The 72,089-nt window shown below is 36.6% G+C and overlaps 1 protein-coding gene across 5 annotated transcripts; it reads right to left on the reverse strand.

The window, feature by feature from the left end:
• Window positions 1-12,682: 12,682 nt before the first annotated feature.
• MBNL1 (muscleblind like splicing regulator 1) lies at window positions 12,683-58,094 on the reverse strand. Of its 5 annotated transcripts, none has more exons than XM_029283543.1 (10): window positions 57,927-58,025; window positions 55,038-55,130; window positions 43,134-43,199; window positions 42,805-43,005; window positions 30,491-30,748; window positions 26,619-26,772; window positions 23,161-23,196; window positions 22,302-22,396; window positions 17,144-17,218; window positions 12,683-15,724 (listed from the first exon to the last, which is right to left on the reverse strand). In XM_029283543.1, exons 1-9 carry the CDS (start codon window positions 57,993-57,995, stop codon window positions 17,162-17,164), a joined length of 1,029 nt encoding a protein of 342 aa, XP_029139376.1. In that variant the 5' UTR covers window positions 57,996-58,025; the 3' UTR covers window positions 12,683-15,724; window positions 17,144-17,161. The 5 variants fall into 5 exon arrangements, with proteins under 5 accessions (XP_029139376.1, XP_029139375.1, XP_029139378.1 ...); XM_029283542.1 differs by lacking the exon at window positions 23,161-23,196 and adding an exon at window positions 27,974-28,027; XM_029283545.1 differs by lacking the exon at window positions 22,302-22,396 and adding an exon at window positions 27,974-28,027.
• Between the last annotated feature and the right edge of the window lie 13,995 nt (window positions 58,095-72,089).

Genomic DNA, 72,089 nt, shown 5'->3' on the forward strand with positions numbered 1-72,089 from the left:
CCGTCCGTCCGTCCGCCCACCCGCCTGCCTGCCTGCCTGTCTGTCTTTCTGAAGGTGATGAACATACCTAACACTCCTGCCTCCTATTTTTGTAATATTGTAGTTATAAAGGAACCATCAGAGGAAAAGAAGTAAAAAAGTAAATAAATGGGAGAGACACATGTGCTGAAGGCATTCATGGGTGCAAACATGGAAAAACAAATGAAATCCTCAGAGGCTATTGAGAAGGGAATAACCCTTAAAAGGAAAGGTAAATATTGATAGACCAATTGACACAAAAGCCAACCAGCAAGACTTGCCTACCCTGCAAGGATGGGAAGGGCAAAAAACAGGGCAAGACCAGTCAGATTTTGCAGGTGTCATAATCCAGATTGAGCATCAGTCTGGCCAACCTATTGCAATCTGGACTGGAATGTCTGAAGTTGGCTTCAGAAACAGACAAAAATTGTTGTAAAATCATCCAAAATAATGAAGGAGCTGGAACATCTCCCATATGGGAAAAGACTGCAGTAATTGGGGTTTTTCCTCTGAGATCAAATGTGCACAAGAGGTGGGGAGACAAGATAAAAGTATATAAAACCATACATGACACAGATAAGAGAGAAAGTTATCTACCTCTCTCATAGTGTTATGACTTGGGGTCATGGACTGAAATTAAATGCAAGGACTGATGGAAGGAAATGCTTTTTACTTAGCAAACTGAGGAATTTGATGCTGGCTATTGTGGCAACTGGAGCCAATTAGAGTGGTTTAAAGGAGAACAGGACAGCTTGACAGAGAACCAGGTTTTCAAAGACTACTGATATTGAGGGCGGCATTGTATCCCCAAATTCCTAGGAAGCAGCCCTTTCAGACTGGCTACTGGGAAGCAATGATGGATGGAGCCATTACCCTCCCTCCAATCTTGAGAATGATGCAAATACAACAAGCTGCCAGTTGCATATGCAAAATGATAATTGGGCCTCTGGCCTGATCTGAGTTTTCCCCTCTGTTCTCTTGCAGTCTATCTCAATTCAGTGTTGGGGCCTGCAATGCAGTTTCATGCATTTTTGATCAAAAGCTATAGGAAACCACCAATTTTCAGCAATTGTTCAATTTCAGTGGTTTGATCAAAAAGGGCTGTAGAGTTGCATTGTACCTATTCTACATGGAAGATCACTGAGGAACCTCACACAAAGTGAACACCAAGTTAAAGATATTTCTATGACAGTGGATAATTAACCTTATCCACAGGGAATTCCTATCAATTGCCCTCAGTTTTCTATTCAAACCATCCTAATTTCTTTCATTCTAAATGATCTTTCTTCTCATTCATTTCCTGTTTGCTGTATTATGGGGCTTGTGATATGTGACACACATTGTGTAGTCTTTCTCTGTGAGTGTTTGAGTGCCAGGCAGTAACAAAGATAATGGCCACCTTTTGGTATGTCAATCTTTGACAACTAAAATGAGGACCTGACACAACCGCTGAGCAGATGGTGCCAAATCTGCTTTCTTCCTCCTGAGCTGGAGGTGAATTACCTCGAAAGAAACAATTCCACATCCAATTATGAGTCGCCAGGGATATGTGTGTCAAACCTGTTAGCTGCTTCACTGCATTTCCTGGCTCTAAGAGGTCAGCTGCAGGTACTGAAGTCAAAGTCAAGTGTCATTATATGTCTGCTGGAAGATCCAATTATCTAGGTTTATTTTGGTATGCTTTGATTTTTTAATAAAGTCATTTTGAGGCAACATGAAGAATCTACACTCAGGGCCCAGCATCCCCTTTGTGTAATCTACAGAACACTCTCTGATTATCATTGCTGATAATACAGTTCCCTCCCACTGTGAAGCAGAGAAAATACTTTAAAACTGTAGTGTAAGCCTTAAAAGGGGGGCATCATTGTAAAGATCAAAGAAATACCTTAACACTCCCCTCGCTGCTCCCTAAAAAGTCCTGCATGAAAAAGTGATAAGTATCATGTACCTTGAGTGTCACCCCATCAATGTTTTTTGGGGTCTTGGGTGGTACCAAAGGTTGTACCCTCATTCAAGAGGTTGTCCACTCCATTTGCCTTGTCTTTGGAATAGTTCTTTGGCTGTTCAGGATTTTTTTTTTCAGTCTGAGGTATGGGTGCCTCTATTCTTGCTATGTCTTTAATGTATTTTTTATTTACTGTTCCTTGGAAATCTCAATGATTAAACATATGCAACTCAATTCAAACATATGCTGTTCAACAATTGTGACTGCCCAGTTTTAAGCTGACAGATTACTTTTTCATAGGCCTTAGAGCTATGTAAGATTAAACTCTTGAAAGTTCTCCAAGACTAATTTTATTACATTCTTCCAACAAAGTCTTATCCTTTGGTTATTAATTGCATACCATTGTTTTGACAACCAAAGGTAGTTTTTTATATTGAGCTGTTTGATGCCTGTTTCCTATTGTGAGCAGGTGTTGGTTTTTCTATTGTTTTATAATTAGTTTTTAAAATTTGGAATGAACCATCCTTTGAGGGATATTATATAGTCCTAAGTGTACATTAAACTTAAATATACTCTATTAAATACAATTTGGATTATATCTTCAAATCATTTGTGTCTATTTGTATACCATCCAGTGGGGGAGATGGGCTGTTTATAAATGTGATATATAAAAATAAAATAATAAATAAAAGTAATGCTAAACCCAGACACCCCTTCAAAGCCCCACCTAGCTATGTTAGAATGCTTTTCTCCAATGAGAGATATATGACAATATCTGAATTACATAGAATAATAACAATAGTAATAATATTTTATTGTAACCTTAACATTTTAGCAATGTGCCTGCTACTATCCCACTAGTGAGGGCATATTCTGGAGTAGTGGTTAAAGCATTAGGCTAGAAACCTGGAGCATGTGAGGTCTAGTTCCACCTTAAGAGACACAAAATCACATGGCTGACCTAAGGCCAGTCTTTCTTTCTCAGTTCTAGGAAGCAGGCAATAGCAAACACTTTTGAAATCTTGCCAATAAAATTGCAGACTAGTCCAAGGAAATTATTAAGAGTTAAGACTGATAGAAAGAGAACACACACACACACACACATACACATATTATTGAATGATTGTGAACTGTGTGAATTGTGAAAAGAGGCTGGAGTTAAGTGCTGTCTAGACCAAGTAAAAAAAATTGGGGACTAGAGGGGAAAGTAGCATGGAAGGCAGCATAACTATTCAAAATAGGGAGGAGGTTTGGACTGTATTTATCTCTTATTTGTTTCAATGATTTTGCTGCCCCGGTCATAGACTCTGTGTGGCTCACAATAAAATAAAGCATCATGCAATCTACAATAAAAATCAATATAACTGAGAACATAACATTATAAAAATCAGTACAATCATCAAACACAGTCATCCAATATCATGGATATCATAACACATCCTGCTCCATCTGTTTAACAAAGACCTTGTGGAAGAGATGCTCTTCACCTTTTTTTCCTGCAGAGAGGTGAATATTTTAATTTCTGAGAGGGAAAATATGGGATAGGGCTGAATTCCATTTCTACAGCCTGGAGAGAGGGACCCAGAAGTGTTTCTTCATGGTCCAGATATANCAGATATATAATAGGAAAATTCTATTACTTGGGAAAGATGGTCTTGCAAATGATGAGGACTTTAAAAAGAAAGAAAGAAATGGCTTTGCAATTAATGGCTGGCCCTTTGGACTGCATCCCAAAATCTATTGGCAGCAAATGTACTGTAGCACTTCAGTATAGATATTATTTTGCTATATTTATTTTGTACTGTTAGCAGGTACTTTCCTGTTTGAGAGAAGAAGCAGACCACCTCTCTTTATCAGTCCTTACATTCAGTCATCCATTCCCTTCCTGGAAACTCAAAAGGGGCTATAAGGATCCAGCCCACAGGTGGCTGCACTTATACTATAGGGCTCCCTGACCACTTCCTCCTATTTCAAATATTCAAACTACTGTAGATGACATACAAGATATTGCAAAAGTCATATTCATGGAATTTGTTTTTGATGAGTTCAGGTCTGAGCAAATGGGAGATGCAGATCATCTTAAACAGGCTATTGCACCGCATATGTCTTTCTCTCCAATAAGGGAGAGTGGACCTTACTTGTGGTTGTATGCAAGAAATACAAATTTGATAAACTTTGTTTATATTCCAACTCATTTCTAGTAGTGCTCCCTTGATTTAGCAGCAGTACTGGGGAGTTTTGAAAAAGATGTCCCTTCAGAGTAACAGAGTTGGAAGAACCTTGGAGACTTCTAGTCCAACTCCTTCTTAAAAACCTCCAGTGTTGGAGCATTCAGAACTTCTGGAGGCAAGTTGTTCCACTGATTAATTGTTCTAACTGTCAGGAAATTTCTCTTTAGTTCCAGGTTGCTTCTCTCCTTGATTAGTTTCCATCCATTGCTTCTTGTCCTGCCTTCAGTTGCTTTGGACAGTAGCTTGACCCACCCATCCCCTTCTTTGTGGCAGCCCCTTAGATCAGTGGTTCTCAACCTTTTTAATGCCGCAACCCCCAACTGGTCGTAAGCCGAGGACTAAACCGGTCGTAAGTCGAGGACTAAACCGGTCGTAAGTCGAGGACTACCCAACCGGTTGTAAGTCGAGGACTTTCCCTGCCCAGGAGCGCTGCGCATGCGTGGTTCCGCCCCCTGCGCCGGCCGAGGCGTAGCTGGCAAGTGGCAGAGACGGAGCAGGCCGACCACCAGCTGGCCCAGCCCAAGGGAGGTAAGGCACCCGCCGGAAAAGGGGAAAAAAATGGCGGACAAAAAAATGGCGGACAGCCTTGCTTGGCGACCGTGAAATGGTCGATCGACCCCAAATGGGGTCGCGACCCATAGGTTGAGAACCGCTGCCTTAGATATTGGATCATTGCTATCATGTCACCCCTAGTTCTTCTTTTCATTAAAATAGACAAACCCAATTCCTACAACTGTTCTTCGTATGTGTTTTGGCCTCCTTCTCAATACATCTATGCATTCTATTCCTCTGGTTTCCATCTAACATTATTATTCCTTTCTTACCCCCCACCCTCCCACCAGCATACACTACCTGGAACTTGCTTGCTATTAGCAGAACTGCAGCACCTTCTAACATTTTTAAGCTCACAGAAATGACTGGGAGTGCTGCAGGCTGAAGAAACAATTATTCCCAATCTTTTGATTTCCCCTGAGTGCTTCTGGTCCCAAGTTACTCGCAGAAGCAGTCTGGCAAAAACAAATACACACATGCTGGGTTTGACTGCAGACTCACTGCGCAGTATACCTGACTTCCTTTGTGGGGGAAAAAAGATGTTCAAGACTATGAAAACCTATAATTACACATGGAACATATCTCCAGGGGTACAGTATTTCTGTATATGTGCATACATACATATACATGCACACACATATACAGATGGCCCTGACAATTCAATTTCAAAAATCAAAACAATAAAAACTAAGGAATGGTCCTGATCAGACTAGTTGCTTGTTTAATAAGTTCCTTTTTGTTCAGTTTTCCAATATTCATAAGTGGATCTTGAAATATATAAGGACTCAATATTTGAAATTAATATGGCTTTTTTTACTTTATTGGGGAAAAACAGATGAAGACTGTCTTGGCTCCTTAGGTTTTAGATGCATGTAGATGCTTGGTCCTGTTCATATGGCTTCCCATCCAGGGCCCTGTGAAACTGGAGAATAAGCACAGAAAGCCCACTATGGTGCATGCCATATACCAGTGATGCCGAACCTTATAGAGACCGAGTGCCCAAACTGCAACCCAAAACCCACTTATGCATCGTCGGGTGCCGGGTGGGTGTGGCCCATTAGGGGGTATGGCCAATTGGGTGAGCATGGCCCATTGGGTGGGCGTGGCTGCGGTGGTAATGGCAGACTGGGTGGGACTAAAAAGTTCAATCAATCAATTCCAACTTTGCAAGATCTTTTTTTTCCCCACAAGAAGTTGAAATTGACTGATTTGATTGAACCTTTTTTTTTTGTACACGGCGGCGGAGGCCTAAAGCGAAAAGGTTTTATAAAACCCATCTGAAGGCCTAGGACTGGGGCGACGGCGCATGCCCACAGAGAGGGCTCTGAGTGCTGCCTCTGGCACCCGTGCCATAGGTTCGCCACCACTGCCATATACAAATAGTACATCATATATAAATATCACAAGGACAGTTTTCAAGGCAATAAACAATACATTACTGACATTAGAAAGAACATCAGGCAGTGTGTCTTATACCAAATGACCTACTTTTCAGACCAGTCTTTCACCTGAAAGTATCTTAACTAAATATCTATTCTGATTTAAAGGAGGGCGAGATGTTGCCATCAACAAAAATTTGAATAGCACAATAAGCAGGCATGGATATCTTGAGGTATGGTTTTCCCATTATATTGTATATAGTGTTCTGGAAAAAAAATTAAAGCAATTAACTCTTTGTATACAAGCATGGATTTTAATGAGCTTACCTCTTCCTTTGTTGGTTATTATTTTGAAGAAGCATAAATAAGTTTAAATTTTGCCATGGCAGTCCAAATTTCTTAAATCAAGGATTTCCATGAATACATCGTTTTCTTCTTGATAAGCAGTTTTATCTCTCTTATTCAAATAATGTATTTCTAATTCTCACCATATTCCAATACTGACATCTGCTGGAGCAGTGTGTTGCATCAAGTCACTCTTCAATGTTAGTGTGAATGTGCTTATGTTTTAAGGCAATGTATCTGTGTGTGTGGGTATGGAATACAGGGAGGGAAAAAAATAACTATTGTGCCTCATTACATTTTTTAAGAAAGCACTTTCAGACAATTTAACTTTGACTACGTGATTAATTTTTTTAGTAAGTGTTGTGGTGCTCTAGATACAGATATATAAAATCAAAATATAATGTGGATTGTATATGAAAGAAAGCACAAGAAAAAGATTCTCAGGGATGGAAGAAGCTGGTTGACATAGTCTAGACTTCAAATATAAACAGGCCTAGTTAAGACGTGGGTGAGAGATGAGGGCTATCAACTAGAAAATCAGAAAGCACTGAAAAGCAACAGCAAGCAATTTCAGTACTGTTGGTCCCCAAACAGTAGGCTTATAATCACCAGAAATTTAACAGAAACAGAAATTACGACCGTCTGGTGAATATTCATGGAATGAATACTGGGAAGATGTTTGTTTTAAATTTCAATTTTACATCTATCCAGTAAAGAGCAAAACTAGGATTGCTGTATGTAATAAACTGTTTCCTGTGTACAGTGTCACCTTGTGTACTTTTGTTCCAGTTGGGAAGTTTTATATTGGAAATGAAAAACCAAATCAAACTAAGTTTTTTTTTTAAAAAAAAAGATTTAGCTGGAAAGAGTTCTATTGTATTTTTCTTGATGTACCCGTTTACCAGTGGTTATTTTAGTATTTTTTTACATGATTAGATTAGAACATAACAGTAATAGGTAACTTTAGGCTCTTCTCTAAAAATCTGTTAGAACAGATTCTGGCCAATGATAATAGTTTATGACTGAAATAAACAAATAAGACTATAGTTTTAAAAGGAAAGATTTCTGTTTATTGCTCTAACAGAACATAATCTTCCATGTGTTTATTCAGACATTATGATATATTCCTAACAATATAATACTGTGCTCAGTAGAGAACGCTTCTCAGTATGTTTTGAAATCCCAGCCCTAATATAAATGGATGGTATTGCAGAAATAAATAATATTAGCACACAATTCTGTTATCATGGGAACAAGAATAAATTGTTTATAGTGTATTGTTTGTTTATCAGCTGCCTTAATTGCTGAAACAATATATGATGATATACAAAGGCAGGAAACAATTTAAAACAGACATAAACATAGCTATCACTAAGAAAAATATAAATCACTCACATCTGGGGGGGGGGGAAAGAGGGCTGGGTGACAAAAATGGTAAAACAGAAACCTCCAAGTAGGATCACAATTTATCATGTCTTAGGGCAGTGATGACAAACCTTTTAAAGACCGAGTGCCCAAACTGCAACACAAAACCCACTTATGCATCGTCGAGTGCCGAGTGGGTGTGGCCCATTGGGTGGACATGGCTGCGGTGGTAACGGCAGACTGAGTGGGACTAAAAAGTTCGATCAATCAATTTCAACTTTGCAAGATCTTTTTTTTTCCCACGAGAAGTTGAAATTGACTGATTGAACCTTCTTTTTTTTTTGCACACGGCGGCGGAGGCCTAAAGCGAAAAGGTTTTATAAAACCCAGCTGAAGGCCTAGGACTGGGGCGACAGCGCGCGTGCCCACAGAGGGCTCTGAGTGCCGCCTCTGGCACCCGTGCCATAGGTTCGCCACCACTGTCTTAGGGCCAATTGAAAAAGCCAAGTCTTTAAAGCTTTCTCGAAAAGGGTGAGAGCCATGAAATCTTAAGGGGAATTCGTTCAAAGGGCACAGGTTGGTTTTATGGCTTGCCATTCTGGTTTTAAAGCCAGATTACTTCTATAGTTAAAGCAAATATAAATTCTAAAGCTCAGTAAAGCTAAACAATTGATTGATGCACTATTTGGATATTGTCACACATGGCTCATAGCACAATAAGCTCAATGAAAGATGGCCATCTTTTATTTTACCTTAATTCGGGTAAAAACTTCAAGCTAGTCTCAATATTTGAAGACTTAATGGTTGCTTTCAACTTGGCAAGGAAGTGATTTGTCATTTTCTTCAGGATTTTAGCTTTTTAAAAAGACTTCTCAATCTAGTGGATGAAGAGGAGCCTCCAGGAGCAAACAGAATTAAAATTAAAGAAATTTAAGATGGAAGTGAAGTCAGGTAACATAGGAAGGAGTATTTTAGATCTGTATGTGTATGTATGTATGTATGTATGTATGTATGTATGTATGTATGTGTGTATGTATGTATGTATATTAGTGATATGTTGAAGATTAGAATTAAAACATATATTAGTATTCAAAAACATGTGAAAATGACTGCATATTAACAGCATTCTTTCCCATTTTATCACTATGAAAAATGGCAGAAGAAACATAAAACCTGAATCAAGTAAGAATGAGATAGCTATTATTTGTGCATCATAAAAGAAGAGGAAGCATCAAGACTAAATGGATGATGAATGTGAATTGAATACAAAAGTGAGTAATTAGTCTGAAAATTGAGGTAGTTTTAATGCTATAGAAATGATTGACTTGAAAAACAAATATAGGTAGTTCTTATTTACTGACAGTAATTGAGACTGGTGACTCCAATGTAAGGTGTGATGTCATGTGATCATGCCAACTTAAAACAGCTGTTCTGCCAGTTCCAGTTGTCATTGTTAGGCAAATCTCACAGTGCTCTGTAGTCACATGATTATAATTTGAGACCTCCTGTAGGCTGCCCGTTGACTTTGCTTGTTGGAAGCCAGCTGTGAAGGTTGCAAATGGCGATTACATGACTGTAGAACACTGCCAAGTACTTGAATTATGATCATGTGACTGCAGGGATACTATGACAGTCACCATGATGAGGACTCATTGTAAGTGCCCATTGTTCAGCAACATTGTAACTTTAAACGGTTGCTGAATGAGTGGATATTAAGTAAGAACTGTCTGTATATGAAGGAAAATCGAACTGCTTTAGAGGAAGTCTAAGAAAATCATGGCTGGGTCAGGTTCAGAATAATATCAACAAAACAAGGTGAAAAGTACAAAAAGTAATATATGAAGAGGTGTATAGACTGATTCCTACAGTTGTTATTTAACATTGTTTGTGTGCATGCGTGCATATAGTTGTTAGTGAAGCAGTGGTACAGTGGTTATTTGTAAATACTGGGTGCAGACTGGATGAAAGGGAGATAGCAATGAGCCATTTAACGTATCTGGTAACTTATCTTTGACTTATCAGTTCATTTAATGACCGTTCAAAATAGCAAATGGCACTGAAAAAAGTGATTTATGACTGTTTTTCAGTTATGACTTTTGCAGCATTCCCATTATCATATGATCAAAATCCAGATGTTTGGCAACTGGTTCATACTTATGATCGCTGCTGTATCCCAAGGTCATGTGATCACCTTTTGCAACCCTTTGATAAGCAAAATCAATGGGGAAGCCAGATTCACTTTAACAACCATAACTTATCAACTGCAGTGATTCATTTAACAACTGTGGCAAGAAATGTTGTAAAATGGAACAAAACTCACTTAACAAATGTCTCACTTAACAACAGAAATTTGCGGTTCAATTGTGGTAAGTTAAGGACCACCTGTACAGGTAGTCCTTGACTTACTGCCTTTCATTTAGTGACCGTTCAAAGTTATAACACTGTAAATTGAAACTTATGACCACTTTTCTCACTTATGATCATTGCAACATCCCCTTAGTCACATGATCAAAATTCAGACACTTGGCAACTAGCTCATATTTATGAAGGTTGCAATGTCCCAGGGCCATGTGATCACCTTTTGCAATTTCTGGCGGGCAAAGTCAAGGGGGGAAGAAGTCAGATTCAATTTGCAACAGTGTTACTAACTTGAATACCTGCAGTGATTCACTTAACAATAAGTCAAGAAATCTAAGTTTGGGCAAAAACCCCTTAAAAACTGGAAATTTGGGGGTCAATTGTGGTCGTACGTTGAGGACTATTTGTACTTACATAATAGTTCACCTGTTATCTATTATGAGAATATAGCCACAGGTTAACTCATATGCAGGGCTTATAAAGAAGCAGCACATTAACCTTTTCTAGTAGAAGAACCAGAAAGGAGTGATTTCACTTTTACCTATTGCTTTTGAGCACTCTCAAAATCTAATGAGGACTCAGTAGATTTTGAGGTTTCAAGGAGAACCATAGAGCAGAACAAATATGTTCTATTGAGCAAATGGGTTTATGCTTGCTAACACTGGATCCTACCTGGTTCTTCCCTTTTACCCAAGAAAAGTGGTATTTATTCTTTTATTCACCAGAAGCATGTAATAGAAAGAAATAGAGATAAATCAAAATGGTTTGAAATCTGAAGTTGGGGGGAGTCTCATAAAAAGAAATTGTTGAAAACTTTGAGACTGTTTAAAACTTGAAGTAGCTGTTTGCATCAAATGTTCTCTTTTTCCTTTACTTTATCTACAGATGAAGCACTACAGGTATAAAAGAACTTACAGAGTGTTAAAACTCTTGTTTCCAACCTTCAATTGGATGGAATGGTGCATCATGTCTGTCTGTCTGTCTGTCTGTGTCTGTCTGTCTGTCTGTCTGTCTGTCTGTCTGTCTGTCTGTCTGTCTGTCTGTCTGTCTGTCTGTCTGTCTGTCTGTCTGTCTGTCTGTCTGTCTGTCTGTCTATCTATCTATCTATCTATCTATCTATCTCATGGTTCAAGATTCATAGGGTAACAATTTTTGAATCTATGTACCTCAGATGGGCTTACAGAATATGTCCAAAATCTAGGACCCACAACTCCTATAGTTTGAAATTTGGCAAAATTGTGGTCATATGATCATTTCCAACACTCTCTACCACCTCCTACAATGAAAGTCAATGAGGAAATTGGCAAGACGTCTGAAGTCACTCCTGATCCCAGTGGTTTTTTTACCCATTTATGGTCACTGTGTTTCTCTGTTAAGGGTAAGGAAATGTCTCTGAAACCATGACCCAATGGGTCACAGATTGTCTAGTAATAAATAATTCACGTTATCATCTGTGTTTAAAGTTCAACAGAACTAAGAGACCACAATTTTATGGCAATATTTTATGAACATTCATGAGTTCACTAGAGCTCCTGTATCACCTCCATAGGTCTCAAGATCAGTTCATACCCTTGGGTTCACACAAGGATATTGCAACACAGATCATGAGTAATAATGAACTTGCCAGTGAACTCAGTCCTACTCAGAGAGAAACAGAATTGACTAGTGAGTAATTGAGAGATATGTGTGGTTCTTCACTATGTGAGTGTTAACATCATATTTGTAGACGCCTATACCAAAACCTAGACATCAGCCTTTACAGTGAGCTGTACCAATAGAGATGGTGCCCTCCCTTGCCCCAACCACAAATGAGAATGACAGTAAAGAAACTCTCTTTTCCCAAACTTGAAAACAGAAAAAAAGATAATTAAAAGAAATTTTATTAGGGCAATTTAACTTTATTTTTTTTTTCATACAGCTATAGCAGTAATAATAAAATAAGCTTAAAAACAAATTGCAGCCCAGGACAGAGTACATAAGTAGGAGCAACTACCAAGCAAATTTAAGTCTGTGATTACATAATAGTAAAAACCAAGCACACCTGTCCTTTCAGCAGATGAAAGTTATAGGGTTGCAAGGAAGTGCAACATGTACTAATTCATCAATATGAATTATGAGACAGAATAGATCCAATCATTGGTTCCCTCCCCCCTCACTTTGGCTTCATGTAGTACATGGTTTGTCAAGTGCTTTAGGTTAAAAATGGTAAATTTGAAAGAGTATTTGTTTTTCACCTGCTAAAAGAACCGGATCACTACAGCAATAAAAATAATTACATAACAACTACAGCTATGATGGTTTTGTTTTGGTTTGCCTGTTGACATTTTTAAACTTCTTTAGTGTGCATGTGAAAGTCAATATCGCTTTCTCTGTGTATGTGTGTGTTTACGCTAGTGTGTGAATAATAAAACTACTGAATTTTTTCAGAAACTGGTTTGAATAGAATATATATTTTATATCTATTTATATTTTCTTTCTCTTTCTCTCTCTCCTTGATACTTGAAACATGCAGTAGTTGTTTTGAGTAATGTAAGACATATTAGATCCATGATTTACCTTTAATGGTTGGAAGTACCTGTTTTTCTGAAATTTCATTTTTAAAAAAATAATTTTTATTTTTCTTGTCTCATCAGAAATTATCTTCAGGCAGATTTAGACCAGTGCAGCTTTTGTTAGTCATGAGAAGGATGGCCAATCTTTCCAGCTGAAAGAATCCTGGCAAACTAGAAGCTGTTCACATAAAGCAAAGCCACTTTTTCAAAGGGGTATGGAGTGCTAATTCTGTGCCACTTTTTTGCAAGCAATTTTGTTCAGCCTGTCATTTTTATAAGCCTTAACAAAACTCCTTGTATTTATAGACATTTTTATTCAAAATAAGATCTTACTATTATACAGGTTTCTCTCTTTATTTTTATTTGACTATATACAGAAGTGCAAAAGGTCAACCTTCTCTCTATACTTTCCCACATGCTAAATTGCAGCATAATCATCCCTCAAGAGTATGCACAAGCACTCACACTTATTATAATTCTTGTTATACGTAAACTTTTTGAGTATTTGGATTATCAACAAAAAGTCCCTTGATCTACTGATTATGCAGCTTATTTATAAGAAGGCCTGATATTCAGGGATTTCAAAAAATATTTAAACAATATTTTAACATTTGAAATGGATACAGTAGAAAATAAATTTTATTCTAATATCTAAGAACTAGATTTTTTCTTTTATAATTAATTACAAACAAAATAAATCATCAAAATATTACTCAGTTGTCTGCCAGGATCATTTCATTAGCAACAACTTAACTTCTTACTTAACAATGATTATATAAGATATCCATATAAAAGATCTTTGTTCTTTTAATGAAAACTAGACAAGAACTAACAATGACTGATATTCTTACATTGTAATATTAAATCAGTAAAATATAAATCATTTAGTTAACAAGAATACGAATATTCATGACACTACATGTAAATTCAAAACTGCATATGCTATGAAGAAAAAATATTTTTAATTTTTTTTCATATTTTGAAAAAAATTCATCAGTAAAATCTAATAAAACAAAATTCTATAAACTTAAATGGCATTCATCTGGTAATAGAAAATGAAAATGATCTAATAAATGTACGAAATAAAAACTACCATTTTAACAAGGAAAAATAAGTCATATTCTCTAAATGTAAGTAAACTACAATAACATGTGAAGTCACCTATACTTTCTTAACACGATTGAAATTACATTGGTATGGGTTTTAACCCGTAATGTAATAATCTAAGGCTTTAATAGATGTACAGTACAATCAGTAAAATCAACACATCATTCTTTTTTTTTTTTTTAACTAGAAAGCATCTCTCAAGCATAAAAACTTGCAAGTAAACTTGGAAGTATGGAGAATTCTAGAACCGAACCCTCACCTCTCCCATTCTACGCGACGCTACCAGAGACCTGGCCCCCACCTTGAGCTTTGCTGAACAGAGCAAAATATATCCTTTACTAACTGCAACATCCAAACCACACAAAGGATTTCCTTTGGATGAATCCATCTTAAAAACTTGAATGCACATCTATTTTTGTTTCAATTTGTAAAGGCTTTCTAAGGCTATAAAGCAGTTAAATCTCAACAGAAGAAATCACATATAAAACTCACCCGATATTTAACCCACCCAGCGCCTACTCTAATTAACATTTTCATTGATTGTTGATTATTTTGGTTTTCTTTTTAATCAGGCATCTGATGTCAGTGCTTTTCCCATGATTAGAGTCACTATTTTTTTAAGTGTGTGACTTTGAAGTGATGCATTGGATCAGAAAAGCAAAACCCATCTCCTTCAACACATTTAGAGTCTCTTGGACTTTTGACAGAGGTTAGAAAATTGAAGCAAAATAAAATTATTTAGACTTTTTCTAATATTGTCTCAGAAATGGCTCTTCCCTTTTTAAAATATTGTTTGTTATACAGTATACTTTGCAAAAACTATTGCAACTATAATGGTTTATAATAATTTATAGGTTTATATATCCAGTATGTGTAGGAATGATCCATATATATCCACTCTTGTTTTTGCTTTAAAAAAAATAACAAAAAATGTGCTGTCTATTATTAACTGAGGTGGCCATTTCTGAGACAGCTTTGGTTTGAAACGGAAGGGTGCCCTTTGACTGATTACCTACTAGCAAAACAAGCAAAAATGTGGCTCTTAAAGTAACACTGAAGAAATAATACTCTACTTTGATTACAGTCTATGGCACTTCATGAAAATCTTTAACAACACGGTACTTAAAGCCATTGATGTGCTTTAAAAATATACACAGTTGTGGTTTTACTTGGCACATTCATCTCTGTCAGATACCTCTTTTACCACTTCTTACAATCTATTACATTTAAAAATATTACTCTTAAAACAAAAAAGGAAAAAATTATACTGTGCATGCACGGTCTCTTCTATAATGGCAATTTTAAATACAAGGTGCACCTTTTGTTATTTGTAAACCTTGAGATAATAAACTTACTTTAAAAATTATATCTTGGTCTACAGACGTACCAATACATTATAGATCTATGGCTACATCACAGTCTGTCTTTTCAAAATGACGTACATGATTATGTAGGAAAAGAGTCTACCAATGCATACGTCAGCTTGGTATGCATTGCATACTTGTGTGCTAGAAAAGATGGACAATGCTGTAGTCTTTACACTAACATTCTCCAACTTGATGCCCTTTAGCTTTCTTGGGTCTATAACTTCCAGGATTTATAGATCAACACAAATGGAGGGCATCAAGTTAAGGAAGGTTGTTTTAGACAATATGATCACCCCAGCACAAATATCTATTCAATGTACAAAGTATATAGGCAACAGTGTGCAGTGAATTTCCAAGTTGTCATTTCATCTTGTTAACATGCAATATGTGGATGTCTTACTGCTGAGGAAATTTGGGTGCTGTTATTTTACGGTATATACATTATGGCTAATGACCTGTCCTGATTCTTCACTCAACCACGCTGTCCTCTTCTCTGTCATATGATCTAGAAAAACAAGGAGATTTTTTTAAAAAAAATTATCTTAAACAAGTAGTATATTAATGATTTAATCTAACAGAATTATTCAGTCAGAAGCCACTTATTTAAATAAACATATATGTAAAAGCCCTTTGTGAAGACCACGTCCCCTTGAGAATGCTGGGGAAAATAGAAGAAAGGCCATCGGCAAGATAGATAGACTCAATTAAATACAGGGGGAATGTTGAAAGACCTGAAGGGCCAGGAGAGGACAAATCATTCTACACAAGTCATTTTACATAGTTGCTAAAAGTCAAGACACATAATCAAATCAATTTAAAATATCCTTCTGAATAGGAAGGAGTTTATGATTATTTCCCTCAGCTAAAACTAAATTAACAGTGAAGATATGAACTTTATATTACTTGTGACTAACTGCAGCAGCATCTACGTAATATTCTCATTAAAAAACATTGCTGAATTCCATTTCTTCATATGTTGCTATAAAAATGTAATGGGGACACGTGGGCCATGGCTGACTATATACATGATGACCAATCATGGATCATTATGGTATGTCCTTTACCCATGCATTAAAATTTTACAATGAGTGTTTAAAAAAATCTTTCAGAATGCTTATTGATATACTCTGGATACTGGGCCAATTAAAAATAAAATTTAAAGAATCATTCCATAATAGTATTACTTAAGAACATTAAAAAAAATCCCTCTTTGTAACCCTGTTTAAGGAAACTTCTAGCCTCGGAGTTCTGATTTGTTTGGTCTTGTCTATCGGAACCTTGAAACCCTCCTGATCAGATCAAATGGCTTTTTTTCCCTTCCTGCATTATGAGCAGGACATGAATAAAATATCTATTTTCTGTTGCTGGCTAGCAAACATTATTGAGGATCACATGACTTTTGTAACCAGCAGGAATAAATAGCAAAATTCTCACTATTTGTCTAATGCTCTTTTAAAATTCCTTTGTCAACAAATTCCATAGTATATTCTTTCAGATTGCATGGATGAATCAAGGATATATTTCCTTTATTTGCATAAAACTGTTCATAAAAAATTAGGGCTAAACTCATATGTAGATATATTTACCACTTAAATGCAGATGTATTGATGTTTGAGTAAGCATATAAAACAATATCAAGGAACAACACTTTAACCTCCTATACTTTCTGAGATGTCAACTGTTAATATTACTTAGTTACAAGTATTTTTGTATTACTGAACTCAACCTGAGTCTTGGCAGTTTATAGAAAATATAAAAGATAAATTTAAATTTGAAAACATTTAATAGAAGAATTTAATACAACAGACATCCAACTAGTGAAACACAAAGATATATACACAATCAACAATCATGTACAAGGACAATGGAATGCAAATCTTCTCAAAAGTATCAAAATACAATAGTATGCATTTGAGATACTTACTGTTTGATGATTAAGTGTCTACATCTGTGTAACATACTTGTGGCTAGTCAGATGTTCGGCAGATATTATGGGAATCTATTAAAAATATAAACTTTAATTTATGTAATAATACATCAAATGAAAAACTGCAGAGCTATGTATTATGTAATATATGTTAACAGAAACATAGCTAGCAATTAAAATGAGAACATTCAGTTAAGTAGGAGATCAACCATTTTTGGCTGTTTAAAAGAAACATACATTTACAGTTAAACATTCATGCAGTTCGGTCATTTCAAACACCCTTTTTGTTGGCCTACACAGAGATTATAAGAACTAGGGTTGTTTCAGTTTTCTGATTTTAACAGTTGGCTTCAGAAGCAAACTCTTGTCCTGTCCATTTTGCATATTCAATGCAAAATTGAAATTATTATTATTATAACAGTAACTGATGTCATTGACTGTTTAAAAAGAACGGAAATTCAAGTGAAGGGCTCAGCAGAATACAGCATCGGGACCTTGAACTACATAACTTTTTACACATTTTCTTTAGGGGTTGGTTAGAAAATCTAAATATTTGGGTATCCATAAGAACAGTTTCTTTTGTTGCATAAATTATCTGTTTAGTAATTAGAGCAATCAAGAAAAATCCTGCTGTAACAATACTTAAAGAATAGCATCAATTATATCAGTCACCATAACAGAAGTTCTAAATTTCATCCTGCCCAACTGCCAACAAACATTTTTAACAACAAAAATTGCTTTATTTGGTGGTTGTATTTAATCAAGAGCTGACTACTTTCAAAATGGATCTGTTCTGAAAGTACTTTGTGCAGGAGGCAAGCACTTTACCTTGCTAATTTCCTGTGATTGATCTTGAGGGGAATCTGTTATAAGCAGTAGATGTTCTTCCTCCAATTTCAATGGAGTGCATGGATTATATTGCAAATCTTTCCATTGTAAAACAGCATATACTGTATATATATATGAATATTATAATACCTGCTTGTATGTGTGTGTGTATACACAGACACAGACACACACACAGATTTCTCCAAGAGATATTATAATATTCATTTTAACCCCTGAATATAGAAATAAATGTAAGCCCTCAGTTTCTTAAGCAGATAATTGTTCACAAGCACTTGCATCAAAAAGTTAAATGTCAAACAAGTTCAGATAGGATAAAAAAAAAAAACATTCATACAAATGTATACTACATGATTTACTTACTTCCTGTTGGCTTCTAGTACTAGAGCACAGAAGTTCCAAAAGTAAACAAAATCCTCTAATTCAGCCCAATCCCTAATATTCTTTAACTATATTCCATAGAAGCCTTCTCCAATTTGGCTCCAATATTGTCCAGATATGCTGGGTGTAATTCCCCAAATCCCCAGCAAGTAGAAGAATTGGAATCTCCCAAAATCTGAAAGGTTCCAGATTGGGGAAGACTAATCTATACATTTCTAAATTCTCTTTTTGCACATAAATGTGTCCCAAGTGTAATGAAGCTTCTCATACCATTGGTTTGCTACTGCAGCAGAAAGATATGTTGCATCCAGCTGTCTAGAAGCTTCAAGAGTATCGCTGTCAAAACAGACCAAGGAGCTTCAGCGCCAGTCAGTAAAGAGGAAGGGGGCCAGATCTCAAGTACTTACGCATGCATGAACATTGCATTTTGTGGCACTGCATCATGTCAGCATTGCTCATGTATTATATACATATATTGCTTATATATGTATATATAAAGAATAGGCTACAAAACTTGACTGGAGCGCATTATGAGGTTCCAGAGAGATATGCATGAAATGATCAAATTGTACAACAAAAACAAAACCTCGAGAATCTGTGTGGGAGAAGCCCTTGAAAGAATATGGAAAAAATATTCAGAATCATCTGTACAAAGAGATGGGGGGGAAAAGGAAAGAGGAATTTTCCTCCATCCTTCCCTCCCTTCTTTCTTTCCTCTCTGAAAAATAACATGTCTGATAGCTAAACTTTTCATTATTAATGCCTAATGAATACATCCAGGACTCTTTTGTATACTATGCTAGTCACTCTTTTCTTTGCTGTAAATTAAACATCAAATTGCTATAAAGAAGACAGCACTTTTGTTTTTAAATCTTACTATTCAAAGATATCTGGAATGTGCTTTTACCTTGACCCCTTTGTTATTGGCATTATGTAAAATCACAATTAATGTGAAAACGTGTTATCTTGGTTTAGCTAAAATGGAAAATGGTTATCCTGACTTATCTAAAATGGAAAGTAGATATATCTACAGTGGTCTTTATATAGGAAAACAAGACAATCTGATGGTTGCTCTCCGTCAACTGTTTAGCCATCAAGATAAAACTTTGATTCATTTAACAATGGTTCAATGGCCTCAGAAAAAGTGACTACAACCTGTACTTGCACTTATGATTACCACACCACTCCCTATGGTCATTGGCTCACAATTTGGGTGCTTGGTAACTGGGTCACATTTACAACTGGCTGTGTCTCGAGGTCATGTGATCATACGACCTTTTTTGCTGATTTCCAGCAAAAAAAAAGTTCATTGAAAAAGCTGAATTCACTAAAGTGCAATAATAATAATAATAATAATAATAATAATAATAATAATAATAATAATAATAATAATAATAATAATAATAATAGTAGTAGTAGTAGTAGTAGTAGTTGGAAGGGACCTTGGTGATCATCTAGTCCAACCCCCTGCTCAGGCAGGAAACCCTATACCATTTCAGACAAATGGCTGTCCAGTTTCCTCTTAAAAACCTCCAGTGTTGGAGCATTCACAGCTTCTGGAGGCAGGTTGTTCAACTGATTAATTGTTCTAACCGTCAGAAAATTTCTTAGTTCTAGGTTGTTGTAAAATAGGATTCAATTGGACTTATGATGGAACAATGACTTATGATGGAAATTCCAGTTCCAGTTGTGTTTGTAAGTTGAGGACTAATTATATCCAATTAATCAGTCCCCCCAAATTCCTGCTCAGTATTGATGTCCCAAAACATCTTAGGGTGCCAGTTTGGGCCAAGAAACTTGTATTATAGTGTGAGATGTAAGCTATCCTGGGTCATAAGCAAAAATGTGTAATAAGATCATAACAAGCAATCTGGCCAAGTTAGGATGCCGATGGGATTACTTTTACTTGTTTGTGGATTGTCTTTCCTATTTTCCAGCAGAATTCTGAAAATGAAATTGAAACCTTTTATGAGGGGGTGAGTGGGCACTACAATGTTTTATGACATTTTAATAGACCATGCCTTTTCCCATACATAAAGGGAACGAAGAAACTACTTATATATTATGATTTTAGGACTGAGCTTGAAAATTCTCATATAGTTCTTATCAGGTGGCAGTGTGCTTAAAAAAACACACAGAGAAAGCTTTTCTCTCTTTGTACTCTTTCAGTGGTGCATCTGAATAATTATCTTCTTTGTCATCGAGGAACTTTTTTTCTTAGCTTGCATTCCTTACATTTGTAAGCAAGTAAACCAGGGACCTGTGTTCAGATGTACCACTTAATAAACCGAGAAAGATGAAACTTTTCTTGCTTGTTTGCTGCTTTGTTGATGAAAGAAGCCAACCAAGAACTAATACGCTGGCTTATTCTGACTTGAAAACTAGTTCAATATCTAGAATGGTCCTAAGGTATAGTAGGAATACACCCAGTAGAATTTTCACAAATTTTCTTCTTTTATAGGTTATGTCAAGTTCAGAATCTTTATATTAATTTTATCAACCTGACTTTGTAAATACATTCATCTATCATTTAACTCCAATTCTCCTTTTGGAGATAAAATTTGGAAATTAATTCACTTAAGCATGATTCCCACCCACCCACCCTGATTTTTAAGGAAATAGATGTTAATGGTATCAAATTTTTCCTCACTGCCTGGTATTGGTTAGATGAAGATGGGGAACTACAGGACCCCAAAATACTACTTAAATACAGCGGCCAGCAGCTATAGCCAGCATGACCATGATTGGGGATGCTGGGCATTATGTCAACAGTAGGATGATTAGAGATTCCTACTCATTCAGTTATTGATTTCTTGTACGTGGTATAAAGTAGAATATCATATGAAGTAGAATATTGATTTCTTGTACGTGTATAAAGTAGAATATCATTTTAGCTCCTCAAGTTCAAAGATTCTAGTATATTAACTTTAATGCTCTGGAAGCTTAAAATTAAAGAGTTGTAAATTTGAGATCTGGCCTACTAAGTGGATAATAGCAGCATTCAGAATTCCAAAACATAGTGCCTTCTAGTTAAGTTCAACAACTCTATCATCACCACCCAGCATTTATGCAATCTGGAGAACAGCATGTAGGAAGACTGTTCTCAAATATTTATTTACTTTCTTGTCATGTGTTTCTCTGATGACCTCAGCCAAGCTAGAGGCTTTCTGCTTTGGCTATCATTTTGGAGAAAATAATATTGAGCTACTTTAAAGGGATGGCATTTGTAGCTTAAGTATACAGCATACACTTATAACATCCTTTGGTGCTTTGTGTTATATCAAGCTTGTTTTACCATTGACTCTAGAACAGCCTCCAAAAATTGCCGATGAAATATAATTTTAATACAAAGTGTATGTACAGAATGTATTTATGCATATGTATATGACTATGTATGTATGTATATAAATGTCTGTGTGTATAGCTATTTAATTTAATTTAAATTAAATCTTTATTAAATTAAATCAAATTAATTTTTTTTTCTTGGCTCTGCCCATTTCTTTCTTCTGAGTCTGCCTACCCTTTCCTTCACCAATTTGCCATTCCTAGGTTAGATATTGCCTTGGCTTGAAAAAAGTTAACTATTCTACATAGAAAAAAAAAATGTGATCTTATATCCTCATCTTTTCTTTCTATACATCTGTTCTTGTAACAGTGAACGTGGAAGTGGGAGGCATAAGATCTGTCACATGTTGATCAATTCAGGAAAGTCTTATTACTGGAGAGCAGGGAGAAAAGCCCAATTAAGCTATGCTGCAGATCTAAAGAGAATGTGTAGGCCAACAAGAAGTATAAACCAACGAACAAAATAACAACAAAAAAACCACAACCAAACAAACCAAAAAAACAAAATAAAAGAAATCCCCATGCTCCTTAAAAGCACCGATTCTGAGTTATGTTTAAGAAACAAAGCTGTAAATTAGCAAACCTGGTTGGCTGTGGCAGTTGCAGCGAAGGGGACGCTTGTGGCAGATGTTGTTGCTGCAGACACAGTGGCGGGCGTAGCGCCGTGCACCATGGGAACTTTTGGAAGGAAAACCATATAAGCAAACATACAGAAGAGTGAAGCAGTATGGGAAACCATGGCAAGAGGTGGTAAAATGGTAGAGTATGGTATTTATATCAGCAGAATAGCCATGGGGCGAGGTACCGCCACCAGCGAAAAGGACATGCAACCACAGCGCAAAGCAGGGCAGCATTCCAGAGAGCGGGGTGGAAGACAAGGTAAAAGACAAAAGGAAAGGAGAAAAGGGAAGGGAAAAATGCTCATTACCACTGAATCACCAAAGTCAATACAATAAAGTTCAACTATTTCATTTTAGACCCAAGAAACTACAAACAGCACTCTCTTTAATAGTTTGAAAATCTTAGGATAACCATATTCCCAATCCCTCCCATTATAACTTCTGATATTATTAGAATCTGCTGAAATAAAACTCTAATTCTGCATTTCTTGCATAAAATGTGTAACTAGCTTTTTCTGTTTTAAACACAAAATAATTTTCTAAAACACTGGAACTCAAAGTCCAGTCAAAATCCACCAGAGCTGATAAAAAGGGACGGGGAAAATGTGGCACAGAACAACTTGATAATGGTAGGAAGTAAATGGCTTCTAAGTAAATTGTGTCAATTAAATAAAGCAAATGCATTTAATTGACAAGTGTTAGTGCAAGGGAAGAAAAATGATTTTGCACAGTAACTCTAAGTTAAAACCTAGTAGTGGATTTTGAAAGTCTGTGAGCTGCTAAACAGGTTTAAGATAATCAAGAAACAAAGCTGGCACCTACCAACACTTGTAGCGGGTGTCATGCACAATATTGAGCCTGCCCATCATGCATTGCAACAGGAAGGTGGATTTGCAAAGGGAAAAGAATTAAAACAACCCATCACACGTGTAATTAGGAAAATCTCATTTGAACAAAGAAGGAAAAATTGGTTATTATGGGAAAACAGTGGCATGTAACCAATAGCACAATCAAATCAAACAGCAAGGTGGTGGTAATTAGAACTAGACTTACATGAGCAGGGCAAGGAGAAAGCAGACTGAACTGTGTGTTGGTATTTTGATTAAAATGAACTACTAAGTTAAAAGTAGACTCTAATAACGTAAGGAGAGGTTTCAGTTGTCCAATTTTGACACTTACTCATATATTGTTTTATATTAAGTTTGATTTACAGGTACGTTTTATATGCTAATTCATGACTAATGTGGATGCAGAAAAAAGCAACACTGTAGTAGTGCCACATTAAGCTTTGCTTTCTAACTGGCATATGTTTAAGCTTCAGGTGGAGGTTTGGTAAATCTAGATATGTTACTACGTTTGAAGGCTGGTTAATACATAACACTAAACCATATATGAATGAATGTCTGGCTCTGATTTGCAGGATGCCTCAGGCTTGATGTTTTCACCTCTCCTGTGTAATATCTACATGAGACAGTTCAGGGACACGTATAATCAGTATATTAATGGTAAGAGATGTGTATCTTTGTCTCCTAGACCAGAGGTCCGCAACCTTTTGGGCACCAGGGACCGGTTCCGTGGAGAAAGGTTTTTCCGCGGACCAGAGAGTGTGTGGTTTTGTGTGCTGCCTGCATCCCATAGATGGGGCTTTGCTTGTTTGTGCGGACCGGTTGCTGGCATGCCGCGGACCGTTACCAGTCCACAGACTGGGAGTTGGGGACCCCTGTCCTAAACAACTAACAGCTATCAAGATCTTGTTTCACTGCCTAAGAGTTGTTGGGATCTGTTTGAAAACCAATAGGTTCAGATTTAACCCTAGAAATACTAAGTGATTATGAAAGAGGAAGGTTCTCCTTCCAGTTCTAGGGAACTTTTAATCTTTGACTGTGACTGGGGTTGTATTGGCCCATTTGTGGCTGGAACACTATCTGGAAGTTTCCTGAAATTCCAGGTCCTGCTGAGCCAGGAAGGAAATTGCATGCAACAAGCTCAATGTATGCGCCAAGATTAAGAGGTCTTCCTTTGTAATGCTATATATGAAAGACCTTGGGAAACTGGGCCAAGAAATGCTACCAAGGAAACAGTCATATAAGCGATAGTAGCTAGATAGAGGGTAGGGGAAGAGGCTCAGAAGAGGCCCTTCCTAATTTCTTAGGCTGTAAATGAGACTTGTATTTTCAGACTTGCAATGTTCTGTTAATGTAGCTTTATAATAGAGTAGAAAAAGCTCATTTGGTTGTGTTTCCACTCTGGTCTACCTACTAAGACTGACATCAATTTTCTTTACAGTCATTCATGGCTTGGTTATCTTCCAGAACACCTCTACTGTAACACTCTGCAGATGTTGCTCTTGAAGACCACTCAGGAGGTGTATTTGGTTCACAATGAAGCAGTTTGCTATTCCCATGTGTCATCTTGCTATGTGAACTGCAATGGTTTCCAGCTGGCTTCTGAGAGCAAATTAAAGTGCTGATTACCTTTAATGCTCTAGGGCCAGCTAAGGGGGATTGCTTGGCTCCTATAGTATTGGCCTGTCCTGTATTCTGGTTTGCTTGGAGTCCCATCAGCTAAGTGATGGCATCTAACAGGACTCAGGAAGAGGGCTTCATCTGTCACAACATTTATTATTCAGAACAGCATCCCCATGGAGATTCATATGGCTGCCACTATCCCTGCTTCATGAGCTTTAAAAATTTGTTGTTTTTATTCCTCCAGGCTTTGGGTCAGAGTGCTTGGACATGACCCTTTGATTTGTGGGCAATGAGGTAGTTGTTATGTTGTCCTTTGACAATGATTCTTACTTGTGAAGCTACCCAGAATCATTCTGGAGTTAGGCAATCTAGAAATTCATAAATCAATTACCAAATAAACATAGTTTGAAGCTGCTTTAACTAATTTAGTACATTTAGATGAGTCCTGTTATTGCAAGGAAATATCTGATCAAAGCATTAGCTCAATTTTCCCCCATTCTAGTTGTTCCCAGATATATTAGGATTTAATTCCCAAAATTTTCAGAGCAATAGAGACTCAGAATTGCTCATGTTGTACTCCTAACACATCTGGAAGCAGCCATATTTTAAAAAAATATTTCCTGAAAATAAAATCAATTAGACAAAATGCTATGTATTTTTTTCTATAGATTTCCCCCCTCTAGAATTCTTATACACGTAAGAAAATTCAATTAAATAGATATTAAAAATTATGGCTATGACTATTTGAACATTGTCAACCAATATAACCTTACCTAGTTATCTAACATTTAAGTATCAATGTTGCTAGACTGAGTCTTGATATTCAAAGTGGACTTTAAATTTGAAGTAATAATTTTAAAAATTCAAATAATATGCATTACGGTAATTCATTTAATTCTTGGGACAGAGGTGTCACTGTTATTTTGTTATTACTACTTTTGTTATTATTATTGTTATTCATAATCCATACAACTAATTATGGTACCCATGCAAAAATATAAAGATCATTTTAGTTGACCATCATGTTCAAACTACAAAACTAATATATTTTCAGTTTTAAATTTCAGTCATCCTCCTTCTTCATGTCTGAAACCAACACACACTTTTGCATAGAATGTTTAGCAAATGAACATAAGATAGCAATGAAAATCTGTTGTGCTTTAACTTGCAGGAATGAAAAAGATACTTGTGTAGGACCCCTTTGTTGATTAATCAGTGAAAAATGAAACTCCATCACTATAATGTTCACCCTGATTTCAAAAGATGTAAAACTAATTTATTATTCCAAAGCTTATCTTGCATTTTAGTTGAAGACAAAAGTTTGAATTATAGTCAGTAAAGAAAAATAAATAATAATATAACAATATTTCACGACTAAGTACTTTTCTAGCACAATTCAGCATGTGGAAAATATTATTCTCACTGGGCTATGCATGTTATACTCACTTGAGCAAAGGGGTCTTACATCAGTTAAATATATGTGTGTGTATAAAACAACATAAGAGGTGTAAAATGAAGGATTAGAGAAGAGAGAAAAAAGATTTCAAATGCTGTTTTGAAACATGATTGCACACTTCAGAGATGCAGATTTTCAGATTATGCTGAAAAGCACCCAACACCTTGCTTCCAAGAAAATATATGCAGAATTTGCAGTTTAGCAGCAAGATTGTCTCTTTGGGCATCCTTGCATGTTACCCATCCCGTGCCATCTTTTTATCATACTTAAGAATGAAAAGCCTAGCTAACCCATGGGAAATTATTCTAACGACCTCACTGGGGTCTTTTTCAAAGGATATGGAAAATGCCACGTACCTGGTGGAAGGAAGGCTGTATGCTGTTGCAACTGCATGTTTGCAAGAGCTTGCTGATATTGGAAAATACCAGTATTAAAGACTGCAGTGGCACCATTGGTTTTTTCAAGCGCAGGCCTCTTTGGTAATGGGGGGAGTACAGCTTGAGGAATCCCCTATTGATAGATGAGGATAAGATAGCCCAGTTAAGAAGAAAGATAAGGAAGGAAGGAAGGGAAAGAGGAATAAAAAAGAGAAAGAAAGAAAGAAAGAAAGAAAGAAAGGAAGGAAGGAAGGAAGGAAGGAAGGAAGGAAGGAAGGAAGGAAGGAAGGAAAATACGAAAAGAGAAAGAAAGAGGAATAGGAAGGAGAAAGAAAGAAAGAGGAATAGGAAAAGAGAAAGGGGAATAGGGAAAGAGATAAATAGATAGATAGATAGATAGATAGATAGATAGATAGATAGATAGATAGATAGATAAATAGATAGATAGACAGAAAGAGAGAGAGAAAGAAAGAAAGAAAGAAAGAAAGAAAAGGAAAAGAGAAAGAAAGAAGGTGGAATATGGAGAGAGAAAAAGAGAGAAGAAATAGAACAGTCAGTATAAAATACAGTAATTGAACACCACCATCTTTTTTTTTTACATCCTTGAGCAAGCAAGCAGCAGAGCAGACTTTACAATTCAAAGAAAGAGCAAAGCCGAAGCTTTGCACGAAAGGTTTCTTACTGTCCTTTCAATATGGCATTGGGAACAATAAACTAGCACTTTTTCACTATAAAAAGGTTCAGGTTTTAGTAAAGAAGCAGGAATACCAGGGAGGAAAAAAAAAAAGCTGCACTGCTAGCTCCATGAGGATTGATAAGTAAAAGCCATGTTAAAGAGAAATTTTATAGAGTGAATGAGAAAAGATTAATATAATATTAAACTTTACTCCCATATCCCCAAGTCTATCTAAACATGCAAAAACAAAACAAAACAAAGTACCAAATCATGCTGGCACTTGCATTACAAATGTTAAATCTACATAAGAATATTGTTAAGCCATGCCAACCAAACAGATACAAATATATAGATCATATATATTTTACACATTTTAAAAAAAATCCTTTAAAAAAATCTTACTAGATTTAGAAATGTCTACAAGGTGATTAAACTGAATGTAGAATCCTCCATCTTCAGGAGGGTTCAGGATGGCAAATAAACATTCTTTCCATCACCTTCCCACAAACCCAACAAGGAAACCACACTCAGTTTTAATTTGAGCTCACAATACTTTATAACAGGAAATAAGGAAAAATTACTTAAGAATTTAATTAAAAAATAATTTGTATCTACAGTAAAGCTACATGCCAAGCTAAAAGGTGAAAGGTCATAGTACCAGGTCAAAGGTTGCCTCGAGGGGTCGCTTCAGTGATTTGACAGCCGACTGAGTCTTAATTAGCAGGCAGCGAGCACATGATGGCAATGGGCCAGTGGGGTTCAAGCGCATTAACATAAACAGCAAGCAGAGGTGCATCATGGGGGCAGCAGTGCATTTTGGGTAGGTGAGAAAAAAAACAAATAAAAAACAAATCATCGGAATGCCATATACAACGAATAACAAGACTAAGCATGCACAATAAAGGCACTATTGAGTTGTTATTGTGAGGATACACCTCTATGTAGTTAAGTACAAACAAGATACTCTAATGGGGAAGGGAAGGTTGAAAGAAGGAATAAGAGTGAGAAAGAGTCTCCTTTCTGTATTTTTGTGCTAATCTTCATAAACACAGAAAAAGGTCTCTCTCCTGTAGTCCCTTTCTGCACTGCAAATATTGCACCACAATGTTTCATGGGAATATTTAATGGTCAAATCATATAATTATATAAAAAGAAATATAGGATAATGTTAAAGTAAAGGCAATTTCTTTAAGCTGGGTGTGGCTTCTGGTTACTTCATATCATTTACCTGACAAGAATTTAGAAGTAGGCCTTCTCCTCAGGTATTTTTTCAACTTCAGCCTATAGTCCTATGATTTCTTAGTAATGTGCCATCCAAATACTAACCAGATTGGTGTTTTCTATCAGCCAATGCTGGCTAAGAGCTAGAAACTAGGAGTATCACCTAACGTTAGCAGCCGTCCAAAGAGTAAAAGTGGAACCATTTAAACAGGGTTTTCTTTTATCCCCCACTAGAAATCACAGTTTAGGCAAATGGTTCATTGTCTAATTTCTCCCAGTAATGTGATTGTGCTGATCCATGTCACAATCAAAATTCCAGTAATTGTATTGTAATAATTATAGTATTGTAATAGTATAATAATAGTTATTAATTATAATAGCTGAATTCAGAGAAGCACAATACACATGATTTTATTCAAGTTACTTTATAGTCCCATTGCTAGAAATGCGTGTTCTTAAATATTTCCATAACCTGCCCTCAATCCACCCCTTTCAATTATGTTTATTAAAGTTATTGCTCACAATCCAAGTAGAAATCCATCTTCCAATTCCTAAAATGTCCTCTCTTTTCCACTTGTATCTTCAAAAGATTCAGAATTTCTTTAGAAATTCTTCTGTTGGTATTTTTGACCATGCTTTATTATTAGGAGGTAGTGGGAAAGTATTATTTGTCTTCCTTTTAAATATTTTTATAAAGCACTAGTCTCCCAGGCTCTCGTGTTTCTTGGGTCTGAAAATGCCTCGTGGAATGATTTCTGTCATGTCTGTCCTTGGGATTTTACCGAAGGGTGAGATCCAGGTAAACTGTGCATTTACAACATGTGACTGCACTGAAAGGCAGATATTCAAACATATTCCATGGCCACCTCAAAACTAAGTAAGTGCAAGAATATCCCATGTGAGAATTCTATCAACATTTTCTTTTCCAATGAAGAAAAAAAATAAATTTCTTTGCCTTTAAACTGAGACTGGTAAACGCGTAAGAAAATGAGCTTAGACATGTTTGTCAGGATATATTCTCAAATGCATACTTAGTGTTCAATTTCAAAGAGCTAGATCACTAACACTGTGTCCTCCCATATGAAACAAGAATGAGGTTTTGTTTGGTATATGTAAATTTTGGACATGTGTTGCTGCAAATCACTTTATACATAATAAATGTCGACAGAAAAGAATAAGTCATCTCTAAAATAAGTTTGCAAACTGTAGCTATGTCCAGAATCATTAAACACTTATTTTGAGTTGCTGCTAGCTAAATGTAATCTAAGCTATTCACTAAGCAAATTCATTTGTTTATTAAATGTGTTTGCTGCCCATCTCACCTCAAGGCAACTCTGTGCAAATGAATGCACAAAATGAATTCTAGGAGAGGGAAAATCTCTTCCAAGGAAAACAGAAGTAAAGATAAGACAGTATAAGATCAATTCTCCCAAAGATGCTTTTTCACGAGGCAACTGGACTTCCAGCTATAAGATCAATTATACAAAAATTTGCACCTCTCTGATGGTATAGTTCTTTGCAGATGGAAATGGAGTACATAAAATGACAGATCATGGGATCTACTGAAGAACGCATCAGTTCCTTGTGTAATTTTTATGTAGGAGATGATGTAAAAACTTGCCAGTCAGGGTTTATATGCATGCATATCAATAATATTGATGTACAGGTGACCCACAATAAATTACTGCTTCTCACTATGTAATATAGGCACAAAGCTAATATGTACATCTGGCATGTACATCTATGCACAATATACACATAGACAAACTGACTACATGTTTTAGTAGAATCTGGCACTATGTAAGAGCAGACTTGGCATCACATGCTTGTCAGCTTAGTGAAGTGGAATGGGATACTCAAACCGTCCTATCTTTAGTAGGGAGGTTCAATTCATTAACAGTGCTCAGTGGCTGGCAATGAGATAGATATATTTGATTTGTTTTTCTGGACTTACCATGGCTGCTGCAGTAGCTGCTGCCTGAGCAGCTGCTGCTTGATTGACCTGGTACTGGGCAGCTTTGATCTTAGCTTGCAGATGGGCTGGAGGGTGAAAATATTTGCACTTTTCCCTTGAACATCTCCCTTTGATGTAATCCATACAGACAGTAACAGTATTGTCGTTGGTATCAATCATTGCACTGTCAGCAGGGTGAGCAAACCGGCAATCATTTTCTCCTCTGTTACAGTTGCCACGCTGATACTCTCGACATACCTACCGGCAGAAAAGAAAATGCAAGTAAAATTACTTCAGCAAAGAAAACTAAACTCAGCAAGCTGGAAGTTATTCTGGAACAACTGATAAATAATTCTCAGCCACTCTGTTCTGTTTTACTTTGAGAAGATAGCTTTGCTTTTTTTATGCTTGGATGAGCTTCTTAATTCTCATTCTGATAGTTTGGCTTATGTATGTAACTCAACAGCTTCCCAAATTTAAAAGCAAAATAGTTCCAATTCAATTCAAATTACACTAAGGGTTCAAATGAGTTAAATTTTTGATGTTATTTCTGAGAAATTCTCCTGAGAAATTCCCTTGCATTCAATCTAATAAAAGATAATCTGTTCTTCGTGGTTTTTAATGGACAATACTTGGGTTATGTCATCATCTTGCATTTATTTAATATCCCACCTTTATTTTTTTGTAAACAACTCAAGGCAGTGAACATATCTAATACTCCTTCTTCCTCCTATTTTCCTAACAACAATAACCCTGTGAGGTGAACTGGGTTAAGAGAGATTGATTGGGCCAATGTCATCCGGCTAGCTTTCATCGCTAATACATGGCTGGATTAGAACTCATGGTCTCCTAGTTTCTAGCCTGGTCCTTCAACCACTAGACAAAACTGAATCTCTTTCTATTTATTTATCTATCTATTTATTTATTGAGTTATTTGTTTGCTAGATTTATCCCCATCTTTCCCCAAAGTCCTTACATAGCTTTACTTCACTTTGGTCTCTCAATGGCAATGGCAACCCTATGAAGTAGATTCGGCAGAGAAACAATAATTAAGTGGTCATGGCTAAGAATGGACTCTTAGGTTTTCCTATTCCTAATCCAACATCTCAAATACTTTTGGGTAGTGTATCCTTTAATATACAGCCATCTCTCCAGTAGTCCCAGAGTTCAATTAACATATCATGAAGCTTCAGGCTGTTGGGGAAATCTGTAAAGCAGAATATAACAATAGGAATGGTCCTTCTACCACTTTAAATAATATGTTCAAAAACATCTCCAAGAGAAATTCCAAAGAATTTCTATGCATAGTGAAAATAAGGTAGAAAACAGATATATCTTTTAAAAAATAAAGCAACCCTTCTAAGAAATTGCAGTGTAGATTTTGACACAGCATTTTCTGAGCTCTATTAGCTACACAAGACACCAGCTGCATTTATTATCTCTGCTGTTCACAATTTCGACACATGAGGGGGCACAAGTATATGTAATTTTTTTAAAATCTTGTTCTTCACTTTCCTTCTAAAATACATTTAAATTCATAGCGTTTTTCCCAACAATAGGTTTTTTCATTATTACAATTAAAACTGTAATTTAACATGCAGAAAGGGCTATGATGAATATTTGAAAGTGAACCAAAGAAAATAATGTAATGTGAATATCACTCTCTTGCAATTATTTCAGACTTTATTGTGAATCATACTAAATGAAAGGTAAGCAAGCGTCAATGAGAGGCATAAAAAGGTTTCCTTCAATCTGTATGCCCAAGGCAATTACGTCTTTTTCTTTCATTCTGAATTCAATTGCACCCAATTTTTAGAAACTGCATGGTCGGTCCCTATAGCTTTCTTGACAAGGTTTTTCAGAAGTGGTTTGCCTTTGCTACCCTCCTAGGGCTCAGAGAAAGTAACTGGATAGGCCCAAGGTCATCCAGCTAGATTTATGCCTAAATCTGGATTAGAACTCAGAGTCTCCCATTACACCAAATCACTACACCAAAGTGGTTCTAATTAGGCCTTAAGAGGGAGCAATCTGCAGCCTATGTTCTAAATCTATTATAATATGCATTGATAAGAAAGACAGCCAGTTTGGTGTAGCAGTTAAACCGGCAAAAATTTCTGAAAAACTTCACCAAAGAAATTGCAAGGACTTATCTAGGCAGTCTCCAAAAATCAGATCTGATTGAAAGGAAGGGGGGGGGGGAATAGAAAATGACATACTGATTTCACATCCAGTGTGAGATTTATGAAATAGGGCTTATTGAAAATTGTCTGAGATGGCAGATTCTCCCGAGATTGCCTTCCAGGCAGCACAGTGAAATGCAGTGTGTCCACCGATAATTATCAGTCTAAAATTTACATTGATTGCTGAATACAGAAGGTATCTGACCATGTGTGAGGGGTTCTGTGTCTCTAAAGTCAGGAAGATGACCTTCACAGAGATGCATAAGCTCTCTTGCCAGGATGATGGATTTTCCAAATCCAAAACTACCAGATAATACTTGGGCACAATTCACTGAATTCAACTATAAGGAGAAGGAAGTAAAACACAATCAGACTTGCAAACCTGATGTTAGTCCCATTGGTTAGGCCAGACCAATCAATTTCTCAGGAAGGCTAACCTTAGTTTTCTATATAACAAGAAAATGGACAGACTGTAGATGGCCAAAATTTTCTTAGATTCATGTCAATTCTGGGTTGTTAACTTGTGTTTGGATCCAAGGGGTGATGTTGACATCTGAGGTAGGAGGTAGGATGTAAGGTTTGATATTAATTTGTTAACTTAAAGAGATTGATCAAGTGAAGGATTAGATATCTATAGAATAGTTTGATAAATACATATATTTAGAAGTGTTTAGGATAGATTAATATTTTTGTTTAAAAATGAGATATCTTTCTATATAAGGGATTAAATACAAATTAGAATACTAGGAATGTTCTTTTTAGAATGTTAGGTTTATTTCTATGAAAATTATGATGTAATGGAATGACAAAAATTGAAGAGATGTCTCAGATTTGAAGTGAACTAATAGTTAATTGAAATGTAATAAGATGATATGATTTTCTGATGATATGGATGTTATTAGTCATGATATTTAATTGGAGATTTGAATTTTGTTTAATGAAATGATATGATTTTAGGTATGATATTATTTTTCTTAACTTGAAGAGTTAGATTAATTGATAGATTTGATAGGTACAGGATAGATTAATATTTTACTCTAAATAAGGGAGATTAATGGAAGAAGAAATAAATAAGATTTTGATAAAATTAAGAAAGTAGAATATATGTGGGAGGGATATTTGAATTGAAAATGTTTTTATTTAAAGTTAATTTGATTATGCTAGAAATTGATGAAGCTTGAAAACAGGTTCAGGTTGAATAAATTTAAGCTAGAATTGGATATTCCAAATATACTATGCTATTTGAGGGAAAAAGAGAGGGAATATTTGATGTATTGATTATATTATGTATATATGTCTTGTTTAAAGATGTTTGATTACCCCAGCACCACGGTGTGTCCTGAATATGTTGCCTTAAGAATTTAAAAAACCAATAAAATTTGTTTAAAAAAAAAGTCTGAGGGTACTATGAATATGTTATAATTGATAAAGTCTTTGTTTTGTTTACAAGGATAAATAGTTTCTTTAGCTGGACAACTTCAGAAATAGTTTTCTCTAGTTGCTTTATTTATTTCAGTTAAATCCCTGTTTGTTCATATAGTTCTCAAATGGTTTCTTATCCATGCACTGTTTAACTTTAATAAAAGTGTATACAACTTCAACCCATTCTCGATACTATAATGTAAAAGAAAGAAAGAAAGATAGATAGAAGAAAAAAGGAAGGGAGGGAGGGAGGGAGGGAGGGAGGGAGGAAGGAAGGAAGGAAGGAAAGAAGGAAGGAAGGAAGGAAGGAAGGAAGGAAGGAAGGAAGGAAGGAAGGAAGGAAGGAAATAGTATCTCTCACTCTGTGGGATATCCAGAACTTTAGAGAATATTAAATAAACGCTAAAAATGCACTTTATGTCACTGTTCTCCAACATGGTATCTGATCTTAACTATTTTAAAGCTACTTACCTGGACTGATTTGTGGAGCTATAAGGTTATCTCATTGCTTATTTAAAAGACAAACAGTGTGAAGTTGCACAGAATTCATACTACTAATAGAGACCACAATTCAGTTATATCAATCAGCTTTCTAGAACTGGTATCCTCAGAACACTCTAAAGATAGAGTTATATAGTCCTGTCAACTCTACAAATGAGCATGGCTGAAGCCATTTTTCCTACTCATTTTCGGTTGCCACACAGAACAGAGGGAGGGGGGTTGCCCAGGTGCTTCACTAGTCAAAATATTTTGTCCCAAGGTCATCGGCTGCTCTCGGGACTGCAGGCTTGGCGTTGCGTAAAAAGCCGATCGAGAATATGTATTGGAGAACGTAATTGCTTGCATAGTTCTATGGGTGGGATTTTTTAACTTTGTATTGGGGAATTGTTTCGCGTGTCTCCAGACTTGGTTTCACTTTTGAGGAATTTGCAAGCCTTGGGGTTCTACTTTATTTATCTCTGTCTCTGTATGTCAGAACCTTGAAAGTTCCACAACAAGACAATGTCTGATCTCACACGTTGTGCTAAGTGATTTGTTTGACTTGAATTTAGTGTATCATGTGAATTCAGTTCTAGTGGTTTGGAAACTAAGCTTAGAAATTATAATTAGCATTTATATGAAATAGAAAAAACCAGCTTATTCAACTGTAATTAAAACATTCCATTGCTTGTTGCACTATGTCTATTATACCAGCCAATTCTAATAATACCAGGCTAGATGGTATTATAATAATATCAGAGTAAGATAGTTTTATCTTGGAATTCTGAAAATCCATCTGAATCCATTCAGAATGCAGACTGAGGTCTTAAGTGAAGTCATTTTTTTTAAAGGTAAAGACATCCTCAAGCCCAGCTATTATTGGGTAAAGGTTACAGTTGTGACCAATTGCCTTTTCCAGGATATTTCTCAACTTCCCAATTCACCTTTCATTTCGGGTATTCCCAAATTTATCCCCTCCCCCACCTCCGTCGCCTCATGTTGCTTAGTTTCTGGGATTAGCCGTGACTGGCTTGATGATGCTACTGTCTAAGGCATTTAGGAAATTTAAATGGAAATATTCTTGAACAGGAATGAATAATGTACTGCATAACTACATCTCAGGGTAGAATTCAATGTGTTGATGAAAATAAAATTATTTTGACATTTCTCACCAATGTGATCAGAATAATAATAATTTACTTAACAGGATGGTTGTGAATAGAAAAGAAATTGGCAAATTTAAGACCACTATGTAAATGTTAGCAATAAGATGTCTGTAGTTGGAGGGGAGAGGCTGATCATGTCCCACACAAATAGCTGCTGCCTATTTATAGTGGGAAAGATGTTATGATGGTTGAACAGGCAGACCTGATTCATTATCATAATAATTGTTCTGAAGAATGGGGACTGCCTGTCTAAAAAAAGTTATCTTCCAAAAAAGTTGCAACTAATGCCCTAGAACAGGGGTGTCAAACTCAATTTCTTGAGGGCCGCATCAGCATTGTGGTTGCCCTTGGGGGGGTGGGTGTGTGCGGCCAGGGTGGGTGCAGCCTACTGAGTGGGTGGAAGGAGTGGGTGTGGCCTACTGGGTGGGCATGGCCAGCTCTACATCGTTCGCGTCAAGGGTGCCTGTGAGGGCCTGGGCAGGAGTGGGACAGATCTGAGGGTCTCTGGCAGAAGGGGGTGGGACCGGGGCAAGCGCCAAGGCATGGTCCATTTCTTCATTCCTCACAAAGGGTGACACCTCCCCAGCATGCACCCAGGGGGCGGGGCCGACACAGCAGGCTGGTTCCTGGCTGTTTCCAGACAGCCTTGTGGAGCTAAGACTGAATGTGTTTCAGCATAGATGGCCACCACAAAATTGTACATTGGCTCCCGGCCGGCCTGGGCCAGGGCCAAGGCAGCGGGGGCTGTTCCCTCACTGTTTCCAGGATGGCTTCGCGGGCCACATGAAACCACTTCGCGGGCCGCATCTGGCCCCCAGGCCTTGTGTTTGGCATGTCTGCCTAGAAGGAAAAAAAAACCTTGGTTCACTGGTTGGTTGGCAGGACTGTTCCTTTGAGAGCTGTGAAAATGACAGCAGAACGACTGTGTTCCATTTCCCTACTTAACACACAGCAAAGCAGGAATCCCATTCTGGAGAAAAGTCTCCTGGACTCAGCAAAACAAATAATAGCAGATCGAAAATGGCCCAATTAGCCCTGAAAAAGAAAAGCACTTTCAGTCATTCCTCTCTGTTTCCATTATCCTTGCTGTGCTTTTTTCCAATTACTAATCAATATTGCAGACACTCCACAGGCCCAGCTTACAGTTACAGCTCCTCCAGTGCTGCCTGCAAATGTCAACCCTGGACAAAATATTTACAAATCATTGTTCTTTCCCTGAACCTGCCCTCTGAATCTGTCCTCAACCTGGGTGTCTATGTCCGAACAGGAAGACTGATTCATTATGGCCAAAGTCTTACAAAACAATTCAGTATTCCATAATTGTTGGAATATTATTTTCTCTAAGTACTGATGTCGATATACAGATAGTCCTTGAATTATGATAGTAATTGAGACCAGAATTTCTGAGGCTAAGTGATGTGGTCATAAAGCATGTCATATGATTGCTTCACTTACGAGGGGTAATTCTGGAATTCTGTAGAAGTGCAAGCTGAGCTGGAAGGCAGGGTTAGATGTATCATCAGTTTGGAATCAATGTGTTGTCACAGAGACCCAAGTTCAGTCCCCTGTGAATTCCGTTGACCCTTATCTAGTGCCAATTTAGCTTTGACCATTACCTGACTAGATTTTTATATTAGAAATAGCAATAACAAACTCTTCTTGGCTTTGAATTTAAAAATGTTCCTGGTTATTTGTACCTGACATCTTCCCCGCTAGTATTACTAAATGAATTCCATTGGTTGTTAGCAAAAGATCCACTCTGATCCAAGCTATTCCAAGCTTTGGTAAGGGGCTGCTTCTCTTCAACAGTTTCCCCCTACCTCCTGTCCATCCTTTTTGTCTGCCCTGCACCATGACTTGTGGGGTGTCAAGCGGCCCTGAATTACGCAGCTCTGATGATGCTTGCTATGTAGTGGCTCAGGGGCTTCTTCGCATGTGACAACTCTGGAGCTATGAGATGGCCCTGAGTTGCAGTTCAGCGCAAACTCCCAGTCACTCACACAGTGTGACGCAAAGCCATAGTGCCCCAGGAAACCTCCGCTGCCTTAGCCAAGTCCCACCTGTAATTTTGATCCTGTGATTGCAGAGATACTGCAATGACCATACCTTGTATTTGATGGGCCACCTCTCCCCAATTACATCTACCCAGTCCAACAGAGAAGGAAGGCAGGACATGTTGTGTGTCCCAGCTATCAAGGAAGTACAGCTGGTGGGACCTAGGAAAAGGGCCTTCTCTATGGGGGCTCCCTCCCTTTGAATAATATTTTCCCCAGAGAAACATTAGCTCCCACCTTGTTAGTTTTCCGCAAAGCCTTGAAGACGTGGTTTTGTTAGATGGTCTGGGGATCCCATTCACAGATGAACAAGTTGTCTTTTGATTCTTTTGTTGCCATGGGGTAGGGGCTGGGGTGGGTTGTGGATTATTGTGGATTTTTAACTGTGGACTTTTAATGTTGTACACGAACCAGGGTCACTGTATGTGAGGCTATATAAATTTGTTTAATAAATAAATAAATAAATACACTTTGGGGACTAGCTGTCCCTTAATTCAGTGTCACCATAACTTCAAACGGTTGCTGAACAAATGATCTGAAGTCAAGGACTAACTGTACACTATCTAATTCACTTCCAGTTAGTTCCTCTGACCAGCAAAAGCGACTATAGCAAATCAGATGTTTGCCCAAGACAATAATTATGTTACCACTAAGTTGAGCCTCTTCCTTCCCAAATCAACCAGAATCTGATGAAAAGTAACTTACATTCCTGGTCTATATAGGAATGAAAAATCAGTAGGAATCATTACCAAGGAAATTAGCATGTTTAACTGGGACAGTGAAATTTTATCCAAGCAGGTTCAGTTATATAAAATATTAAACTAACTCCACTCAGTAAGTTATTTCATGGGAACACCAAAAGTCATTCAGTTGACCTGTTTTGCAGATCTAGTTCTCAAAGAAAAAGGGGTAAAGAAAAACAACCCAAATGCCTTAAAAAGGAAGCTACTCCAGTATAGAACTTGCTGGCTGCACAAAATATACTTCCTATATACTTATGTATTATAGTATTGGAGCCACATCTATTCTGCTTTTCTGGTCAATGGGGAGGAATTAGTAATTATCAGAAAGGATTGATAATACTCTTTCTTAAATTTATGTAGATAGAATTATGTAGATTCTAAAAAATAGAGTAAGAGCCAATTTGGTATACTGGTTAAGCACCAGGCTAGAAACCAGGATTATAGCCCTGATTTAGGCCCAAAGTCAGCTGGGTGACTCTTGGTCCATCTAATCTCTCTCAGCCGAGGTAATGGCAAACAACCTCTTGCTAAGAAAACTGCAGGAACTTCTCCGGGCAGGTGTCAGGAGTTGATCCACAGGCAGACAAAGAAGGGAGTAGATTTTTTTTTTTTAGTTTCTGGAAGATGAATCTTGCTAGCTAATATAATTACGTATTGCCAGAATCATTGTAAAGAGTTCTGAGTTGGAGGTTAACTTGTGGGTTGAAAATATTGCAAGAACAAATGCTGTACTGGGTCAATTGTTAAATAATCCCACCTGGTATAAAACAGCCCAGTTTCTCTCCCCTCCCCCACCATCCAAAGGTGTAAAAAAAATTGATTCTGTTAGTTTCTCACTTGTTTCACTCATAGTTTCTCATATCTGACACAAAATAAAATAATGGTTTTTCTCATGCTACTAAGAAATTTCCCTTTACAATTTACAAGTACTAGGGTGTTATATTAGAAGTCTTACAAGAATTTTCCAGAAGCAGAAAGCTTTCTAATGCAAGTAAATTTGCAAAATTAGATTCAGATGGCTGTTATTTTTAAATAAAAATTGTTGTTTACCTTCCTTGTACAAACTCCCTTTTTATAACCCTGTAATCCCTTAATTCAGGATAGAGTCTGGATGACTAGAAGCTGCCTTTGTTTTGATATTGCTACATAGAGCAACAACATAACATTTAAAGCTTTTGACTAAATAATAAAAGTAAGAACAAAATGTGAATTCAGCAACAAGATGGCCCTTTGTAGACATGGGGTATGTGTAGGGGGATATGTGATAACTATGTGTCATGACTTCATCATGCAAATGATGTAAATTAGATATCTTAGTTGTTGTCTTTATATCACATAATTCATATCACCAGTGCAATGGAATTGTGATGCACAAAATATCCACATGGCTTCTGCCAATAGACCATGTTAGCTGTGATGGCTTTCTTAGACTTTCCAAGCTGTTAATAATACAGGAAGTCCTCATTTAGTGTCCATAATTGGGATTGGCAGTTTTGTTGTTAAACAAAGAAGTCTCTAAGTGACAGCATCCCGAGCCACTGTCCGAATGCCTCTCTTGTAAGGATGTGCTGGCATTTTTTTTTTCTACAGCCCCTGGTTAGATCCATCTCATTTTCAAACTCCTTGCTGACTTATTCCTCCACACCAAAATAGATCCTGCTCTATTTCAGTTATTACTGAGCTGACTTAGAGAGTTCTGACCCCTTTAATGTAATTTCTTTCCAATACTCTGTGGATTGTAGAAAGAATAAGCAGCATGACTAAGCACTATGCTTCCCTTCTGTCTGTGTTTAAAAGACAAATCAGACAGAGTGTGGACTAGCATAAAGAAGACTTCATTGTCCAAGCTGCAGCTGAAAATTGGCTGAGGGCTGGCTTTACTACAATGTGATAAGATGCTGAAAAGGCCCATCAAAATCTCTCAGATGAGAAACTATTCCTGGAAAAGGAATATGACTATGACTAAGATGTACAGATGGCATAAAAGAATATGATCAATAACTATAGGAATTCAAATGTGCCAATGACATCTTGGTCATTCTAAAATAAAGTCAAATTGAAATCACTCTTCAAAACTTTAACAAAACATGCCTAGGGATGAAATTCACCAGCGATAGAGAAAAGAGAACATTCTTGACATCCTCATGACTTCATTGTATAACGGCAGGATGCAAAACCAAGTATCCCAGAAACCCACCCACATGAACCAAAACTAAAACTTCAACAGCCACACCTCGCCACACATAAAATAAGCTGTACAAAAATCCTTATCAACCAATGCAAAACATATTGTCGCTCAGTAGCACTGAGAAAAGCAGTATTCAGCTACTTCTATATAGTATAATGAATAAGAACAACTCCCCCCACCTTTCCCCAAAATTTCAATTAAAAAAATTGCATCAGGGAAAAAAAGGAAACAAACACTATAAAGCAGGGGTGTCAAACTGGCGGCCCGCTGGCCTGATGCGTCACGCGCAGGCCACACCCACCCCAGCTCTTCAAAGGCAAAAAACATCACAATAAGTCACGATACATCACGTGACATGATCAAGTTTGACATCCATGCTATAAAGCTATTTGCCAGCTAAAATATCATAAACTGAATAACCTTCATAATTTAACTACAGATCTTGATAAATGTAGTTAGAGATTTTTGTACATTTATACCAGGTTGGGAACATATTGTCCTAGAGAAAACCTATGTATGTAGTTGCTAAAAGCTGACCCTGGCTTGATGCCATATAATCAATACCAGGGCCAATAAAACTTTAGGTGGCTAGAGCCATTATTTAAAAAACAACAATGCTTTTTTGCCCAGCTGCTGTGTAGAAAGGTGGTTGATGTTATCAGAGAGAACAGGGACAGAATTTTGAGTCCTTTCCCTTTCATTGTTTTGGAGAAGGAAGGGGAAATTGCCTTACAGCTACTCCTCAACTTACGACCACAATTGAGACCAAAATTTCCGTTGCTAAGTAAGACAGCTGTTAAATGAGTTTTGGCCCACTTTATGACCTTTCTTGCCATAGTTGTTAAGCGAATCACTGAAGTTAAGTTAGTAACATGGTTGTTAAGTGAAATCTGCTTCCCCATTGACTTTGCTTGATCACATGACCCCAGGACACTGCAGCCGTCATAACTATGGGCCAGTTGCCAAGTATCCGGATTTTGATTATGTGAGCATCAGGATGCTGCAACCATTGTAAGTGTGAAAAATGGTCACAAGCCATTTTTTTCAGTGCCATTGCAGCTTTGAATGGTCACTAAAGGAATGATTGTTAGTAAAGGACTACATGTAATACTTTTCTTCCTCTAAAAGAAAGATATGCCACAATGATTCATCATTTGATATAAGATTTTAAGGATTTAACTACAGTTATGCACTCTGTGGGGCGTTAAAAAACTGGCTAGAATTTGAATAAAGTTCATTAATTGCCTATAAATTTATCAGATACAAAAATGTTAAGATAAGCAAAGGATTCACATCATGGAAGGATGAGTAAGCCATGACCTTCCTGTGCTTCTGAAAAAAGTCTGATGGAATTTGGTCACAAAATTGCCAGCTTTAAACCAATATAATTGGGGGGGGGGTGTTGATTTTAAAGAATGTTTTTTGTCTTTGAGGTTTTCTACGCTCCTCTCTCATGAAAACCTCAAGAAAAAAAGCTGAAAAAAATAATTTATATGGGCCACCCAGTATACTGCTTAGGCTACTGGCCTAGCTACTTTGTCTATGCAAAGACTTAAGCATACTCAGCTCTGCATTGGACTCCAATATCCAATACAACTTGCTCTAGTGGGCAAGTTAAAGACCTGGCATCTTCATCACATGCTGAGCTGAGTTTTAACCTTATTACTATTATTTTTTGTGAGTCATCGTATTTGAAGCCAGGTTGTTTAGTTCGCTTGTAATTGAAAGTATTGTGCAAACACAGAAGATGGTTTAATTCAATAAACCAATTCAGCACGTTGTGTGAATCTAGTCCTAGTTTATTGCAGATGAAGATCTATTTGCTTTTAATGTTGTTCTTGTTAGGAATAATAATGTTTTGATAAGTACGGAAATTGGTGGGGTTTGAAATCCATTAGTTACTTTTCAAGAATTAGGCTGGTACATTATAATCACATTATTATACTGCTGATGGGCAAAGGCTTTTCTCTGAATAGCACTTTCTTCCATAAAATATCCCAAGTAGGATTACATTTACAGAACCAATGAGCCATACCTGGCTGATCAAAACAACTATAACTGGAAGCCAAATTATTTCCTACCTCCAATCTGTCCGTCCGCATTAGCTTCTGTGCTGCAGCAGCAGCAGCAGCAGGAACTGGCACACCAGGATTCCCTGCAACCAGCATTGGTGCTGTTGGCAAGATCTCTGCTGGGACCAAGCCAGGAGAAACTGGCCCCAAATAGGGGTTAAAGGCTGTTGAAGCGTTGGTGGCTAGGCTTGGTGCAACTGAAAACATTGGCTGGAAAAAAGAGAAAGAGAGAGACAGCAGGAGAGTCAAATGTAAATAGTAGTCCAAAAAAGCTTTGTACATTAAATCATTTTGAAATAATGCAACATTTATGCATGCAGACAATAATATTAACTGACCCTCTCATAAATGGAAGAAGCTCCCTGTTCAAGGAAGGCATTTGAGCCAGCAACTGATCCCAGGAACTGTAAGGGAAGGAGATAAAGTTTGCACACAGTAGGTATACAAGAACTGGTGCAGAAAGGGGCAATCAGAAGGGTGCCTCCTTATTCTGGCAAAGGCATCCCAAGAGGAACTCATCCCAAGGCACAGAAAAACTTAGGATATACAGTATACTCTTGGCCTTCCTTTGGAATAATCTACAATGTGTATGATTCCTGCTGCTGCTAGAATTGTAATGTTTATCCTAAAACCGTCTTGCAATTGTCAGTTCAAATTCTCAAGTAGTTTTCTGCTGTGAAAAGCTGGGAGTTTATTTTGTCTTTCTATCTTATTCTTAAAGTGCTTCAGCATTTTATTTGAATTTATTTTGGTGATGCTTTTCAGCTTTACTTTTGAAAATCTTAGAGGGTATTAATGTTGTTGCCACTAAGAGTTTTTTTTTGTCCCTCTCAAGTCTCCTTGGCAGCCCACACTTTCCAATCAGTAAATGCCCACTTAGAGGAGATGCTTTCTAATGTTTTGCCTTTATCTAATAGAAATGTGAGAAGCTAGGATGACAGTACAAGAAGAAACACAAAACATTTACAGAGCCTGGAATTTCTGTCGTTAAGTGTTGATGGTCATAAGTCAAGGCACCCATGTGATCAGCCTGATTTTCCAACCTTTTTTGGGGTGGTGGTTAAGGTAATACCATGACCATAAAGTGAACACTGCATCCGTTAAGCCAGTCAGTGCATTGTTATGGGTGTTTTTTTTGTTGGAAACTGTCCTTTTAAGCCAGTTTCCTGCAAGAAAACCCATAGTAAATCATGTCACGTGACCATGGAATGGTGCAACTGGGCATAAAGATAAGGCGGTTGCTATGTGTCCATATAATATGTTCATGTGACTTTGTATGTGTGTGAATGTGTGTGTGCGTGAGTGCCTCCCTATGCCACCAGAACTTTAGAATCAGGTCATAAGTGCCTTTGGGGGATCCATTATAAATTGGAATGGTTGCTAAGGAAGGACATACATACATCATTTGAACTCTTAGTATTTCAGAACAAGAACACAACATTTCACCTACGAGAATTTCTTGAATTTCTCGTTTCTTCTTAAGGTTTAGATATACTAATTAGTAGCCAACTGATGGAACTGGGCAGGGACCATTCATATTGCACCAATGTAATTCTTACAGCAATTATAAAAGAACAACATTTTTATTGTTTTCATAGAGCAATTAAATTGTAAAATACACATATGTTAAAATGGCATCTCTTGAAAGGTCTTTTCTTTTACAAAGCTATTTATAATATAATTTGTAGGTAACCTCATAGTAAAATTCAATTAAAAATTGACATTATTATCAGTGTTGCAAAGTAAAACCATAGGAAGTTGCTGTAGACTGTATACATTTAGGCCACTGCTACTGTTTAGATTAATCTTAAAGACAGAGAGAGCATAGCAAAGACAAACAACAGAAAATTTTCTTTCCTAGTCTCTTCTCTACACAGACAGGATAGATAATCTAATGTAAGAATTAAAAGTACTTTATTGTTTTGATTTATATCCCACCTTTACATCCAAGTGAAATTATCAAAGTGGGTTACAGGTTTCAAACACACACAACGTAAGGTGAAAATAGTTCAAATGTTCTGGATGATTTATAAAGTCAGAGGATAAGATTTAACTCACAAAGCAGTCTGCATTCCAAAGCTGGATAATAACAAAGAAAGTTTAACCTCTGCCCTCCTAAATTACAGGGACTGTATTTCATTACCAAAAAGTGATCCATCACAAATCTTAAAAAGCTCTGGCCAGCATGTTGGTTCTCTATTCGCCTTCCTATACCTACTCTAATTCAAGTGATCTAGTGTCTCAAAGATGCTTTTTCAAAAGGCAACTGAACTGTTTTTCCCAGGTGGAGGAAGATGACGTTTTGCTTCTCATCCAAGAAGCTTCATCAGTTTTGGTCCAGTTGCCTTTTGAAAAAGCACCTTTGAGACAACTATGACCTGGATGACTGAGCATCCCCACAGACATAAATGATCTGCTGTTCTCTCTTTCCACAAATCCCAGCTAGGTTCCTTAGGATTGTGGCATCTGAATTTAAATGCATCTGGGGACAACTAGGTTCAGCAAGGCTGCTCTACAGTTAAAAAAAACAGAGTGAAAAGATAGACAAACTACTAACTTTTATCCTTGAAATAACAAGATTTTAAACTATAGGTAGTCCTTGACTTATGACAATTGGGACCAGAATTTCCACTGTTAAATAAGGCAGTTGTTAAGTGAGTCACACCCAATTTTATGAACTTTTTTGCCATGGTTGTTAAGCAAATCTCTTGCAGTTGTTAAGTTAGTAACATGGTTGTTGAGCGAATCTGGCTTTCCCTATTGATTGATTTTGCTTGTTGGAAGCTGGGTGGGAAGGTTACAAATAGTGATCATATGGCCCTGGGATGCTGCAACCATCATAAATACATGTCAAATGCCAACAAATTTTGATCCTGTGACTATAGAGATGCTGCACTGGTTGTAAATGTGAGTACCAGTGGTAAGTAACTTTTTCCAGAGCCTTTTAATTTTGGCCGCTAAATGAATGGTTGTAACTTGAGCACTACCTATAACTTGTAGCTTAGCCCTCAGTGTCTTTCTATGGTTTGCAGACCAATTTTCTGGTCTGTTTTCCTCTGGTTAGTTTTGCATATTTCTTCATTAGTTTTTTTATCCTCTTTCCAGATTTTTTTAAAAAGTATACATGAAAATTATGTATGTGTACACATAGATACATATATGAGCACACAGACACATGTATATATTTGGTGCTGAAAGCTACAGTCTTGCCAAATCCAAATAAGAAGCAAATTTCAGTCTTTATACTGGTACTGGAATATCAGATGAGCTTTGAAATGTAAATTTAATATAATTCCAGAACAATCTTATTCCCATTCCCTTCTGAATATACTAGGATTGATCAAATGACTGCTACTATTCACAGCTCAATAAATAAACAATGATGTATCTTTTACCTTCAGAACTAATCAGAACTAATCACCGAAGAAACATATGGATGGACTGCACTTCCTATGGAAGGTCTCACAGCAAGGGAATTATTAAGAGCTAAATGTTATACTGAGCTTCTAGAAATGAAATCAAATAAAGCCAATGTTTTGTGATAACCTAATTGCCCAGCCAAAATGTTTTCTAAAAGTTAATAATTATTTATCTCATTAACATGTCCCGCATTCTTCACAGTGCCATCACCTTCCCACTCTTATTAGTGATACATTACTGCCTCAAATCCTTCTTGTATTATCATATATAAAATGCAGTAAATGAATGAAACCCAGTGCTCAAATATGCTGATGCCAACTGGGAAAAAGAATAATGAGACACAGGTAGCTAAGGCCTTACCAGAGAAGTTGTCATACAACCAGTTTGGTATAGTGCTTAAGGTCCTGGCATACAAATCAGGTGGCTGAGTTCTAGTCTTGACATAGGCATGAAAAACTGGTTGGATAACTTTAAGCCAATCACTCTCTTTCAGCCTATACAAGGTTATTGTTGTGGGGAAAATAAAAGGAGGAAGGAGTGCCAAGTATGTTCATCACTTTGAGTTACTTATAAAGTAATAAAGGCAAGATAAATATCTAATAAAAGTAAAGGTTTCCCCTGTCCAGTTGTGTCCAACTCAAGGGGCGATGCTCGTCTCCAATTCTTAGCAGAGGGAGCCAGTGTTTTCCAAAGACATTTCTGTAGTCATGGGGCCAGCATGACTATATGCCAAGGCACAGGGAATGCCGTTAACTTCCCATCAAAGTGGTACACCTATTTATCTACTTGCGTTTGTATGCTTTTGAACTACTAAGGTGGGCAGGAACTGGAGCAAGGACAGGCAATCATCCATTGTGCAGCGCTTAGGTCTTGAACCTGGGCTGTCAGCATCTTTAACCACTGAGCCATCATGTCACCCACAAAAATCTAATAAATAAATAAATAATGCAAGACAGTCAATAAAGAAGTCACAGTATTTTATATAATGAGAGAAAAAGAAGATCAGAGTAATTCTGTACCAGTTGATGTGGATTAGAAAATTTGGTCTGAGTTACTGGCTACCTTTTTTTAAAAAAGAGTTCAAAAATCGTTAACACTCTCAGAAGTCCCTAACATTCGCATGAATCAAAATGGAATTTTATACTGATTAGTATAACAGTTTTGTTAAAAATGTTTCTTCGCTGTAAATTCTTTTGTTTTTAGCTCTTTAACACACTCTCAAACTTTCGGGAAAGATTTTGTGGATACTTTTAAAAAGAGAAATCAATAAGATACTCCCAAATTCCATCTAGGCCAGAGGCCTACACTGCAACTGGCTTTGCTTTATGGAATGTGTCATTTGCCATGAGTAAAAGTTCATTTTAGCATTCTTTTAACTCCCTAACTCTCAGATTTCTGGACTGACTAAGTAGAAACTCTGCCCACTTTAAAACCTGAGTGTATATGGTTTTTTTCTGCTGCTCTCCACCTTTATCTTCCTTCACAAAACTTTCTTCTTGGATTTACTTGCTGCTGAACTATCCATAGTCTTCAACTTATAACTATAATTGTGATCAGAATTTCTGTCACTAAGCAATGAGATCTTAAGTGAGCCATCATGTGACCGATCAATTTTACAACCTTTTTTCATTGCAGTTGTTATGCAGATTTGGCTTCCCCATTGACTTTGTCCAACTTGGCTAGGAATATCACAAATGGTGATGCCACACCAGGATGTTGCAACTGTCGTAAATATGCCAAAGTGCGATCATGTGACGTCAGACATGCTGCAATGGTCATAAGTGTGGGGACTAGTGGCAAGTCACTTTTTACAGTGCCACTGAACTTTGAATGGTTGCTAAACAAATGGTCTTATATCAAAGACTACCTATAAGACCAAACTATTTCCTTCTCCCATCCTCTTGCCGACTTTCATTCTCGCCCAGGGAGGATGAAAACAGTGAAAAAGACAGAGGAGAGAAAAAAAGAGATGGAGTAAAGGAAGAAGAGTACATATGTGGAGGAAAGTATATATGCAGGACATCTTGCAGGAATAAAGAACTGCACGTAAGTACTTGTACTTGTAAAGATGTTTATTGCACCAATAAAACTTTTGCTATGACTGGAGAGAAAGAGACTGATGTTTACTAGTTTCTTGGGAAGAAAAGGGCACTCTGTTCTCCTTGGAAGTACTTTATGCATTCCTGCTGATTAATATTAAAGATTATTATCTACCACAACTAATCTACAGATCTCTGAATGTATGTAGGAAACATCTACTAATAAACGTAACCATCAAATATTCAAAAAGGAAACATTTTTTCACATTAGCTCATTTTTTTACTTCAACAAACCAGTAACTAAAAGACAGAAAGCTAAATCATCAAATAAAAGTATCCAAGGTACAGCTTATGTGTAGTAATAGATTTAGCAAGACTTTATCTAAAGTAATAGCAATTTATAACTTTATTTATGCTATTAAATTCTATTCCACCTTTGTTTTGTACAACTTAAATCAGGATACATAATGCTTTTGCAGCAACAGCTTAAATTTCAGTGGGAGAGACTGATTCAGAAAGACCTTATACTACCTCATTGGGATATTTTCCCGTTTACTGTATGTATTGACCAACACTGATTTTTCACGTTCTATGGTGAAATTCAAGTTGATGCAGCTTGGGGCCTGCACTAGTACATTCAAGATAAGTGCATAGTACATGATGTTTACTCTCCCTCCCTTTGAGAATAAAATAATCCAATGACTAGCATAAAGAAAGAGGTTTATGCATTTATTTGGGGGGGGGGTGACTCAACATTTAAATAACCTGACAGAATATATTTGCCATAGTACAGAATATGAATGAAAATAATCCAACCACATTAGCATCATTTTCTTTTCCTGCACTGCAGGATATTTAATATTTTAAGCATCATTGCTCTGTGGTCTACAGTCAGTTGGACTGAGCAAGAATGAAAAAGTTACCATGCTGTTAAAATGCAGCAGAAGAAAGAAATATTCACTTCAATGACTGCTGAGTCACTGTGTGTGCTTAGTGACTACATCACTGATTAAAATGAAGGTTGATTCCCTTTCTACAATGCAGAATCATCCTGCTTCATTTTGCACAACACTCCTCATGTATGAAAGATAATTTAGGGCTGGTTTTCCCAGGTGCAATTTTTAACCAAGAAGAGCCCTCTCTATTTAACTATGGAGGCTGAGGAAAGACAAAAAGAGAAATCAAATTGTTTTATATAAAGGCCTTCCAGACGTTAGTTTACCATGACAGTGTTGCAAGAAATATGATGCACTTGTAGTATATTTATCATGGAAAGAGAATGGGACACTATTTTTGATTGATCTCCTGTTTTCTGGACAGAGGCTTAGGTGAACAGTCAGGTTTCTATAGCTATTTGATATGTCCAGATCTCAATAATAAGTGACGATCTGCTCTTTAAGGATCTCCTTATTTTCACTCTGAGAGATCTATTTATTTTGGGTCCAAAATAAAGCCGTCTTGACACTGCTCTCAGCTACGGAATGCAGAGCCTTGAGAATTCAGCATAACTGTTTTGGATACATAAGCATGAAACAGATGTTTCATTCGCTGCTCACCCTACAATTTGTTTGCCAAAACTCTGTTTACTGTTTGTTTGCTATCTTTACCCTTCCCTGATTCGTTTTAGTCAGACTTAGTAAAAAGGAGCAGGTGTACTCATGTAACACAAATGGATTCATGGATTAGGCAAGGGAGTATTTCACCTCTCTTTCAATGATTTGGAAGTCACTTTCTGTCAGCCCAACTCAAGGTTGTTGTTGTGTATAAAATAGGAGGAGTAAGGAGTATTTTCCACCTTGAGTTATTTATGAAAATAATAAAAATGGGATAAAAAATAAAAGTTCAGCAGAAGTTTCTGCAGGCATTGAGTCCTTAAAAAAATAGACTATCTTCCATTTATGTTAAATGGAAGTGAAAAATTCTGGTTCTTTGGCCTAAAATAGAAAGATAGGAGAAATAAAGACTAGGTATCACCAATGAAATCCCACAGGACCAATGTGAAAGGCTGATGCGGTTTAAACGGCATAAATGTATCTTAGGATAATATAATCTATGTTCACATCATGGGAAAGTTTGCTTAAGATCTGGTGTTTTCTCTACCGTCAAGAGGAATTTACATCTTTTAGGGATAAGATGTGAAAATACTGTTTCTTTTTCACATTTCTCCTTTTACATGAATAGAACAAATCAAAAACCAAAAGCCCGTCAGGGGATAGACAAGCCACATAAGCAGGTATAGCCTCAGGTCTCAAAATAACATCCTAGCCCTACATAAATCTATCAACTTCTCAACACCAAGAAAGGGGGAGAGCTTTTAGAGAATCAGATACCATCATTCAAGTATCCCTTTCATGCTTATTTTAAAGGTCAGAAACCCAAGATGCAGAAAGTGCTTCCAAAGGTAGCAAACAAGAGAAAAAGTGGTAGAGGATGAGCCTAAGAGTTCACTATAGATAATAACCACTTGGATATCAGAGTCAAGATTTTGCAAATCAAACACATAAGGAAGGAAACATGCCATGCTGCTTCTGCTCACTCAAGGTGAATCCAGATGTTTGTTCTTGAAGGTTTTTTCCCCAATCCCAACACACATACATCCCTGCAGATGGATTGGGAGTGAGGCAAATCCCATGGTTCCCAGATGTACTGGATCTGTAGTCCCAATACATTTAGAGCTACCAGGCTAGAAAGAAATGGTATAGAATTTCCTTTTGATTTCATTTTTTCATGTCCTGTAGCAATTTTGTTTATGCATTTTTTTTGGATACAGGAATACTTTTTCTCTAAATGATGACATCTGATTTTACTTTATGGTATTGAGAAAGAATTGTATGCACTACCAACACATTTAATTCTTTTAAAAGAAATATTTAATTTATATAAAAAAGAAGAGAAACCCCCTAATAATACATTACCAATTAATAGATTATCAAACTATTTGTGTATGATTTGAAATATAGAAATTCACTAGGTTAGATACAGATGATATTATGCCTTAAACTAACCTACTAAAGCCAATGGGATGTAAGTTAATCATGACAAAATTAAGCATTTTAGTATGTCTCTCTCTCTCTCCCCCCCCCCATTTATCTATTTGTTTATTTATCTTAAGTGTAGTTCTGACTGGATCAAACTAAATTGCTGAGTTCACCATTGTGTTAAGACCTAATGTGATTTATTTGGATTTGCTTGTAATCCATCCATTATGCTTTGTAAACTATGGTTTACAGTTAAGTTTCTTATTCAAGTGCAGCTCTTTTATTCAATAAAAAAGTTAGGCAGACCAGGGCATAATACAATGCTTGAGCTTAAGTATAATTTAAATAAAGTTAAAGGACCTTTGTAATTAATAATAAAGGTAGGAGAATGGAAAAGAACAAAACTGATATATATGTTGTGCATAACCTATAACTCCTAAGCACATGTTGAACCTAAAATATAGATCTCATGAATTGGAGCACAATGACAGATCCAGGGGTGCCGCTTGGACTGCATGCCTCTCGCTGTAAAAGTATCAAATTAAAGGACCTGGATTATGAAACTTTTATAGTTGTACATTGATCAAAATCAAACTACTCTGATTTTTCTGTAATTTTTCTAGCACTGAGAACATCAGTAAACAAACAGGAAGAGCAAACTATGTATTAAGCAAATCTTAACTGTACGATCTGCATATTATTTTCATGAAAATAAAGTTGGTAGATCTGCTATGTATCTTCTGCTCTTATCCTAAAACTGCCAGGCCCCAAGTGAGGAAAATAAAATATAAATGAGTAAAGTCCCATCTGCTTTCCTTTAATTCAGTCACTTTTTGCTATCACAAATAGAGACTTTGCTTTTATTTGTAATTAAAGGGGAAAATCTGATAGGTATAACATGTTGCCCTTATAGGTGGGTATCAATTCAAGGCAAGACACTTAGAAAATAGGAATCTTTTGAGTGAAATCTGAGGTTTTAGAGTGAACTGAGAGTGCATCACATAAATAATCAATCTATGCCTTGGGTTATATATTTCATAACCTGTCTTACTGCTTGGCTAGAAATTATGGAGACACAGTGCTGTCATTGCCATATATTACCCTTTCCTTCCTTGGAAAGGCTAAATAAATCATGTATTTATAGCGTGTGCTGGCTCATCTATGTCTCATATTAAAGCCAGCATCAATGGGCACCTGCTGCATACAGACAATGAAAAGGAAAGATAAACACCGACCACTGTCTGCTCATTTATTTTGGCTTTTTGTTCTTCTGGAAAGTAGGTAGAGGACAAATGGCTGAAAAAGAATTACTTGAAAAAGATAGAAAGAACTACTCTTGGCCTCTTGACTAAATTCCCCCCATCCCCTGCCTCAAACATAAAATCCCCTGCTAGAAAGGAAAGCAGCAACAATGTCAGAGTGCCATGACATGCATAACTTTATAGAAGACAACATCTTCATAGAGATCATGATCAATATTGGTAATGTAATGATTCATTGATTGCATAATGGTTGTTAAGGCACCAGCTTAGAAACTGGAAGACCGTGATTTCTAATCCCACCTCAGCCATAAAAGCCAGTGGCAGATCTGAGCCAGTCATTCTCTCTAACACCAATACATCTCACAGGGTTTTGTTGTGGGCAAATGAGGAGGAAGATCTATTGGATATGTTTGACGCCTTGAGTTATTTATAAAAAAATAAAGGCAGGATACAAATAAATAAAATGAGTATTATATTTGTTTTACATGCATGTTCTACTGTATTAACAAATGTTTCATGTGAGGCACCTCTGTGCTGGAACAACTGAATTGTTAATAAATGAATATATTGTTAATAAATGAATCTACAATAAATATAATGTATTGCTTTATTAGTTTATTGTATTTACTCTGTAGGGTTTTATGTAAGCAAACCCACTAATTTTTGACTATAAAATATAGCTATTCAAATGTATGGAAGCATATAATTAGTAGCTAGGATTTTCTGATCTGAATATAGAAAAGCCGGGAGTTAACGTGGCTTATAAACAAGACAACTGAAATATGAAAGGCTAAGCAAGATATTTTAATCATAATAGCTGCCAATCTAGGTGTTGCCAATCCTGGAACAGATTTTTTTTTTTAAAAAAAAAAAACAACAACAACTGGTCCTGGAGATGCAAACAGGGCGAGGAATGAGTTTGCCATTCTTGTATGATCCAAAAACAAACAAAAAAAAATTGGCTGGATGTTATTAGCTGGTAGAAAAATATCTGGCTGAGAAGTGAAACTGGATGTTCTTCTAGGTCAGGGGAAGGCAACCTTGACTCTTTTATGACTCGTGGACTTCAAATCCCAGAATTCCTGAGCCAGCATGGCTCAGCTTGGAAACCTCTCCCTTTCTCCTCAGCATGGCTGGCTCAGGAATTCTGGAAGTTGAAGTCCATGAGTCATAAAAGAGCCAAGGTTGCCTACCCCTGTCCTAGGTGAACATGGTATCTTTCCATAGAACTTGCATTATATTCTGAAGGAGTAAAACACTGGGCAATGGATACATGCGAATAAGTTAATTCCCATTTAAACTTTTCTGAGTTTGGGGATTTCTATTAGTAGGAACATAACAGAATAGCCAAATATATTTGGAGGATACCAGAGATAAAAGGCCAAATTGGCGTTATATTTTGATCAGAGCCTTCAGAAAGCCCACACAATCATCCAAGAGAAGCGAAACGTCTTCTTCCTCAAGGAAAAAACATAGTCCAGTTGCTTTTGAAGAAAAGGTATCCTTGAGACAACCATGACCTGGATGACTGAGAACCTCCACAGATCTGCGCAATCTTGTATCTTGTCCAGTCCTGATTTGTTGACTTCCTGATTATAAAGGAACAGTGTGTTTCCTCCATTGTCTTGCTAATGACAATCTAATGATGGAATTCAATGATTGACAAAAAAAAGCATGGTTCCTATCAAAATAATATATTCCTTATGTTCTTAGTCTATTTGAATATGATTATAACCCCCAATTTTTATCAGATGTTTGTCTTCCTTGCTTCTTCTGATAGCCTGCTATCTGTAAGTTGTACTTGGTGCTATTGGGTATAGTTTCTTATATTAAATGGTAATGACAGTGTCCAATAAAGCTAACAATGGAAAGAAGTTTCAATGGGTTCATGCAGAAAACTCAAAACCTAATGAAGGCTGGTTGTGGTGGTGTTGATAGGAGAGACAAACCTATTTCCAAAACAGATCAAGGCTCTTTTAATGTAGGTAAAGGAAGTTGTTACCCCTCTCTCACTTGTATGTATCAAATAAAGACCAGACACTATATTATACTAGGAAGAACAAAACAATGAGGCAAATAAGTTAGATACAATTTGCAGTAGTTGGATAGTTCAGTGCTAAATCTGTGAGAAACCATTATATTATACCTTGTAGCCCTGATTTACTTGCCTAAATGCAAAAGGCACATAAACTACTTTTCATCACAGAAGAAAAGGAACTCTTTTAGTGCTATATCCGCTCAATTGTTTTAAGTTTTTTAAAAACAATCTTAGTTTTAATAAATGAAATGCGTGCATTGAATAAGATAGTATTGTTGTCAGTGGTTCTAATAGCATATCACTATTAGCATGAAATCAAGGCTTACCTTTAATTCTGTCAATTTTATTCGCTAACTGGTATAAAACAAATAGTTTATTTGACGTAGAAATGTTAATTCTCTGACATTCTATGAATGTACATTTAATCAATTAATGTGAGGAACACATTATTTCTAGCTGACAAAGGAAAACAGAAAGAAGACCCAAAATGATAACAGTTTCTCACCTTTAGTGTTTGGTATTGATAAATGGAATCAGTGTCGATGAAATATGCAGATCCCTCCCCCCCTCTTTTTTGGAATGTCTGAGGGATATGGTTCTATGAAGAAATAATAATATAATAATAATAGTAATAAATTCACTACTTAAAATATTAAACTTAATCATTAGTAATCATTTAGTTAAATGAAAAGGATAAACTGATGATACTAAGGTTTCAACTGTGACTAAAAGTTATAATTCTAATAAAACAAATAATAAATTATAAGTATCAGAATGGAAAACCTAGGCTTTCTAGATATTTTTAGACTCCAAACTTTATCTTGCATGTAGCCTTCTTCAATTGCTTCAAGATGTGCTTAGCTACTAGTGAGATTTCTGGGACTTGAAGTTCCCCCTTGTGGAAGGTGTCACATTTAGGGACAGTTGCTTATTCTAAAGATATCTGCAAACCAGCATAGGTTCTCCACTCCAGATTAACATGATATCATTGGGAAAATGTTGCATCAATATCCCAGCCAATCACTAGCAGTTTTGCAAGTCAATTTAAAACAGGGAAACATATAATAAAGAATAGTTTGGATTCACCTCTTTCTTTAAATCCCGTTACTTTTCCATTATGATCTTAATTTGATGATAGCATTTTGCAATAGGGGCTTTGTGTGGCAAACATGCCAGCAAGTGCTTTTAAATCTACATAGGAGATTATATCTGCATCTTCTAGCTGCAGCTAGTTTTGGAAAGCAAAATTGCAGCTTGCTTTTTCAGGAAATTCTGCACAGCAGTCTGAAGAAAATTATTTGAATTACATTTCAAGCTGAAATATGATTGAATTACGTTTAAATATTAGCAAGATAGGACTGTGTCTATTTTTCTTGTGATTCCCCCAGAGTAAGAGACTTCTGCATGGGGAAACACTACCACAAAATAACTTTTCTTCCAGTTATGTCCAGCAGTAAAAATTTCTTTCAAATGCATGAAATATTTGATTTTTAAACTTCAAAACATTGCTATGCTTAAGAAGATATAACTGTCATAATACTCTTTCATTAACTTCTTTCTTATTTACAACATTCAAAGAATTTTGTTGGCATATCCTTTATTTTTTTCTTCCAACTTATGATTACAACTGGATGAGGATATCTGTTATCAAACTGCTTTTCATTACTCTCTTAAGCTACAATAAACAAGGCAGATATAGCTCAGTAACAAAATCTTAATTAAAAAATTCTGGAAAGGGGATTAACTACTTGAGTTCTTTGCTAGGAACCAGTCAAAATGGAATACAGGTTTAGCATAAGGATGTCCCATACAGAGTTTATTGGTTTCTGTGGAAATCTCTTCTATCATTTAGGAGAAATACACAAAAAAATGTATTTTCAACCCCAGTCCCTTAAATGTTCTATTTAAAGTTCTTTTTAAGAACTATCTGCACGTTTTAGAAAAATTCAAGATGTTAAACATGGTAGAATTTATTATTCATCAGCTGCACTGTCGTCACAGTGGAGATTTCTGACTAGTTGCCTTATTATTAGTTTAAAGGAAGCATGTTTCAGTTCACTACTCCTGCCAAAGCTGATTTGTTTATCCTGCTCGTCAAATTTATAAACTAAAAACAGAGGATTTAAACCAGGCTTTCAAAGTTGCATGTATAACTCCAATTCTACCAGTCTAAAATAATTTCTGGAAAACTTGAAGTATTTATCGCTGTGCCCACAAATCAGATTAAAATCAGGACGTTGCTTGCTACTTTTCTTATAGGTGGATACCTCAATTCTGCATATGCTTTCATAAAATTAAATTATACTTGTCTTAACCAGACTTACACGTAGACCATTGTGCAAAAATATCAGAGCTTAACTCTATTTATCATGCAGAAGTTCAACTAAACTCAATGGATCTATTTTGTAATAAGTCCAAGATATGTCTAAATCAATTAAAGCCAAGGATGTAAGCTACTGTTTGTTATGAAACAAAATCTAAAATTGGATGCCCCAATCTAAGCATCTTCTTCATGAAGGAAGAAAAAATGCTACTAATTGATACTACATTACATTAATCTTACTTACCACTCAACAAACTGTTCCTTGGCAAGTATCATATTTGCAACACAGTACTAATCCTCCCTCTGAAATCCTTTCTCTTGATATCATTATCACACTACAGTCATTTGATACCATACTGTATGTATTCTTAATTTTTCTTTTGTTTTCTTTTCCAAATATGAATGAACAGATGTCATAGGCTAAAATAGTTCTGTATTCACCAACAAGAAACCGCAGAGACAAAACGATGTGGAAAGACCGTGGTAAAGATAATGGAGGACTGATAATAACATGAAGACATGAAGGGTGGAACAAAAAAGAAGAAAGTGGAAGCAGAAACAAAAGAGAAAAGCTTCTGTGATTGGGTGGGTACAGACTGGTGCCTCTACAAAAAAAATTAATAAAATGATTTTGTACTGCCAGTTATTCTGGAAACTGTATTGCTAATCACTCTCTCTTGCCAAATGATGTAACTGGAGTTGGATCCTCTGGTGTTGTCTAAAGCAAGGTGGCCCAATATTACTACAATTGTACAACTATGTGATAAAGACAATACATAGCACAAGTGATACTCTTAATACTAGTGCAGGTCTTTAGATAAAATTTTACCCAATTTGGGGCCATATTTTACTGTACATGAGTTGCTTTTATATTAATCAATGAAATGTACTGGATGCTAGATACCTGAGTTGCATCATACAAAAGTGTTATTCTCCCTCTTGTGTTATTTATCTATGATGTACAATTTCTGACTGCAGTTGCAACTTTCGCAAGGCTATTTTTTTTCCATAACTGAGACAATAGCTGTCATATCCTGGAACACTAATGAAGAAGAGTAAAACAATGCTCACCACTGGTTGTAACTGGGCACCAGGCATCATGGCATTGGCTAGTTGCATTTGTTGGGCCAGCATGGCCATGTTCTTCTGCTGAATCAGGTTATTGCGGCCATTGATCTCCAACTGTGTTTTTAAGTGTGGTGGTGGGTGAAGATATTTGCAATTCTCCCTTGAACATCGTCCCTGAAATACAGGAAAGCAGAAGAAAAACTATTAGTTTTGCTTTGTTTGTTATATGAACTATTTTGATATCATTAGATGCACATAAGCTACACATATTACCTCCTTGTGTACATTTTATTTTTTCAGCCCTGTTTTAAACATAGCTATACGCAATGAAAACACAAATAATACAGATCTTTACAGGAAGTTGAACAACACTAAAAAACACATTGTGATACTGATGAAAAACCATACAACCAGTTATTATCAGTTACGCTTACGTCTGTATAATAGTAGTAATGATAGCAATTTTAAATTGTGGGTACTTATCACCAAGTGCAATACAATTAAATGAATAAATAGCCATATAAATGTGGGAATAAAATATTTACAGTTAAGGTTTTAAAGAAATGCTAATTGTAATGTTTTTTAAAGTTCAATAACTTCAGAAAAAAATAATAGATTTAAAACTGGATCATTCTCTGTAGATGGCAAAACAAAAAACCATCACCCTTTCTCCAAATATTGACAAAAGACAACTTTGGGATGAGTACAAATATTAACAATTGGCATTCTGTGCTGGCTGAAATACTTAAGAAGCACAACCGAGAAGTCCATGAAAATCATCTGGATTAAATTAAGTGCAAAGTAGCTCAGCCATCCCGACACTGACATCAAACTCCATGTTAAGTCCTGCCAGCTCTCTGGGTACAAGCAAACGAAGCTCAAGACCCCATTTAACATGTGAACGCTAAATGACATAAATGAGGCATATATCCTGAAAATAGCAAGCAGTCAACAAAATTACTGTTTTCAATTATCATAAGTAAATGGGCAATAATGGTGCAGGATCCAATCTGAATCAGTCACTGGGACCAGAGGTTTATTCTTCCAAGCTTTCAGGCTTGTGCTGGAGCCCATCATCAGGGAACTTCTCTCTCCATGATGATGGGCTCCAGCATGAGCCCTAAAGCTTGGAAGAATAAACCTCTGGTCCCAGTGACCGACTCAGATTGGATCCTGCAACATTATCCTGAGACACATACATGTGCCTTCATTCGAGGACAATAATGGCATCTATTTCCCCAGAGACATACTTAAGATGATAGTATTAAAGAACCCAAATGTCTTCTTGGCTGAATAAATACCATAATCTGAATAATTCTAATTCCTTTCCTAGAGCAAATAATTTTAAAAAATAATGGTGGCCATGTTCTGCTCCCTTGAGGTTCAAAGAGTCATTAAGCAAATAAATTATCATGTTGCTCTTTTGCACAGAAAGCTACCACACTTATATTTGTTGTTGCCGCAATGAATCAACTCAACACTCTTTTTTTGTGTCCAAGTAAATTGTTCATTTCTCCCCATCTGGCTCTGCTCTTGCCAGACAAATATATTTGACTAGCCAGTTAGCATTTGCACAACAGAATCTCTGATCATGGGATTTTATATAATTCTTCTGATTTTGTGGGAGATACATAATTCTAGTAGAACTTGTCAATCCAACCAACTGTATCAATATGATTTTCAAAGCACTATAAAACGCTATACATATGTTTGAAACAAATGAAAATAGGAAAGATATGCAACAACATCATGAAAAATAGAGAACATCCACTGTATAATAAAATGAATCTGATATTCAAGTAAATATTATTGTTCAAAGTATCTATAGTCTATAAAATAGGAATACTATAAGTATAAGGTATATTAGATGTTGATAGATTAGATATATAGACAGACAGACCGAGCATCCCATATATAAAATTTCATATACACTGACTAGTGGAAAACCAGTACCTGAGTAACACAGTCAATAGTACCAAGTTTAGTACTGTTGTATTGCCACAAGTATGAATACCTGTGCTCTTAATCTTCATGTGGTTTTCCTTGTATCTATTTTATTCCCCAACCAGTTCTGATTATACCAGAAATGTCAAACTCGCGACGTCACGTGACATCGCGCTACATATCGGAACCTTTTTGCCATTGCTGGCAATGGGGTGGGCGCAGTTTTGCGTTGATGCGTCTGGCCCGCGGGCCAGCAGTTTGACACCCCTGGATTACACCATTACTTTATACCTGTGTCATGGTTAAAACTCAGCAGCTAGTTTCTGCTTCTTTGGAGGGAAGGAGGTAGGTCACTAATAAAGAAAATGCTGGCCTCATTCATGAGTGTGATTAGGCTCTAACCACTTTGCAATCTCTGATCATGTACTGTAGCTGTCACTCCATGTTATCTAAAGATGATATTAAATTTGCCCTCCAGATACAAAATAATAATCTATTTCTGCATCATAATATGCAGCAAAAATGTGATAAGGCACATTACAGAATCAAAATTCTAAAAGCTAATGGTTTATAGGTAGCTTCCAAATACAATGTGTAAGGTCTATATTCGGGGTTCTTTTTTGTTTTTTTTGTTTATCTGAGGACCACAGAGTAGTTTCCAGAGGAACAAAGATAAAATTCTTGGCAATGGGCTAAGTCCCCTCCCTTAATAAGGAATAAGTATAAGTACAAGAAAGGTTGGATGCTGACATTCAGAAGTCCCACCTCACTTGATCAGGAGTTCCAGGAGTTTATTTTTAATGAAAAAGTTCTGCAGCCTGAAAATGTTTGAGAATCTTTAGATTAGCTCACATTCTATCACATCAGCACTGAGAGCTAGGTATTAATAAAACTATTGTGCAACCCTGTAAATATATATGTTTGCAATATGACCTAAGAGACTAAACAAAACTTCCCTGCCAAGTTACCTTAGGTATACAAATAAATCCAGTCACTTGAACACAGACGCACATTTATACAAAATGTGTAAATTTAATACCTTGAGGTTATCATGTCTTGTTTCTTGGACACAATTCTTCAGAACTGTGATATTTTACCATTCTTTAAAAAAATCCCTCTCATCTTTTTTTCCAATGAGAATTGTTAATCTATTTAAATTCAGAAATATATCTTTCTTAAAATACATTTTCTTTGGCATAAAATCCATACATTTCCAAGATGAGTCCTATAATTAAATGGTCATTAGAGATGACTGAGGGGAGATACAATAGTAGTTCTTCAGTATCTGTAAGACTGGAAGGACTTATTCTCTATTGCTCCAAAGAATATAACTAACAGGTTTAAAGGTATAAAGAAGTAGGGTTAAGAGAGATAGTAGTTGAACCTCCCTGACTGAACAAGATATCATTCAGTAGAACAAGCTGCCATATGAAGTGATCAGTTTTCTACAATTGGAGCTCTTCAAATAGAAGCTGGGTGGTTATCAAATATGCTGCAGTGGATTCTGCACTGAGTAGGGGAGCTGAATGACCTCTAAAATATCTTCCAACTCTGAGTCTAATGTACTAATAAATATTTTAAGTTCTATGAGTTTAGCTGCATAATGCTCCGAAGCCAATTCTTTTGAAACTATCAAAAGCTAAGCATTTTTAACAACAATAATAAACTTATCTGGAAAAAAAATCCACTGAATTTAGAGTTTTGCCAAGAAAAGATGTGTATGGAGTTGAACTCTTATTTTCCACTGCTTTTAGTACTGTAATCTCTGAAATGTTACATGAAAGTTGATTTTTTTTCCTAATTAAAACCAGAGGTTTAACTTTGCTATGCATTAAAAAAAGTGATCTTCAGAGTATAATGTAGAGGCAATATTTATTAGTTTTGGGACTATACCGGAGATAAGTATTAAATTTGCGTTGGTGTTCTCAGAATAATTGTACATTTAACAGTTCAGTAGCAGTACAAAATAAGTCAAAAAGTAAGAGGAAAAAAATTGGCAGCAAGATTTTATGACCTGTATTAGGTCAGATAATATGGACAAATCCAGAAAGATAACAAATAACATTTATAGATTGTTACAGAAGCTTGTTCCTTTTCTTATAACTTATAGCTACAAATCATCTCAATTTTAAGATTTCAGTGCAAAAGGCCTAAAAGCAATGTCACAGATATCCACATTTCGCTTTAGACTTTAACAATTTCTCTGAAGATAGATAGATAGATAGATAGATAGATAGATAGATAGATAGATAGATAGATAGATAGATAGATAGATAGATAGTCTTTAACTTATAACAGCAATTGGGACTGAAATTTCTGTCGCTAAATTTTGGGGTCATAAAGTCTGATTGTATCACTTAGTAACGGCAATGCCGGCAGTCCCAGTTATTAACTGAATCCCAAGGTCGTTAGGTGAGACCACTTCCCGCCAGCTTCCTACAAACAAATTGTGGGGAATCTGGCAGAAATCTGCAGGCTGGCAGGCAGGTAACTGGCTGCTTCTGGGGAGGGGGGAAGACTCAAGGGAGTGTGAAGATGCAAGAGAAGGCTACAAGGGGGGGGTACACTAGAGGCATAGAAAGGCTTGGGGAGGGTGTGAGGGATGTGAGGAAGGCACAGCAGGGCTCAAAAAGGTTGCATGCGTGACTGGTGCAATGCAAGTGCAAAGAACCTGGGGGAGTGTGCATGGGTGGGAGAGACTTACCCCAATATCTTGCAAATTTCCTTAACTTCCCCAGTGATTTACTGGGGAAGCTGGCAAGGAAGGTTGCAAGTGGCAATTATGTGATTGCTGGGCACTGAAATTGGTCATTAAGTGCAAGCCCCCAGATTGCAATCAATTATTGTAGGGGGTGCTGGGATGGCTGGAATTCTGAGAACTGGTCACAACCACCATTCATTCAGTGTCTGTGTAACTATGGTCACTGAATGAATGCCTATAAGTCAAGGACTACTTGTAGCCACTATATATCCACTTTGAACAAATGGAAGAGTTAATAGAAAAACAGTAGAGCTTCTGGGCTCTTAACCTGATTTGGAAGCAATTTTCATCTTGTATCAAGCCATATGGATATAGAGATACACAGTTGTGAAGACTGATATATCTGCAATGTAGAATAAAAGTACTAGTTAACTGAAAATGTATTTCCCTCTTACTCATCGTTCAATTTATTCTGAAAGTTCCTTATAGTTCCAAAATTTCAAGTATTCAGATAACTATTTAAGGACACAGAGTACAATCATTTTGTAATGAAGTAAATGCTATATAAAATCAGCTTGAATAGCCATAGTAAATTCATTTGCATTATTGTTTTAAGACTGGGCAATGGTGGATCTTCTTTAGATAAATTAGAAGGCAAGAAGATACAGAGAAGTGGAAGAGATTCCCTTTCCTGGTCTACAAACATGCAACTATATACCTAAATTCTGTTTTTACTATTTACCCTTTTTTTAACGACTATGCATAAATTTATGATCACAAGAATGTTGATAAAAGAGCATGTCCCACTGGTTAATGATAGAAGAAATATTAGCAAGTGAGATTTCTCTATAGAATAGTGACTATTATAGCATGGCTTCTCAATTATAGGATTTCATATTCATATAATATTGTCATTTTTATTCTAAACATTTCCACAAGAAAGGTTGATCAAATCCCTCCATAAATATGAATGCATCATAGATATTTGCAAACAATTTCTAAAATAAAATATGTGTTTCCATTTGAATAGCTAATTTGTATTTTTTGCTGTCTCTAGGAAATATGTAAGTTCTCATTAGAAAATGAAAAGGTAGCCTGTATGGTCCAAAACATGCACTTCAGAACAGATAGAACATAGATTACATTACTGTATTCAGGAACCTCTGCAGAAGGACATTATTAAACTTTTTCTAACTCTCAAAGTTAAATGAGCCATTGATTTGACATCACTGTAAAAAGAAAAGTTATTGTTATCTCCTATTAAAGAAGCCAAATTTAGAATTGCACATTTTGCTAAACTAGGTTCCTCCATGAAGGTTTACATAATGAGCCTTTTCATTCACAGAAAATGCTTGTGATCCAATAAATGTTTCCACAAACAGAAATGGAAGAAATATGCCAATCCTGAAAGCAAACTGTATGGTGGTTGGAATAGGTGAAAATAACTTTTCCTGTTCCATGAATGGAAATCTGCTTGAAAAACTCTGGATTTAATCAATTGACTCTCTTCTGGCTTTGCTCAAAATTCATCACATGTAATCCAGGACAGCACTTTTAATTCCAACTTGATTTGGAATTAAATTAAATCTGGAAACAACAGCACCAGTGAAATTTCTCAAGTCCCAGTGCATATATCTTAAGGCTAGTCCCTATGTTAATCTTCAAAGGCAATTTAGAATACAAATTGCAAGATTCCAGTAGCAGAAAAATGTTGGGTCTCAGCAGAAAAACTGGGGAAACTGAATGGGAGGAATGGCAGATGGTAGAGTGTATGAAGTACAGCCTTTTACATAAGAACTGCATGGCATCCTTAAGATAACCTCCCTTTCCCATATACTTACATTGTGATTTTATATTGCATTAATTGAACTGATATACAGTACAGCAACCTAGAATCTGGACAACAAACACATTAAAAGAAGCAAACAATTTGTTAAGAAAAAAAAGCTGCTTTTGTCTAATGGATAAAATGCTATTTTTATCCTGCAGAGAAGCTATCATATTGCAGGTGCATTAGGAAGTTAGTATTTCTATTTGAGTTGCATATACTGCAGAGAAAGTCAGTGGCCCTAATATCTCAACTGTCATGTAAGTAGATTTCCCTGACTACTGCAGAAAATTCACATAACATAGCCAGAGCTGGTAAAATCACAACATATTTGTTCCTGACTTTGATGGATATAAATTTTAACCTTGGCCTTTAAGTAGTAGAAAATATTTTCAAAGATCATAAACAGAAGACTATTAAAACAGAAAAAAGCAAAAGCAAGATGTCCATAAGTAGCAATATTCACTGCTGTTACATGCTTTAGAACTAAAATAATGCTATTTGTGGAAATCCTGTACTCCAGGCTAGGTACATATACTTAGTGCTCAACAGCAAGCAAAACAATTATAATGTAACTGCAACTTCACCCATCTTCTGTAGCAACATCATTCAACCTGGTACTCTCTAGATGTTTTAGGATAACTCTCCAAATTTCAACAAGCATGTTAGTGCAAGACTGGAATTCTGACGTTTCTGCCCCAATACATCTGGAAATCATCAGCTAGGAAGTCCACTTTCTGATTATCAATGTAATAATTAAAGCTTATTTTGTTGATATACTGGAGGAAAATCCAGGGAGAGAAATAATGTTTTCATTATTGTCTTTCTGTGATACATAAAGGAAGCAAGGTTTCTCTTCTGTATTACGTGAGTGGGCTCCTTGATGGTAGATTATAATTACCCATTTTATTACACCACTTTATAACACTCAAAGTGCTTGACTCTTTCAGCAATGTTATCCAGAGAGCATAGTACTTGATCCTGCAATTAGCTTCCATGCACAGGCTTTTCATAAATATATATTAAGGAGACACAGAAAACAAGGGAATGCTGTAAGCTGCGCTAATGCCAGTCACCACAACCCTTTGTCTCTTAATCAAAAGGAATGACAAAATGAGAAAGGAGTGTCCACATGGCTATCACATGATATTTTGTTCTAGTTCTCCTTTCAACAACATTCAAATTGAAAGCCCACACTATGCAAAACAGCCAACACTGCACTATGTAATTAGGACAGCATTATGTCTGCAATATTTCAATTTACTTCAAGACCTGACAAAAACTGGGCAACAGAACAACCAAAATAACTCTATGCAGTACTCCCCCAATCCACAATGGAAGTGTTTTCAATCTCTCCACCACCACCACCACCACCACCACCCCCCTCCCAGCTAAATGCATATGCAGTATTCATTTGCAGTTCAAATATAACCCAACCCCCCAACTCAATTTCCCATCTTTTTAATATATCCTGGTACATGTGATGTAGATCGAAAAGGATTTGCAAGCCCTTTTGACTGAAGCCTCATGTAAACTCTCCTTACAGCTTTAACCTATCCTAGTTTGGCCTGGCATGATTCTAAATCTAACCTCTCCATACTTGCAGTTCTTTACCCTGGAACTGACTGGCTGGTGGTAGACTCCTGGACATGACTTGGCTAGAATACATGTTTTATTGCAGACAAGAAGTCGTCTTTTACAACAGATCTCTCTACATATAATCAAAGCCTTTATAAAGGAATCTGCTCCAGATTTTAAACCCAAGGCTTTCTTCTCTGGAACTACTGACATTACAAGTCCTGTTGAGGCCTGGGAACTGCTGGATCTGGTCTTAGCAGCTTCATTCCTAACTCCCTCTGCAGCCTGCTTCAATTAGTTTTCCAATCCTGGGCCTAGGATTACTAGTTCTTACAACTTAATACTGTTACAATCTTCTCTCCTTTTCCAATTGTTTTAAAGCATTAGGGTGAATGCTGGGGTCTTTCATGTATGTAGTTGCCCCCTCTCTTATTCAGCACTGTATGTGTTCCAGGAAAATGCCAGCGAGGAGATTGTCCAATGAACCGGTTGTTAAATTCCTCCTCTGAAGAAAAGCCAAAGGCCCAACAGGTTGAGAATGAGCATACAGTCTCCAATAGCAGACTCAAGCTGCTAACTTCTTATTTTTGCTGCCTTTGCCCTGGTACCTGCTTTATCTACAACCAGGCTTGCTAACTTTGCATAGATTGTTGTAATTGGAATAAGGCGAATTCAGTTTGGCTCTACTAAAGATCCAGGACTAGAATCCAGTAAGCTGCCAAGCTGGGAGATGAGGAGGTATCTGACCATTCAGATTTGAATCAGGGGGCACAGAAATAGAACAAGGACTGGGATGTGGGTGGCACTGTGGTTGGCTAAGGAAGTTCAGAAGATTTTTTTTTTTTAAAGAAAAAAAGCATTGTACAGAGGTTAAGTTCCCTCAGCTGGAGGTACAGCCACTAAATTTCTACTCTGCAAAGCCAGAGTTCTACTTATCTTCTGATCTTGCAGCGCTGAGATCAGATTCTCCCCTCCTTGCCTGGCTACTGCTCATATTCATAGCCCAAGGCAGAGCAGTGTGCCCAAGTGTAATGATATGTGAGAATGGCCCTGGCAAATGAGGGAAGTAGATGCTGCCTACGAAACAATCGGAGCCCCCAAGATCTTTATGGTCAATGGAGGAAACTTAAGGATCTGCCCTAACTGATCAGGGACTTAAAAGTGGTGATAGGAAGTTTGTACCTTCAGATTGGAAATATTCTGTTAATGTAGCCTTATAAGAAGGTAAAATTAGTAATCAGATTTATTTCCTGTAGAGTTTACTTGTGAGGGCTGACACTAGGAAACAGGTAAAGGTCCTCCAAAGGCAGGATCCACAATGAAAAGGGAGCATCCCTCCCCTGCCCGAAGCCCATTATTCTTGTCCTATTTTCAAGTAGTAGATGAGAGTAGATGAGAGCATTAAGATTATAGAACTGGTTAGCTTGTGTTACAATCTTGATGTCACCTATTAGGGTAATAGCTGAACACCATGGCAAGCAAGAACATGCAGAAGGGAGTGTTTTCTATGCAAGCCCATATTGCTAGTGAACACCAGTCCAGACTTCAACATTTCTTAGTGGAAATGACAAAATGTTTTGTCTTCAGGGACTATATAACTCAACAGCAAAGCACATTTCATTAGGAAGGGGTCAAGTCAAAATCTTAGCATCTTCTGCTAGAAAAACCCAAGGAAACATTCTTCCTGATATAATTACCAACCTAAGCGAGGACAATACTGAATCCACCAATAGCCTTGAATCTGTAAGAATGTGGCAGAAAGACTCTACAAATCCTCTCCCTTGGCCATACTATTCCGCTTTGCCATTCTACCACGTTTATTTAGCAAATTTCTTTCACACTGTCCAGAAATGTTTTGAGTGTAAAATTCATTATAGATGAGCAGACTAAATATAAATGAAATAGCTTAATAAAGTTTAGAAAAAAAGCCTCTTACTACACAGCTTTATTCACCCACCATTAGCATTTTCTATTTTCCTAAATGTATTAGCAGGAATTTCTGTTCTAAGTATCATGCCTAATATAATCAAAATGGGGTAAGACAAAAGGAGGATATCTATAGGCATAGACCAATTTTAATGCTTGCAATTGACAAAACAACAGAGGTACAAAAAAAATTCTCAAAGGGATTAGGGAAATTCCAGATGAGTGAACAAGGCCTAGTCATGTATACTGACTATTGGATAGGGGGATGAAAAATGAAACTTACTAAGCAGTAAGAATTTGTTATATATTCCATTTATAGATATTTATGGCTAACTATTTTGCCAAATGCCTGTAGTCCAAAGTGAATCACCTGAGCACAGAGAGAGGTATCACCAACTTCTAGAAGGGAAAAAAGTTACAGGTAGTCCTCACTTAATGACTGGTTGTTTTACAACTTTTTGAATTTACAATGGCCACAGAATGGGTGCTTTATGGCCCACAAAGCACCCACACACATTGTAAATGTTTCTACCACCTCTTCCTGAAGTCATATGACTGTATGTCAAGTTGGTCAGCTTTATGATCAGTCACAGTGTTCCATAACCACAATTTGCAATGTTTATTGCTGGTTTCCAGAATTTCTTGTCAGTTTCCAGTAAAAAAACTCTCATTCAAATAAAGAGGTTCACTTAAGACTGCGGTATTTGCATAATGACTGTGGCATTTGTTTAAAGACTGCCATGAAAAAGTCTGGCAAATTTCTTTTAGTCATGTGGGTGCCTTGACTTATGACCACAATGACTTATAACCACAATTCCAGACTCAATTAATGTCATAGGCTGAGGACTACCTGTACAAATTCTAGAGAAGAAAAAGAAAAAGTTAAAGGGGGAAACCCCAAAACATTCCAGTGAGGAATAAGCAATTTTATCATTGATTAACTATATATATAACACGTAGAGAAGGAATTGGAGAGGACATTCTAGTAGAACCCTAAATTTGATTACTTCACAGTGAAACAGCTGTTGTACTTGTACTTATCTGTACTATTAATCTAAAAAAATAGTCCCTTTCTTGCATTGGTTTTTGAAACATTATCAAAGCTGTCATTGGTGATACTTAAGTCATTCAGCTATAAAGTGTAAGGAAAAGAATGGGAAGCACAGTCATGGACAGGAGTGTTGTCATGACAAAATGCTCCTTTCATCTGTCATGCTTCTAAATTTCTATCTTCCTATTTTTATCACTTTGCAACTTCTCATATCTTCAATTACATCTTCTTGTAACTTGTAGGTTTCACCAGCATGCTTTTTGTAGTCATCTACAAAGAACAACAGTACAACTCCTTCAGTTTAGCTTTACATCCATTTCAACCTGCTCCCACTGTGCTCCAATGCTGTAATTATCCAATTAATGCTGATGACAAGCAAGAGTAAATAGCTAACTATATCATGACCTGTTTCCACATTTCCCAAGGGTTTTCAATTAGGCAACACTGAAAATAGAACATTGATAGTGGGTGTGGTACAACGGTTTAAATTAGAAATGAGCACACCCAGGTTTCAATCCAATTCAGTAGATGACTTTAGACCAGGGGTGTCAAACTGCCAGGCTGCGGGCCGGGTGCATCATGTGGACGCCGCGCCCACCCCAGCTCCGGCAAGGGGAAAAAAGTCACGATGCATCGCAACACATCACGTTTGGCACCTCTGCTTTAGACTCACACAGTTCAACCTAACACATGACTTTGTTGTGGGAAAACTGGGAGCATGATTTACACTGTACACAACTTCAAACTGTATAAATAGTGTTCTCCTAATTTTCCCACCACAATCTCATGAGATAGGGTTAGCTGAGGGTCTACAGTCATCTAGTGAGTTAAGGATATGAATCTAATCATCATTATCTTTTCTTTGATTCTTGATGTTTCCTATTCTCTTCAGGATACGGTTATTAAAACATCACAGGTTTTTCTTGTGCCTGTACACTGGATAACAAAATTTGAGATGCTGCAAAACTCCACATCCTCTAATAATGAATAGACATTACAATCCAACATCTGGAAGCCACAGCTTTCCCAGCCCTGCAAATGTAAGCAAAAACATTCATATTTTGGGATAAATTTCTATTAGGTTTTATAAACAGTAAAAAAAAACCTATCAAGAAGTATGTGTGAAAATTATGCATGTTTTCTTTCTCAATAACTTCCCAAAATAGTTAATTTTCGAAACTCAAAACTAAGATTTGAATATGTGTGTCCTTGGACAGATGCTTAACTACAGCTACAAGATTTAGGTATTTACATAAAGAATATTAGAGATCAGAGTTATTTGGTGTCATGTTATAAACACGAAGGAGCACAGTGAATATAACATTATTGTAAGCTTTGTATAAAGCTGTGCTCTGTGAAATGATATAAAAATAGCTAAAATAAACAGTCCCAGCAAGCAGGCATGGCATAAACTGCAGAAACTTCCAAACACAGTGCCACTCATTCTTTTCCAAAAGGAACAACCTGGCTCTTCCAAAGTGAAGCATTTCCTGAATGAATGCTCAGTTTTAATTCATGTAAGTGTTTCTACAAAAATACTGTTGTTGAATTGGCTGAAGAAAGACCTTAACATTAAAGCTGCAATGATAGACTTTTTGTGTTTTTATTTTTTATACCATTTTTACACTAACTGGCTTACAATATATACTATATGCTAAACTCTTTATATGAAAAGACTGAAGGATTTTTAATGCTGCTTTTTTAAGTCTGCCAGGTGGAATCATGTTTTCTACAAATCAATCATGTAATCAGCCAACTCTCTGTCATGACTTTTTGTTGGCTCCTCATATATCTATGCTTATATATCCAAACAGAGTAGACTGCATTTGCTTTGCTAGTAAGCAGGAGAAGATATGTGCTAGTTTAGATTCTGATAGGAAACAATTCTCATCGGAGAAAAATAGGTGGCAGATCTGGAACCCGTTCCCCCATTTAGAATCTTTATCGGTCTACCTAAGGACCTTCTTGGAATCTTTACCTTCACTACCGATTGTACCAAAATGTGTAGACATGACCAACGATTACTACCTAACGACCAAAGGCATATGTCTTCTATACCTATTTTACCTAATCCGTGACAGATGTGACGACTTCTGGACAATGACACACTTACCGGGTTAGTCCACAAACTATTCAAGGGCATGATCTGAGAAAGAGCACTGAAGATGCATAAAACCAATATGGATCCTAATTTATTTACTGCAGAGAACATTTGGTGGGGCTGATGGTGACAGAAGAAAGAAGATTAAACATTTTAATTGTATAAGGATCACCAGCTAATCAAGGCCAGTTGTCAATTCATCTGACTGAACCATATGCCTGTAATGCCAGTAAGGCCTTTCTTAACTCTAGAAGTAGAAAGAATGGGTAAGGGTAAATTTTGAATAGTGCACATATATGTTAAACCTGAATATATATACATCCTTAGAATTGACTAAAGCTGGACTTGAAGTTCAGAAAAGAAGAAGTTCTCACTTGTACTTTTGAAACAGTCTTAACTGAAGAATGGGAGGGGGAACCTATCTACCATGCAGTAGAATGCAGAGCAATTAGGAACTGTGCAAAACATAGTTGGCCATTAAACTACTATGTATTTTAACAGCTTTGAATTTAACAAAAAAAAAAAAAACTTGAATATGTATAAACCCTTTAATGTACTCAGTGCCTAGATATATTTTATCATAATGTCTCCATGGGTTTTCAGAACAGTTTTCAGAACTGTCAACCCAAATATGTTAATCAGTAATGGTAAAATATAAGTTCATAGATATCGACAACATTTGAGGTCACTTAAATGTAATTTATTATTAAATTTATTTATTTATTATTAAATTTATACCCCGCCCTTCTCCTGGCAGACTCAGGGCGGCTTACAGCAAGTTAAAAAACAGACAAACCATACAAAATACTACGTTTAAAATACAATTAAAATGAAATATTGATTATGTTAAAAACCAAATTAAAATCAAATTAAAATCAAATTAAAATATCCCTTAGGCCAGTCCCGCTAGCTGGAATAGCCATGTCTTGAGGGCGCGGCGGAAGGAGGGGAGATCCGGAATGACCCGGATCTCTGGGGGTAATTCGTTCCATAGGGAGGGGGCTCCAACAGAGAAGGCCCTCCCCCTGGGGGTCGCC

The sequence above is a fragment of the Protobothrops mucrosquamatus genome, unplaced genomic scaffold, assembly GCF_001527695.2.
Source record: "Protobothrops mucrosquamatus isolate PMUCROS unplaced genomic scaffold, P.Mucros_1.0 scaffold128, whole genome shotgun sequence".
In the NCBI taxonomy this organism is placed as follows: domain Eukaryota; kingdom Metazoa; phylum Chordata; class Lepidosauria; order Squamata; family Viperidae; genus Protobothrops; species Protobothrops mucrosquamatus.

Excerpts from the sequence above, each read along its gene's own strand:
- MBNL1 (XM_029283542.1), bottom strand. The coding sequence starts at position 57,995 with ATGGCCATGCTGGCCCAACAAATGCAACTAGCCAATGCCATGATGCCT. Across the intron at positions 43,006-43,133 it reads CTTCTTCCATTTATGAGAGG|CCAATGTTTTCAGTTGCACC; the intron begins GTCAGTTAATAT and ends TCTTTTTTCCAG. Across the intron at positions 28,028-30,490 it reads CAGCTACTGCAGCAGCCATG|ACTCAGTCGGCTGTCAAATC; the intron begins GTAAGTCCAGAA and ends CTGCTAATTAAG.